The sequence below is a fragment of the Pinus tabuliformis genome, chromosome 5_2 (genome assembly GCF_031772625.1).
Source record: "Pinus tabuliformis cultivar Carrire ecotype Pingquan chromosome 5_2, CPIR1, whole genome shotgun sequence".
NCBI lineage: Eukaryota > Viridiplantae > Streptophyta > Pinopsida > Pinales > Pinaceae > Pinus > Pinus tabuliformis.
Genome location: NC_142306.1, coordinates 761,651,045 through 761,723,133, shown reverse-complemented (window position 1 = coordinate 761,723,133; position 72,089 = coordinate 761,651,045). Strand labels below are relative to the sequence as shown.

The window sequence follows — 72,089 nt, the reverse complement described above, 5'->3', positions numbered from 1 at the left end:
CATAAAAATTTAAAAAATAAAATAAAAAAAACATGACAAAAAAAAGCATAAAACATATTAGTAGTAAAAAAAAAAAACAGACAAACATGGCAAAAAAAATCGAATACAAAAAAGGAAAAAAAAACAAAAACCTTTAAAAATGTAAAGAAAAAAGAAAAAAAACCAATATTAACTCATAAAAAAATAAAAATAAAAGATTAACGAAAAACAAATTAAAAAATTAAAAAACATCAGAAAATAATTTATTTATTTTTCAAAAATTACATATAATTTAAAGGAAAACAAATTTAACCACAAAAAAATAAAAAAACACTTCACTTTTCTCTCCTTTATTTATTTATTTATTTTAAGTTAAAAAAATAAATAAAAGAGAAAATCCTCAATAGGAAAAAAGACTTTAAAAAAGAATTAATTAAAAAATATATATATATATATATATATTTAAATTAAATAATTTAAATAAACAAAATAAAAATAACAGATAAAATCAAATAAAATTTTAAGAATTATTTTTTAAATTAAAATTATAAAAATAAATAAATAACATAAAAAAATAATAATAAAAAAAATTTATAAAAATTAAACAACAAAATTTCAAATTAAAACATTAAAAACAAAATTCAAAAACAATAATTCAAAACAGTTAAAAAACAAAATTATATAAAAATAAAAATGAATTTCAAAACCTATTGCCAAAAAAAAAGAGTACAAAAATTAAATTAAATTAAATAAAAAAAATATTAAAAATTTTTTATAAAAAAAACATTAAAAAATTATTTAAAAAAAATTATTTTAAAAAACAATTAAAAAAACATTGAAAGAAAACATTTAAAAAATAAATATATAAAAAACTATTAAAAAAATACATGAAAAATTCTATAAAAAAAATAAAAAAAACATTAAAAAATAATGGAAAAAACACAGTTAAAAAAAAAAAAAAACAAAATAACCCTACCCTACCTCGTCCTCCCTCACCCCCCTCTCCCCTCCCTCCTCTTTGGCTATACCCCCACTGGACCCCTCCCCTTTAGTCCTACCCCCACCCGAAATAACCCTATCCTACCGCATCCTCTCTCAGCTGCCTTCGTTCCCCTCTCCCCTCCTCCCCCGACTCATACCCTTGCTTGACCTGACTCCTCCGCTCCCCTCTCCCATTCCCTCACCCCCCCTCTCTCCTCCCAACCCTAACCACCCTCCCCTCCCCAGAGTGCTCTCGTCCCGACCCTCTACACCCCTACCCCTCCTCCCCCTCCACCCTCCCCTTACCACCAACCCCTCCTTGCTGCTCCCCTCCCGACCCTCACCACCCTCACCCCTACCATTCCAACCTCTCACCACCCTCCCCTCTGCCCAGGCGGGAAGGGGAAGGCTGCGCAGAATCTCCCTCACCTACCTAGGCCACCAGCTAGTTGCCCGAAATCGGCCTGCAACCCCTTGGCCGCTGGGTGGAGGCCTAGGCTGTGAGGGGAGGGGGTTGAGCGGGGATCTGGTGGGGGGAAGGGAGAGAGGAGGCGCGAGAGGGGTGAGGGAGGAGGGTGGAGGGAAGGGGACGGGTGGGGGCAGGGCCGAGGGTGGGGAGGAGAGTGGGGTGAGGGTTGGGGAGGGGGAAAGTAACAGGGTATGGTAGCGTTATTTTTTTTTAATGTGTTTTTTTTTATTAGTTGGGGTTTTTTTATTTTTCTTATTTTATTTTTAAATTTTAAATTTTATTTTTAAATTTTATTTTTAAATTTTAAATTTTAATTTTGTTTATTTAATTATTAATTTTAATTTAATTTAAATTTTTTTATTTGCTTTGATTTTTATTTTTCTTTTATTTTTAATTTGTTTTGATTTTTATTTTTTGTTATTTTTTTATAATCTTAATTTTTTATTTTTAAATAATTGTTAATTTTTTTTTTTATTTTATTATTTTTTTTTAATTTTGTTTATTCAAATTATTTAATTTAAATACATTTTAATTTTTAATTAATTTTTTTTCTTAATTGTTTTTTATTTTAATTTTTTTTTGGTAATAATTTTTTTTTTTTTTCTATGAGGTTTTTCTTCTTTATTTGTTTTTCTAACTTAAAAAAATCTTTTTAGATTTTTTTTTTGTGATTCACTTTGTTGTTCTTTAAATTATATATTTTTTCTTGAAAAAAGAAATACAATTTTTTATTAATTTTTTTATATTTTTTAATTTTGCGAGTTAATTTTGTTTTTTTTTCTTACATTTTTTTAGGCTTTTTGTTTTTTATATATTTTTTTGTATTTGATTTTTTTTATCATGTTTTTTTATTTTTATTTTTATGTTTTATGTTTTTTCATTTTGTTTATATATTTTTATGTTTTATGTTTTTTCATTTTGTTTATATATTTTTATGTTTTATGTTTTTTCATTTTGTTTATATATTTTTATGTTTTATTACTAACATGTTTTTATTATTTTTATTTTTGTCATGTTTTATGTTTTTTTACATTTTTATAGGTTTTTTGTGTTATTTTGTTTTTCTTTAAGTTTTTTTTTAATGTTGTATTTTTTATTTTAATTTTTAATTTTACATAGTATGGTTAATTTTTTATACATTATATAGTTTTTTTAGGTCATTACCATATATTTTTTATATTTGATTTTTTTGTGATGGTTTTTTTTTTTTTTTTTTACTTGTTATTATTATTTTTTTTTCGATATTTGAATTTTTGTTTTCTTATGTATCTTTCATATATATATATATATATATATATATATATATATATATATAGTAGTGTTAATGCTTGTCTAGCAACCCGGTCCCATTATGTGCAATTTTATAGTTGATTTTAAATTTTTTGTTATAATGAATCGAGACCGCCCCACAATGTGTTAATTTCATGGTTGGTCTTTAAATTTTCATTACAATGGGTTGAGCCCACCTACACTGCGTGTCAATTTGATAGTTGATTTTTTTTTTTTTTACAATGTATCAAGTTGTCTTATGCTAAGATTTCAAAATTGCTATACATTTGGCATTTAAAAAAAATTACTCTTGGTATAATAACTCTTTCATTAAGGTGTTCATTTTAAAAGTTTTTTTAGTTATAATTTTTTTCCATAATGTCATGCTTGAAATATTTTGAAAATTTAAGATTGTTTTGTAGTCATAATCTTTGGTTTTAATTTCGTGGTTGAAAAATTGTCAAGATTTTAATGTTTTTCTAAGTCGTGATATTTTACCTTTAATGTTGTGGTTGAAAACAATTATAAATATTTTTTCTTAGCACCATATTTGAAAATTGTTGGAATTTTAATGTTTTTCAAAGAAGTGATATTTTAAATTTAATGTCATGCTCAAAAATCGTTGGAATTTTAAAGCCTTTCAAAGACGTGATATTTTATCGGTAATGTCATGCTTGAAAATCATTGAAAATTTAAATTTTTCAGAGTGATGATATTTTCTTTTTAAAGTCATTAGTAAAAAATGTACCCTAAAAAAAAAAGTTATTTTGGCATCAAACAGTTTTCGATTTCAAGGTGTTTTTTGCACCAAACAAAATGGTTTTCATTTCTTTTACTGTTATTTTTAAAAAAAATTGCAAATTTAATCTAAAAAAAAATGGTGATGCATAATCAACACTTATTATTTTTGGGTTGTTTTTTCATGTTTTTTTGGGTTGTTTTTCATGTTTTTTGGGGATTTTTTGGCTTGAGTACCCATTTCGAGGTAATATTTCTGATTTTATCAATAACTATGTTCTGAGAGAAATAGTGCCATCATGGTGGTAGTTGCTAGGCTTACCATGTATGCACACTTTTGTGCATTACCTCATCCTTGTAATGCCAGTACAGTTGCTACTGCATTTATGGAAACAATTCAAAAGCTACATGGAAACCCAAATATTATTGTAAGTGGAAGAGATCCCATTTTCACTGGAAATTTTTGGATGAAAATAATTTCTTTCCTTAATATTCAATTAGCTCATAGATCATCTTATCATCCTCAATATGAAGGGAAAAATGAGATAGTGAACAAATGTTTGGAAGGATATCTTCATTGCTTTGTATCTAATAAATAAGCATGACGGGTCAAGTGGTTACCTTTATTTGAATAGTGGTATAACACTTCTTTCCATACTACAGTAAAAATGACACCATTTATGGCACTTTATGGATATCATCCACCATCCATCACATCATCTTTAAGAGAAAATTGTAAGATTAAAAAAGTGGAAGATCACATCGAGCGTCAACAACAAGTTTTCAAACTCTTAAAGGATAATCTCACTCTGATATAGAATCGAATGAAACAATAGGCATATCAGCATCGTAGTGAAATAAGTTTTGGTTTATGTGACTAGGTATTTTTACTATTATAAGTATTATGGTTCTTACAAGGTGTTGCAAAAGATTGGTATTATGGCATAAAAATTGGAGTTATCTGCATCTTCCTGAGTAGACCCATTTTTCCATGTTTCATGCTTACAGAAGGTCATCAACGACAAGCTCCTTTTTGTAAAAAATGTTGTCAGAAATTTACTAAAAAAGAAAAATCATATTTGAGCTTGAAGAAGTCACAGAAACAGGAACCTGACAACTACGAAATCGATTAATTTCAGAGTATCTCATTAAGTGGAAGAAATTACCCATTGAAGATACCACATGGGAGGATGCAAATTTTATATGTAAGCATTTGAAACTACTCAAGCATTGAGGACGCCACTTTTTTGAAGGAGAGGAGCATTTTAAGCCCCTATCATACTAGTGTATCTCCCTTATTATTATTGTTAGTATAGCCCCATATTGTTATTGTTGTGCCCATGTATCCCTCATGTTGTTATTGTTATGGCCCATATAAACCCACGATTTTTATTGTTGTTCCTTTACATTATCATTGTTATGTAGGCTCTTATTATAGTGTGACCCCTTAGACTCCTATATATACCAATGAGGTCTTATCATTTGTATCATCCAATAATTATTCATTTATGTAATGTAAAGGAGGTTTCCCCCTCAAAGGAGATAATTTTTAATCTGTTCATATATTTTTTCTTCTGCCTTATTGATATGAATGGAAGATGGCATCCACCCATGGTATTCATCCACCCATAGAATTTACCCATGTTATTTTAAGTGTTATCCACCCATGGTTTGTATCCAACCATGGAATTTACCTATGGTATTGTAAGTGGCATCTACACATGGTATTCATTCACCCATGGTATTGTAAGTGGCATCCACACTTGGTACTCATCCTCCCGTAGTATTTATCCACCCATGGAATTTACCAATGGTATTGTAAGTGACATCCATCCATGGTGTTTACCCACCCATGGAATTTACCTGTGGTATTATAACAAAAAAATCTATAAGTAACAAACCACATTTTGTAAGGACAAATTGTCCACCACAATGTAGCTTTTATAATGATTCTACGTTTTAATAAAAAAAAATCTTGGTGGTTTTGTATATTGTGTTTCTCATCTTTTTCTCGCATTTAAATTAATTTTTTAGATCTTGGGGGCCTCCACCCCATGATCCAGATCAGGTTATCAGATTCAGGTTACGAGTCCATGGGAATGATGGTTTGAAGCATATTTTAGTTTCAAAGTTTTGCAACATTATTCAACAAGCTTCATCTAAGTGATACAAACTCCACAGAGCATTTTATAACATTCAAATTAGCTCATTAAAAATTATTTTATGTTACCTCAAATGGGAATTTTACGGAATTCGATTTCATTTTCTAGTTTGAGAGATACGAGCAATTCAAGTTACACATGTTTGGAACGTTGCGTGGCCATGCGTACCATGAGTTTCTAGAATCATTTTCTCACTTTATGGGTCATCAAAGTTCTGGTGTCTTATATCAATGGAACTATCTCTTCAATACCTCAAATGGGTCTTTGACAAATTTTGAACTCATCACCTGTAGCAAAAGTTATCAGGAAAGTTGAAACAGGAGGCCTATAATGTGAAAGAAGCATTTACAACATCTCATTTGATGGGAGAATCCACCACAAAAGGAACCATGCTTTTTACCAAATAGAATAAAAAGCATCACGGTTATGGGTCACCCAGAAACCTAAGGTTATGGGTCAACCACACAAAACCCCTGTCATCAAAGTTCATTTTCTAGGTCACACACTTTTAGCATCATAGTTGGTCACAAGCATTATAGGGTATCTCTATCATCAGATCTTCATTTGTCATGGTTATGGGTCATCCACAAATCCACACTTCATCGAAGTCCATTTTCTAGGTTGTATATTGTCATTATCGCAGATGGTCACAAGCATTACAAGGTATCTCTATCCTCGGATCTTTGTTCATCACAGTTATGGGTTAACCACGCAAAACCATTCTCTTGAGCTTCTCTTCATATTCAACAAAGGCTTCTCATGAGAGAACTTCACGCAATGGGGACCATTATTTCTTGAGGGAGGAATGATTCGAATGGAAGGTGGAATCCACCCATGGTATTCATCCATCCATGGAATTTACCCATGGTATTGTAAGTGGCATCCAACCATGGTATTCGTTCACCCATGGTATGCACCTATGGCATTGTAAGTGGCATAGACCCTTGTATTCATCCTCCCATGGTATTTATCCTTCCATGGAATTTACCCATGGTATTGTAAGTGGCATCCACCCATGGTATTTACCCGCCCATTGAATTTCCCTGTGTTATTGTAACAAAAAAAGGATATAAGTAACAAGTTAAATTTTGTAAATGGATAGATTGTCCACCACAATGTAGATTTTACAATTATTCTATGTTTTAATAACTAAATTTCTTGGTGGTTTATATACTATGCTTCTCATTTTTTTCTGGAGTTTCAATCATTTTTTTAGATCTTGGGGGGCTCCCCCAAGATCTAGATCATTTATGAGCTGGTTACATAAAATCCTTTATCTGGAAAGGACATTGAGACCATAATGGGCTTTCCTCTTCTTTACTATCTGCTCTTACCTTTGTTTCTCTACCACATCAAGGTAAGTTACTAAATTTGCAACATGAAGATAATCTACTCAATCTATAATGAATTTTCAATGGGATTAATCTACAATGGATCAATTGTTGGTGACTAAAAAGATGCTTCATGCTTCACCACCACACATAGGTTTTGAATTTCCTTTCTTCCATGTTGGAATTACATTTTCTTAGGAATGTTTCTGCTTTGAAGCTTAGCATAAGATAAATGTATAACACATGCTATGAGCATCTTTTGCTAATTTGCAGTTGTTGGTGATAATATGCCTTTGTTGCTAGTTATTTACTTGGAATAGATGCATATGGCTTTCAATATATCTTCCCCTTCCCTGCTTCCTAGGGTGACGATTGTTGAATGTAATTCACCACAAAAAATTTGTATATCATGCATAATAGACAATACCTTTGGCAATTAGGGTGGTAGTAAGGATTTTCCCTTTATAAATAATCTCGTTCACTCTATCATGTGTAACTGTAGAGTGGTTTTTCATTTTATTCATGGATCTACAAAGAAAAACAAGAAACAAAATTTCAAAATTTAAGGAAGTTAGTTGTACTAAAAATATAAGTTATACTATGGTACAAAAAAATCCCCCCAACCCAAAACTCAGGGTGGTTTGACCGGGTTGGAGTAGCATAGGGCTTAAGGTATGTGCCATCCATCCATCTCTTCTTCAGTCAGCCATCTAGAATTTGATCTTTAAGAACATTATTTTTCGCTCTGCTTAGATCAACTAAAAAAGAGAGGGTTGGTTATCCCCCCTATATTATGGCAGGAGTTCAGGTAAACCCCTAACTCATTCTCCATAGATCAACATCCACACATATTAGAAGTTCAAATTATCTAGCGGTTTCATTCTTGGCACTACTCACCCTCTTCCTATTTGATTAAGTTTTGAATCTTAAAAATGCACTCTGACATGGAGTCGTCCTTTTTTCTTATGGTGCACTAGTTTTGGTGAATAAAAACTATGTGTTTGCATTCAATTTGGTTGGTTTGATATGTAGGCACTAAATCTTTCTTTCATCGGTTCTCCCTTATAAATGTCATTACCTAATTCTTGATTTTCCATAATTGTTTTTATTTTCTTTCCAGACACGAGGTTTCTTGTTGTTTTCCTTCTTTCCATAAATTAGGTTACTTACAAGGTATTGTAGGAAGGTGTGATTTGTGTGCAAGATAGCGTAGCATGCCCAAATTCCCAAACTAGATTTAAAAGGGATGTAGGTTGGAATTGCAGTACATTTATGCTTGATGAATGAATGGAAGAAGTAATGAGGTATTCTCCATATATTGGGACAATTTTTGCATATAATGGGTCCTTTGAATTCTAAAATACTTTGAATTCACGAAAAACCAAAGAGGTGATTTATGTTTTAGATTCATCATAACTTCGGTTTCATTGGAAATCCTGGCCATGATTTTTCTTCAATTTTGAACAAACCAAAAGTGTTACATAGCCGAAACACCTGTATAGATTGGATGATGAGGGATTGATTATGTTTTTATGAAGAAAAAATGCAAGCAGGGGGGTTGAAAGGCTAGACTAATTTTCTTCGAGTTGGGGAAACACCATATCCTACAGGTGTAGGCTAGGCTTGAGAGAAGAATGCAAGAAATAAGTAAGGGAATCATGGAGTAGCTTTAACAGAGAGAATGACAGTGAAAAATATGAGGGACATAAGGAAGTAGAGCATGTAAATGTGGACAAGTGGTCAGAGGATGGGCCCATGGGATGGTGAATTTTTCCATGTGTGCAAGTTTTACCATGTTTCATCTAATATTTAAAAGTGCATGATAATTTTTTAATTTCTTAACACGCCTTTATTAACATTTCTTTTCATTTTATTGGAGAGGAGTTAGAGGATAAACACCTTCAGGCAATTGATATGCATCTATCCATACATGTAGTTTCCCATCTTCTCATGCTATCATTCTTGTTGCGAATCTAGAAATTCTTTTAGTAGTAGAGAACACATTCGAATGAATGTAGCTGTTCTTTTTGCAGCAGAGAAGGCATTTCAAGTTGATAACATGGTTCAAGGATGGGAACTCCCTGTTGTCAACGTCAGTAATGTCACAAGATCCAAGTGATTTTATATTGGTGATGGATTTGGTAAATCTCATCTCCATCTCTATCTTTTCTTTTCTAATTTATTTTGTAGATCCCAGTTGTTCAACTATTCCCCTTTCTAGACACCATTGACTCTATGTACCAAAGGGATTGGATAAAGCACTAGTAGTTCATTTTCTTGTAGCCTTAGATTTCTCTTTGGACTCCTTTATGCCCAAACATAGGTTTTGGAACTTATTAGCTCATTTATTTTAGATCCATATTCATCTAATTTTCTTTCATACTATAGTGATACAATTTAGAGGGTGAATTGGTACTTGGCGCTCACAAATATGTGTCAAACATAAACTAAAAGAAGATTTCTAAGTGTAAATTATTATGTAGGATATGCCTTATGATCCTTCTTACAATCAAGTATCTATGCTTGTTTATTGAATGATAAATAATAAGGAAAATCATCAAATTTTAAAGCTAACCTAGTTGCACACAAACTATTTAATGAAATTCTTGTATGAATTGTTTTAGATGTCTACTATAACCTAGTAACATTGATCACATTTTGATCTTAAACTAAGCTCAATGCTTTAGCTTCACTCCCCGACCCTTCCCTTCCATAGGGATACCCATCAATCTCTCTCGCTTGCGTCATGGATTGATTGCCTCATAGCTTAAGTAAATATACAAGGATGGAGGTGGAATATTGGTCCACACCTTTCTTGCTATTTTGAAGTTGCATCTCTCATGCCTTCTATCGATCTCTCATTGCTCGTGACAATGACCTATTTACTACACAAGGTGGGGCATTATTGTGATTTTCCTCTTTGTCTCCCACTGAGAATGCACATTACTTCAAGTGCAATATAGAAGAAGAAATGGAGAATTTCTGAAGGGGAATAGTATGCTAGAATAGTGGGATTTTAGTTATGATAAAGTGTAGATTGGATGTTTCACATAATTATACATGTATTGTAATTTATTTTTTTGTTATATCTTTACAAGAAAGATAATTATTCAAAAAGGAAATAGAAAATGATAACCCCAATTGGCATGGTCATTGCAATCTGGGAGTGTTGTACTTTAAAGGATTGGTTGTGAAGAAAGATGTTAAAGTAGTTTCCATGCATTTTATAACAACAACTAATGTTGTTCAACCAAAGGGCTTTTATGAATTAGCAAAAATGTTCCAACAAGGGAATGGTCTAAAAAGTGATTTTAAGATGGTATGTCACTCTTACTTTGTCTTTTTATATGCAAATTTTCATCTTGTTACATATTTATGCATGTTGTGTGGATGGTGTTTTCTACAAGATTCTTAGGTTCTCTTAAAAAGTTTTAAATCATGAAATGATAAGTTTTATCTGACTCTATCCAAAGTCATCCACATCCTAAAGAGGTCAATGTGGTTTATTTATTTTTTGTCACTTTTTCCTATGGTATTCAATGTTTTGTTAGTTGTTATAATAATGTTTCTTGCTCCATAATTCTTTCCAACCTTGCAATATGCTTTACCTCTTTCCTTCACCTCAGTATTTCCTCCATCTTGCAAACCATATCCCCTTTCAAAGAGACTACTACAATGAGTGGATTTCCATTGCTAGTCACTTTTCCCCTACTTCTTGCTTTTCTTAGGTTAGTTTTGTCAACCTTAGAATTAGATGCATATTGCTATACCACTTGTTTCTCTAGAAAAAGATTTTTTTGGCCTTCTTTTCATGCTCATTAAACAAGGGAAATCCCAAGCTTCTTTTGCAATATTTTCATCATTATTAAAATACTTGAAAATATCGAGTTCTTTCCATATTTTCCAACTCATTATTCTAGATGAAAGTTGTAGAAACTAGGAAAATGCTAAAAGGGAGGGGTGAATTAGTATTTTAATATTCTTAAAAATTCCTTACTCAAAGTAAAAATAATTAGAAACACAGTAATAAATAATAGCACACCATTCTCGTAATGTATAGACATGATATTTTAACATAGAAATATGACTAAGAAAACCACAATATATTTTTAATTATGATACAAAATAAAACTACAACTTCATATTACATCAATTTTTGTAGGTTACAATCTACTGAAGTCTTCAACCTCCTTTCTCTTTACAAGAACCAACTTGTTCATTTTTCAAGCACAAAACTAAAGAAAGAACAAAATCCATGATGGGTAATCATCTACCTACACAACATTTCATATCCCTCTTTCATAAATTTTCATACGCAAATCCATAGGCTTTTATGCACAATATTATTGAACCAGTTGTATAATTTTCACACATGTTTCATATATCTATAAAATAACCTTTCTTTGTATAGATATAATCTCAACACTTAAATCTCCTACTTTCTCATGGGACTGTCAAAGGAAGGGCCTCGGTTAAGGTATCTAGAGGTAGACTATTGTGGGATAGGACCATAAAGGAGTGGATGGTAGAGTACTGCACTCCCATTGTGTGGAAGGAAAGAGGTAAGATCCCTATCAGAGATGTGGTGAACGTCCCACTTCATATTATCTTGTTTACCATGACTTCAGTGGTAGGTACAATATGTCTTCAATTATCCTCCAAGAGAAATGAGGTTGATGGCCCCAATAATATTCAACTAGTTTAAGGGCCTACTAGTGAACTTAAAGGAACAACTAAAAATGTATGTAAGAGGAAAATAGATTATGTTTGGATATGGAAGCATCATTTTATTTTTCTTTTTTGAGCAAGTATCAATACTATGGCCACAAATATCCACACCATGCCTAGGGAGATTGGCACCATGGATGGACTAGTGGACCAATTTGATGTCTATACTAGGGGTGGGGCACCAACTTGAGATTATGATGATGATTACATTGTCTTCTTTTATGAGAATTCCATATGGTTCAAATACTATGTGTATGCACGAGCATATTTATGTTGAAACCCTAACTTGATTTCTCCCCCTAGTGGGTAGTGGGGAGACCTGGGTGAGTGAAATGTTTTTGAAATTTTGTGTTTTATGACTTTATTTTGGTGATACAATGAACTAATTAGAACATAGTTAGTGACACAGATGTCACACCTCAGAGAGTAGAAGGTGAGTCTCCATATTATTGTCAGGGAGAATCCAGAGAAGTGGATCCAATAGTAGTCTGAGAGCATTCAAATGAGGACAAGGATACCAACCATGAGCTGAGACAAGTGTAGTGAAACTTGGAGGGACTTATGATGAGTGTACCATTTACATGATTTCATGTGAAACAACACACTATAGGTGTCTCGAACAAGATGGGTGGGTTTCTCGGCCATCTAGCAAGGATGGTTGTGTGTTAATGGGAACACAAATACTATGATGATGCTTAGAATAAAGATAAATAGTTATCACTATGTATTCTCCCTTGAGGGTATTTTTGTGGACATCAGTGTATTAGTTACAAGCTCATGTTCTTGGGTATATGAGCCCAATTTTAGCACTATACATTTTTTGTGGTTTTAGATGATGTATGGAAACTAATTTCTACATATATACATATGTGTTCTGGTTATTAATTATGGATTTGTTTATGACAATACAATAGATACCTAGTGTTTTAGTACATGGATGTTCAATTATCTTTATCTTATATATGTGACAGATTTTATTCCAATACATCGTTGGCCAAAATGTGAACCAATATATTAGGACTCCTATGGACATGTTGATAAATGATATACTCAAATGAATTTTCAAATAGATGTACCATGAGATAAAAATGAAATAATACAAGATTGAAACCATGATAGACATGATTCAGTTGCGATACCATGAGCTAAGAGTCTAGATTGTGATAGGCTGTTAGGTCCCTATAATACTAGTGATTACCCCATTACTATTGTAGTTGTATCCATTATTAATATTGTTGTGCCCCTATTGTCCCCATATTTTTATTACTATGCCCCATAGAATCCATCTATTGTTATTTTTGTGCTTTTATATTATTATTGTTAGGTCGGCTGGGTTATGTTGTGACTCCTTAGACTCTTATATATAGAAAGGAGGTTTTGTCATTTATATCATCAAAGAATCATTCATTTGTGTAATGTAAAGGAGGTTTCCCCCTCGAAGAGGCTAATTTATAAGGCATTGATCTATCTTTTCTATCTTTTTGTGAGCTAGTTTCATAACATTTGGTATCAGAGCTTTGGATTCTAGGGTTTCGTTGCTCCAAATAGGTCATCATGGAATTTTCTCTATAACTTTTTTTCTGCAATGTTTTAGAAGCGGAAAGAAAAATCTATTTGAGACGAAATTGCACTGAACCTTGTATCCAAATTTCAGAGCCTTTCATGCTATATTTGTAGAGATATGACATGAGGAAGTTGGTCTTTTTGCAGAGTTCTGAATTACATTCCAAACAGGTGACCTCGGGAAAATCATCATAACTTTCTCTCTGAGCATCAGATTTAAATTTCATAAGAAGGTATAGAAAGAGGATGGAATGTAGTTTCTTGTATATATTTTTCAGAGCCAAAGGTCGAAACAAGGACATGTGGCATGTCGTACAAGTTCGCTCTACTGAGCTAGTCTATAATCAGGTCACTGTGAGAGATTTGGCATAACTCTTCCTTGGTGAATCCAATTTGGATTAGACTAGTGGCATTGGAAAGAGGACATAGAGGGCTACTATAGGTCACAAATTCAGAATTGGATGATCTGAAATTACAGAGATACATCAGAGGCAATATCGAGCTCCTACAAAGTGAAAAAAGGTGTGTAGATTGTTTTAAATTTTTGCTTAAGCTTGGTTTGAAAAATTATTTTGAAGGAATTCAAATGGAATAGTAGAGAATTATTATTGGCAACTGATGCCCCGAGGAAAGAAAATGCAAACACCTAGTAAGCAACCTGAAAGCTCTAGCATGACTCATGAAGAAGAGGAAGAAATTCTACATGATATATCAAAATTACAAGACCAAGTGCAACAAATGTCACTCTCACAAAAGATAACAGAAGCTAAGATAAATGGCATGGAATATAGGATAAAGGGCGTGAAAGCTAAGATGAATGGTGTGGAAGCTAAGATGGACGATTTGAAGATAGATTTGAAGACAGGCATGACAAATTTGAAGATAGATTTGACAAATTTTCTACAAGAATTACTTACTAATGGTGAAAGGGTAGTAAAGGAAACTCATGATGCAAACAAAAGAAATGTTAATCATGATTTCATAGACTCTAATGTTGGATCGAAGACCCACCATATTCCAAAAATCGATATGAGGAAGTTTGATGGCAAGGATCCCGCAACATGGATATTACAGATGGAGCAAAATTTCGATCTCAATAATGTGCAAAACACACAAAAGGTACATATTGCAACTTTATATCTGGAAGCAAGTCAGTTTGTATGGTATTAATGGCTTTGATCTCGTAAAAAAATTATCACTTGGGCAATTTTTACGGAAGAATTGACAGCACATTATGAGGTTACCAAAAGCAACACTTTTTTAAGCCAATTGAGAAGTTTCAAACAAAAGGGTTCAATAATGGAGCACATTGAGGAGTTCCAAAAATTGAAAATAAGGGTAAAAAATATTCTAGAGGAGCATAGGATTGATGTGTTCATAGGGAATTTAAAGGATAATATCTAACATGATGTTCACCTTAGGGAACTTGATTCATTAGAGAAGGCATTCAGGTTAGCAAGAAAAATGGAAAGCAAAATTATGGCAACCAGGAAGCATACCACTCACAACTATAAAGATGGAAGTGTTGTTGCCCCTATTCTTCCACAACCTATAAGTTTGACACCACAAAAATTGGAAGAAAAAATAGCAAAAGGGCTTTGTTACAGTTGTGATAGAAACTACACTAAAGGTCATAAGTGTGTTGAGAATAAATTATTCTACATAGATTGTGAAGAGGAAGAAGAAAAGGAGCAAGAAAGGTCAAAAGAAGAGGATATACTCCAAGAACAAAGCCTAGATAAAGAAGAAATGAATTTGACCATATCTTGTAATGCATTGGATAGAATAACCACTCCTCAAACCATCAAGATAGAAGGACAAATCAAGAATAAAAAGGAAATAGTGTTGATTGATTCAAAAAGTACCCACAATTTTATTTATTGTAAGGTAGCAAAAGAATTGAGTTGCTTCCAATATCCAGCACCAGAGTGTCAAGTGATGGTTGCAAATGGAGGAACAATAAATTGCTCTAGAAAGTGCCATAATATCAAGCTATCCATGGGAGAATATGTATTGACTAGCCCAATGCTTTCCATGATTCCAATGGGAGGTGCTAATGTTGTACTAGGAGTCCAATGGCTACAATCCTTTAGTACAATAGATTTTAATTTTCAAGAACTTTTCATGAAATTTTCTGTGGAAGGAAAGGAATTTGAATTAAGGGGTGTTGCAGGGAATTCAGGAAATATAATAAGCTCTAACGGTATGAAATATCTTCTAAAAAAGGAACAAAGAGGTGTAATTACACAATTATGTTGGCTAGATGTTTCCACATCGAAATTATCTATCTCTCTAGATCTCCAAAAAGTCTTTGACAATCATTCCAAGGCATTTGAGACTCCCAAAGGTCTCCCACCTATTCATGATCATGATCATGCTATTCATCTGATTCCAGGAAGTGTTCCTCCAAACATCAGGCCGTACAGATATCCCTATGCCCAAAAGAGTGAAATTGAACGTATTGTTGAAGAAATGCTAGAGACTAGTATAATTCAACCTAGTTAAAGTTCTTTCTCTGCTCCAGTAGTATTGGTGCACAAGAAGGATGGATCATGGCACATGAGTCTGGATTATAGGGAGATCAACAAGCTCACTATTAAAGATAAGTTTCCCATTCCTGTCATTGATGAATTACTGGATGAATTGCATGGATCAATTTACTTCACCAAGTTGGATCTTCATTCAATATATCATCAATTCAGAATGAACATTGAACACATTCCGAAAACAACATTTAGAACTCATGAGGGTCATTATAAATTTTTGGTCATGCCTTTTGGCCTTACCAATGCACCTTCTACATTTCAAGCTTTGATGAATTCCATTTTCAAACCCTTCCCTAGAAAATTTGTGTTAGTATTTTTTTATGATATACTAATCTACAGCAATTCTTGGAAGGATCATGTTGAACATTTTGACAGGGTGCTACAACTATTGGAGGAGAAACAATTATATGCAAAAAGATTGAAATTTTTCTTTGGAGTACAAGAGGTGGAATATCTGGGTCATATTGTATCTCATGAAGGAGTTAAGGTAGACCCTAGCAAAATTAAAGCCATTAAGGAATAGAAAATCCCCACATCCATAAAGCATCTGCAAGGATTTCTCTGGTTGACAGGGTATTATCACAAGTTTGTTAAGAATTATGGGAGAATAGCAGAACCTCTAACAACATTATTGAAGAAAGATGCATTTTCATGAACTCCAAAAGCAACAAAGTCCTTTGAACATCTTAAAGAGGCAATGTGTCAAGCACCGGTCTTAGCTACACCGGACTTCACAAAAACCTTTATTGTGGAATGTGATGTTGTAGGAAATGGAATTGGTGTTGTTTTAATGCAAGATGAAATACCCATTGATTTTTAAAGTTGTTCAATCAAGGGAAAGTTTTTACACAAAGCTATTTATGAGAAGGAAATGTTGGCAATACTACATGCACTTAAGAAATGGCAACCCTACCTAATGGGAAGACACTTCAAGGTAAAAACAGATTATGATAGCGTTAAATAATTTTTAGAACAAAGATTATCTTATGAAGAGCAACAAAAGTGGGTCACAAAGATGTTGGGTTATGTCTTTAAAATCATCTATAAAAAAGGGAAGCAAAATGTGGTGGCAGATGCACTCTCAAGAAAGGATGAGGATGTGGAAGCATTGTTGTGCGCCATTTCTATTATCCAACAAGATTGTATAAACGAGGCAAGGAAGGAATGGAAGAATGATGAAGAAGTGTGGGCACTTATTTGAAAGTTACAACAAGATTCCAATACATCTGATACATTTAGCTGGAAAAATGATTCGTTATGGTACAAATATCGCTTATACCTCTTTAAGAATTCCCAACTCAAACAAAATATTATTATGGAATTGCACATTTCTCCCTTAGGAGGGCACTAAGGATTTTTAAAAACTTACCACAAGGTTAAGAAGGAATTTTATTGGGATGGCCTTAAATCAGATATTCAAGAGTTTGTGGTGAAATGTTTGGTTTGCCAAAAAAAATATTTGAAACAATTAAGACCCCGGGTCTATTGCAACCTTTATCCATTCCAAGCAAACGTTGGGAGGAGGTTTCATTTTATCACAGGTTTACCCAATTCTGATGGAAAGAGTGTCATCATGGTGGTAGTTGATAGACTTACCAAGTATGCACACTTTTGTGCATTATCACATCCATTTAAAGCTAGTACAGTTTCTACTACATTTATGGAAACAATTCAAAAGCTACATGGAAACCCAAAGGCAATTGTAAGTGACAGAGATCCCATTTTCACTAGAAATTTTTGGACATAATTATTTTCTTATCTTGGTACTCTGTTAGCTCATAGCTCATCTTATCATCCTCAATCTGATGGGAAAATTGAGATAGTAAAAAGATGTTTGGAAGGATATATTCGTTGCTTTGTATCTGATAAACAGACACAATGGGTCAAATGGTTGCCTCTGGCTGAATGGTGGTATAACACTTCCTTCCATACAGCAACAAAAATGACCCCATTTATGACACTTTATGGATATCAGCCACCATCCATCACATCATATTTAAGAGAAAATTCTAAGGTTCAAGCAGTGGAACATCACATCAAGCATCAACAACAAGTCCTCCAACTCTTAAAGGATAACCTCGTGTTTGCACATAATAGAATGAAACAATAGGCATATCAACATCACAGTGAAAGAAGTTTTGATGTAGGTGATTGGGTATTCTTACGACTACAACCATATAAACAAATGTCCCTCAAGCAAGCTAAGAAGGATAATAAATTATCACCAAAGTATTATGGTCTGTACAAGGTGTTGCAAAAGATTGGTACTATGGCATACAAATTGGAGCTTCCTGCAGCTTCTCGAGTGCACCTAGCTTTCCATGTTTCATGTTTAAATAAGGTTATAGGCCACAAGCTCCATGTTCAAACAATATTGCCAGAACTTGACAAGGAAGGAAAAATTATATTGGAACCGGAAGCAGTCACAAAAAAAAGAACTCAACAGCTACGAAATCGATCAATTTCGGAGTATCTCATCAAGTGGAAGAACTTATCTGCTGAAGATTCCACATGGGAGGATGAGAATTTTATATAGAAGCATCCAGAACTACTCAAGCATTGAGGACAACACTTTTTTGAAGGAGAGGGGCATTTTAGGTCGTTATAATACTAGTGATTACCCCATTACTATTGTAGTTGTATCCCTTATTAATATTGTTGTGCCCCTATTGTCCCCATATTGTTATTACTGTGCCCCATAGAATCCCTTTATTGTTAATCTTGTGCCTTTATATTATTATTGTTAGGTTGGATAGGTTATATTGTGACTCCTTAGACTCCTATATATAGAAAGGAGGTTTTTTCATTTGTTTCATCAAAGAATCATTCATTTGTGTAATGTAAAGGAGGTTGCCCCCTCAAAGAGGCTGAATTCTAAGGCGTTGATCTATCTTTTCTATCTTTTGTGAGTTGGTTTCATAACGTAGGCCTACAAATGAGACATAAATTAAGGCCCATATAACCATCCTTCATCAAATTAAACCTCTATTTTTACATTAGATAATGTATTTTTAACTTTAATATGTTCCTTAGGAAGGTTTATGGATAATTGCATATTTGTACCTAATATTATTTATTTGTTTGGAATGTTGTGAGAATATTGGGTAGATTATGAAGATTTGGAGGAAGGGATAATTTAGGGACGTTCTCCCTACTATACGAGGATCAATATTAAATAATAAATCAAGAAGATATTCTAAAATTATTTCATAGATTCTGGAGCTCCAATGATTGCTAAAATCTAGGAATGTGTTCCGTGTCATTTAATGTAGGTTCCTAGTATTGGGAGCCGGATCCACTATTTGAGGGATTTTGGTGGGTAAAGCTTCCTCATTTCATGGGGAATGATTCCTAATAATTTTGTATAAGTACCAAATTGAATTTTCCTCTAGGGGTTGATTCTCTTAGTCTTCTTATGGAGAGAACAAGTATTTTTGCAGCTCTACTTTCATTTCTTGCAGGGATGTAATTGTATTGATGGAAATAATAAATATTTTTGTCATGTTTAGCTTCTAAATATTGGTACCCTTCATAGGACTCTGAGTTTCCTTGGGCTTGGCCATCCCAGGATCCTCAAAGCCCTTTTGTATCACTTTTCTTCTTTTCACTTCTTATTCTCATGCATCCCTTGTTCTTGTCTTTTTTCTATTTCTGCATTTAGTATTAGTGATTTCTTGTTGTAGGACTGGGTTAAATGGTTGAAGTAAGTTATATTGAAAGGTCAAAAGAATAATTTCATCTTTATAATAGATTTGGAAGGTCATATTAATCGATGAGCTACTTGGATTAGTTTGCTCATTCCCAAATCTAAATTTTTGGAAGTCCCTTGTGGAAAATAACAATAAATTTCTGTTATTTTTTAGAACATGCTAACGAGCTTCAATGGAGTTGATTTCAATTTATTTATATCACAAAAAAATTATATTTAATGAAAAAAATTTACCCCATTGAATTTTCACTTTATTAGGCTAGGCGTTCAATAGATTTACTAGCTCACTAGTTCTCAAATTTCTAGATTTTAGACTAATAATTTTCTGTTATTTTTTAGCATCAATTATCAGAGGTACTTTGAGTGATTCCACTTTGAATGGAGACCTAATAAATCCTAGTAAATAACAAAATTTGTCCCGTCCAATTTGTATTTGATTTTCTTGGTCATTCGATGAATTATAACTTCCTGTAGAAAATTTATAACATCCTGTAGTTTCATGTAGTACTCTTCCAATGTGTATATACTTGCCTAGATTTGCTCAAAAACATGGTTTTGTCCCTTAGGGTTGAATCATGACCCCTAGGCTCTAAATAAATGGTTGAGGAGGGATAAACACCACTTAGGACTTGCCTTTTTACCCATGAAAAACATCTCAGCGATTTGGGTTAATAGACAAATTTATGAATTGGATAATATAGTGATGATTTTCTTAATTGCCACATCCAATGAACTCTGTTAATGGATCTAAAGTCTTTGAAATGTAATGGTTGAATTTCGTTCATGATATTTACTTTATGCAATTAGAATAAGTTTCTTTCCTTGTATTTTCTTTCTTGCAATAGGTTAAGGTTTCCATTTTGAGCATTTTATTTCCTGCAATTAGTTTAGGATTTGATTTTATTACATGCACTCCATCACATCATGATAGCAAATGGAGGACACATTGTATGATGCACATATAGTGCCGATACCTCTTAATTTTGTACGAATCTTGGGTTGATAATTCAAGCTGATAGCCTTGAGAGTTGCAGCATTCCTGTTGGAATACTGAGGCTCATCAGATTGACCACTAACTGATGGATTCCTAGAGCTATGGCCTTAATTAAGAGTTTAAGGATAAAATTGTATGCCACTATGATATTGGTGGGAAGGCCTATAAAGATGTCCATTAGACTCAAAAGTTCATGAGTAGGTGAAAAGAGTACCCAAGATGTAGAACTGACATTATGGGAACTAACTGTACAAGGGGCTGAACTAATCTTGCTGAACTAATCTCTGAAGGTTTTTCTTTATTAACAGTGCTGACTTCTAAATATTCAAACCGTAAATCTTCAACAACAAGTTTATCTTTCAGAGATGCATGAGACTTCTTAGGCTTACCTAATCCTGATGCCCCTTTCTGTGAATGTTTCTTCGATTTGAAAGTTCTCTCAGGTTCAAGCACTGGTTCAACTGGTAATTTCTGAGGATTTCTTCGAGTGTGTCTCACAAATTTAGCAAGAACTTTAATATGGAGTCGCCAAAGGATGGTCTTCCTCTAATGGAGTCGCTAGATAAATGATTACAACGAAAATATGTGTTCAAACCTTGTCTGTCATCAAAGCTTGAAGCTGTGTCGTTCTCCCAGGGAAGCTGAGCTTCAATTCTCCTCTCCCTGGAAACAGCACCATTTAATGTTATCACCCCAAGAAACTCTCCTAGGTTGTATATCAGAGATGCCCGGGAACATTATAAACTCAAAATAATGTTGGAAAAATTGGTGGATGAATGAATGAAATGCTGCATATTCAATCCAGATAACCACTTCTACTGCAATTGACCCCAGACATGGGTGAACACCCCCAGACTACAAGGCTTTTAACCACTAACTACTCACAGTTTGAGGAGAATGTGATGATGGAGAATACTGATCACACCAGTAGATGCACAGGACCCTGTGATGGCCAGCTACAACTAGTTAAGAGGTCTGTAAATATGTTTCCTAATGCGCAGATAGGATGACAACTCTCTGGCATTAAAATACAGAAACCTTCAAACAAATTCAATGATACATGCTAAATCCTAACACAGAGGTGGGATGACAGCCCCTCTAATGCTAAACATTAACAACACATGAATAAATGCAAAACAGGCACAGCCTGGAACAAGAAGGAGAAGCCGAAAGTGAGCAATCAACAGCAAAAGAAGCTTGTATTAGCTGTAAATGCATACCAGAAGCTGCAGGTTACACAGTAGTTACAGTCTCCATAAGTTGAAGCTTACAACAAAATAACACTCATCAACCTGATTACATCTTTTTTCTGAGTATATATGGAGTTTGTTTACAAAAAATATCTGCTAACCTATGCGTGGAGGTGTCTTAACTGACCACCAACTGCATTTACAATTATATATGGGTCTTCTTCTACAATATGAATGTTTTTAATGAAAAAAATGACTTTCTCTGTACTTTAATGTCCTTTCTGAATAGTTGAAATATTATCTTCATGATTTTCAATAGTTGCTGCTGTCATTGAACTGCTCAAGGTGGTCCTTCTTGTCCTTTGGAGGTACACTGTGTTGAATGCAGTAGTTGAGGGCTATAATGTGCAGGCTGCTAGATCGTGGCTTCCCTCTTTCTCTGCGTGCACAAGACAGGACGAAAACACTAAAAATTGCATGAAACTAGACGATGACCTGCAAATGAAAGCTGATCGTTGAATAGCGCAGATGGACATCCACGATCACTTGGCGAGCAGCATTGGCAGCAAATAGGAGCGCGATTAAACATTAGCCGTGGATTTAACAAATCGGATGACGGCAATCAGCATATGGAAGCCATCGACGACAAATAGGAATGGAGGGATGAGGGCCATCCGATTGCAAGTTTGATGATCAGAAGGTTGACGGGCGGCAAAGGTAATGGGCAGTTAATGCATGGGGAACCGGGTACGGTGGCGGGAAGCGGTTTCCCCGCACCGCTTTTCGGGGAAGGCGGTAATAGTACATGGAGGAGTGATGCAATAATATATCGACGTGTGGCTGATAGGAAGATGAAGAGAACCACTTTCCTGGGGGCTAACGAACGAGCGGTTAATAGGGTGAAGGCTTGCGAACACCGTCGAAAGATGAAGTGGGTGTGATTGGACAGTCGAGGTAAAGAACATGCGCTCTGGAGTTGATGTGACAGGTAAGGGCAGGCCCGAGATTTTTTAAAGCTTAGGGTTATGAACTTTACGATATGTGTAGGTTATAATAATTTTATTATATGTGCGCAAGAATTAAACAAAAAAAGGTTTATACAAGTTTTTTTTTTAAACTTTCGGGCTTTATAAAGGGTTAGTGGGTTTTGGAAGCAAAACAAAGAAAAACACAGTGGTGGGAGTTATAAGGATATACGACAAATGAAGGGGGAAAAGATTAAATTAACTGCTGCTAGCTCCTCCTTTTCAAAAATAAATAAATAAATAAAAAACACGGTCAAGCTATCCTTGACCCTCAAAAATGCTCAAACAAGTAGCAGAGCTAACAGGGGGTACACTCGAAGAGACCGAAATGCCCCCTAGAGTAGAAGACTCTGTACTAGAAATCAAGAATACATTGTTGTTAGGCACTCCACCCCCCAAAAGAAGAGTGGAATCAGCCAGATATTATGCTAGCTCAACCACATCATAAACCAATGGTTGATGAGACTGTTGAGAAACCATAATAGATTTAGGAGTAGAAGAACCTTCAAACTCTGAACATATCCTTTGTACCACTCGAATGCCAACTTAGGCACAAATGGTTAAGATGGTCTCCCTTACATATATTACAAAGGAACTTAGGTTTAAATCTTATGCACCTAGGTTTCTAATCAACATCCATTTTGCCAACATGACTAGTAGTGGTTGGTGGAGAGTCCCCAACATGATTCACAGAGGTTAGTGAATATTTTCTAGTATGAATTGTAGTGACTAGACTTATGCCCCCAACATGACTTGCAGTGGCTGAAATCTCATATCCAACATGACCTACAACGGTTGGTGATGCTTTGCTAGTATGACTTGCAGTGACTAGACTTGTGCCCCTAGCGTGACTTGCAGTGGCTAAAAGCTCATATCCAACTTGACTTGCAAGGGTTGGTGATGCTTCAAGGATAGAACTATTATTTTTCTTCTTCTTCTTCTTTATCATATCTTTATATCTCTTATTAGAAGAGTGATGAGAAAAAGGAATCCTAGATTTCTCTTTTGAAGAAGATGAACAATTAACACCCATTTGATGCCCTTGAAATAAAGCATTCATTTGAAAAGCTTCAAGATCATTTGGAATATTCTGAGTAGACGACAACCAAATTGGTAGTCCAACATTCAATCCAGGAATATTCAAAGTGCCCATCAAGGGGGTACCAACATTTCCAAAGAAAGGAAAAGAACAAGGATCCCCTTTTGGAAGGGTACCTTGGTTGGTCTCCATAGGAATATTCGTCATACCCAAATTATACGTAGATCCTTCCCTTATGGGATCGTACAAATGACTTTCCAAGGAAGAGAGGTGCACAGTCAAAACCTTTTCCCTTAAGGCGGCAACTCCACAACTTTCAAAAGAAATATAAAATGCCTTTCAAGACCAATGGAGTGGTTGGTCACTCACTCATAATCTAAGTTCCAAAAGTGACAAGACAAATCCACCTAAAGCCAACTAAATACAAAGAGAAAAGAGCACTCCACTATAAATTCCCTAAAGATACAACCAATCAAGCAACTTCCGAGTATTTTTGCTCCAAGTGATGAGGACCAGACACTAAAACAGAAGAAAGTGAAGTAAGGGACCTTTTGAATATAGTTTCGAATAATTACGGCCTGAGCCTACTAGCGAAGGTGAAAAAAATAGTGACACTAACCTCGAGACAAAATCCTTTGTCAGTGCAAGTACCGAAGCTTCACAAGGATACTCTGCAGAACTACTAATGAACGTGATGCAATGTCTGCCTCAGGTGCCGCGGGATTCCCCTCCGTAGTGACCTATGTGGTCCCTAGGAATAGTAACAATGGAGACCAATTCATATCAAAAGTTGGGAAAAACATTCTCGGGGAAGGATCCAACAAGTAGGGGAGGGGGTATCTCTCTTTCCTTGTTTTCACTTTCCTTTGTGCTTGACTCCCAGTCACAGTGCTTTCTCAGTATTTCGAATGACGCTGGATTTCACTCATTATTCAACATCTATGTTTAACAATTTGAGTGGCCTTGGAGAGTTAAATCTCCACTCACCTATTCCGAGGCCCTAAAGAGCTAGACTTGTTGATGGAATTAATGACAAATCAAAAAATGTTCTAGTTCTTTTTAATTAAGCACTTAATTTTAAAGGGTTTTTCTTTAGTTCACGAGTAAAATGAGAGTGAAAATTATGGTGTTTTGATGCAATATAAAACAATAGAAACTTAGCTATATGCAAATTAATCTATTTTTCTTCGATGAAAAGATATTTCTATAATGTTCTACGATTAAAATTATAAAAGAAAAAAAAATAAAAAAAATTTCAGGATCACGCTCCACACACTCAAAATCTAACAAAATGACTAAAATGCTTATAGTGCAAACTAACTTAATTCAAGTATAATGAGGATGCAAGATTCTATGGATGCTCATATAATAAGAAAATGTGTTCCTTTACAAGATTAATAGGCCAACTTGAATACAAGGAGGGTGCAAATTCAATGACAAACATCCCTCGAAACCAAGAAAAACCAATCGAAGAAAGTTCACAATTTCTCAAAAATAATGAAGAAACCAAAAAGAAAAAGAAAGGCAAGAACTATGTTTTGTCTTTTTATTTTTTAAAGGACCCAAAGAATTTTTTGAGAACACAAAGACTACTGAACTTCAAAGACCAAAAACAAGCATAAAGAGTCTCAAAATTCGCAAGTTATGCACATCATTAATATAATGAAACTAGAAACGACAAAGGACTACAGACTGGCATAGATTGATTTGAACAACAATATAAAAGAATTCAACAAACCTAAAGAACATCAAAAAAGACTTTCAATATTGCCAAAGAGGCACTCTAAAAACCATGAAAAACAAAATAGGTCAACCAAAAAAAAGGAAAGCAAAGCAAAGCAATCTGAAAATTGGGTTATAAACAAAACTGCAACCAGTTTCTTGTTCCAAAACGTTAGAACAACCAAGAACTTCTACAAGAAGCCTTGAACCTAAAGCCCACACTGAAATTTTACTCAAAAGGAAAATCCTTGGTTGATTAGGTTTTTCAACAAGAAAATTAGAAATTGAAAACTTGCAAGAAAGCAGAGCTTCACTGATAGTGAACGACTAGAAAATAACAAAAACCACCAGGTAACAATCTTAAATGGGCCAAATATTTTGAAAAATGCATTCAAAATAAGGTATACGTGACTATGAAAAAACACAAAAGTGTGTATACATGACTAAAACACAGAAAATTCGTGTATACGTGAGTCTATTTGAAGAAACTAACGTGCATACGCTATTGTATCCACTGAGAAGTGCGTATATAAAGGTCAATCAACAAAAAAAAAAAACCAGGCCTGATCCAAAAGATTAGACTTGATTTCCAGGAAGCGAACAGGTCACAGACACTACAAAAGCAAGAAATGAATCAAGAACACCCTGATCAAGAAGAAACAACCCAATCTAGGAAAAACAAGAATGCTTTCCCTAGTGGAGTCGCCAATTCTGTTACGGTAGAGTCACCCTAGCGTCTTGGGTTGAGAATCCCAATAGAGGCGAGGGCATACAACATAAAGATACACAAAAACAAGTAGTCCTAATACTTAAACTACTAAAGTAGGAAGAAGTGGTATTACTCGGAGGTCCTAAGTTTGAGGTCGTTCCCGTAGGGTCAAAACCCTCTGCTTCTTGAAATGCCTTAAAACCTACAACTCATTCAAGCAAATCATGTACAACAACAATAATAGAAATAATGTTCATGATATAAGTGATAAATCATATAAGCATGTAAGAAAATAAGCATTAACATGAGATTTTATAAACAAATCATAACATAAATTAATGCATAAAGACCATAATCTTCAGGAACAAAACAACGCCTATTTATTGATGTAATCTAAAGAAAATACAGAAGAAATACAACCTAACTCGTCTGTTGGATCTAAGTGAAACCATCCTCCTGATACATCTTGCCCAGGCCTCAACAATCCTCCTCCATAGCTTTAAGGACTTCATGTACTTACCTCGTAGACCTTTGAAAAATCAGTGCTTAGCTTCACTGTAGGATATTGATGTGTCAATTGTGAATTTAGTAATAAAGTCTCCGATAATACTATCAATCCAGTAGTAGACAAATAATGTAACCTTATTTTTTGTCTCCTTAAGTCACTTAATCAGCTATAGGATCCACACAGGAGGATTGTCCTGTTTCCAAAAGGGTTCGTTTGCTGCTTTTTTTGAAAGCCACTCGTGCATATCGTTAGTGAACAATGTGAAAATGATCTCATGCTGTTTTGTATAGATATACCTGTGTAACCACCATTCTGTCGATTGGCACATATTTCTATTTTCCTATGCTGAAATTTTTTGTAACTTCAGATCTACCCAATCTTGGATCTCTTTTATAGTTAGTCACCACATCACACATCACTCAGATAGATCATGGTCTCACCAATGGAACCATTTTTTGGCTTCAGGGGCTTAGACCCAAGTTTAGAGTTAGTCTGCACTAACCAAAAAAACCCTGTACTACGGACCCTTTCAGCAATGATATGCGTAGTGTAGATCACAATCTCACCCAAGGAAATATTGGGAGATGCTAGAACTAGGTTTCTGCATCCATAGGGGCTATGTAGTGTGGTTGTAAGGATTCTTCCAGTCCAGGGCTTAATCTAACCTTTGTGAATTGTTAAACTTATTTTTATAGTTGGAGAGTGTTTTCTTACTTAACAAACTTTTGAGTTGCGCGTAACTAGTCTAACATGCATTATTCATCATATAAAATAACATTTGAACCTTCACGATGTGGTTACAGAAGAAATATACAAAAGTAAACCTTAATCAAGCAAAAATACAAAAACCATGCGAACATATAAAAATACACAGATATGTTCCAAATTCTTCTTTATTATTTCAAATCTTCATTGCTACAATCTTTCTTACCCTGCGCACGCATCTGCAATGGTCTGTGAACACAACTGTAGACTTACCAAGGTCTCCACACACACAATTGAAGAGCCTTCCCCTTCACCTGAATACAGAAAGATATCACAATTACAGGCTCAAAATCATAACATCAATTATTGCCTTTGAATCACAAAGGCAACCCTTTATATCATTTTCCTTACAATACCATGGTCCACGAACCATCGACCAAGCTCAAAATAGTTGAATTTATTTCATCCCTTTACAAATTAAGGGGCTTTGACCCACCTTAAAACCCCTTTGACCCCTAGAACGCTGTGCAAATCATGCTATACTCCTCAAAATTCAAGGACTTTACATGACTTAGAAAAAAATTTGGACCTAGGGGATCACTACCCAACATGTCAGGGGATAACTTCTTCCCATACCATGTAAGCATTGCGGTTTGAGGTACTTTGGGAACTTATTCCAGGAGGGCTCTGGTGTTGTTGGGAGGGTTCCTACTGAGTACTTACCACTCCTTGATGGGGGAAGGGATGTTGTGTTACTGCAGGTTGTTGGTTTTTCACCCCTTTCCCCCCACTATCTTTCATCCTTTTCAACTCAGGGAGTTGACGACAATGATGGGTGTAATGAACGTATTCTCCGCAAATGGAAAAAGCATGATTAATGCATAGACTCGAGTTCTTGTTTTTCCTCTATGGGTTGTTATTGGTTTGTCCCTATTTTTTATTCCAGTTGGGATTGCCCCCAGCCTGTGTCGGCGGAGGTTGTTGCTGATTTATGCCCCCTATCTAGGCTCTCCCTTTGGCTTGCTCCATTTTTCTTAGTGGACTTAGGTGGGTTAGCTATGTTAAACTATTCAACCGGTTGTTGTTATTGAGTGAGAGAGCGTTGCGCTATATTAATCCCTACATTAGCTTATGCTAATGGGTTATTCTGTTGAGGCACAGGGAAAGAGAAATACTCTTCTGTTGTCCTTGATTGGCATATGAGTTTTGGGAAGGGGGAATTTATTCCATGTTCCTAGGGGGTATTGTTTTCCTGATGGGGGAGGATATGGGCCACCCTACGTGGGAGGGTATTAGCTACCCTTCATAGGCTGATATTGGTTGACCTGTATAGTAGGATTCTGCATAGGCATAGGTTGACTAGGGTAATATCCTGTGTGGTGTGGTGGTGGTACTATAGCACCGAATGGTTGGCCAGTGGAAGTATATCCAGGGCACTGGAAGGTTTTGTTGGGTTTTTTTGGGTTATGGTCCCAATGAATCCATAGGCCTCATTCAATGCGCCTAGCTTCTCTTGTTCAAAAGTTTGCAGGCATGGGGCATCTAGAAGAATATGGTAGAGGTATTGACACTGTGTGTATATGAGCTCTAATTGTTGAGTTTTTCTTATGGCCTCTTCCTTATTTTTTAGGAATGAATTAGCCACATATTTTAAGATTTCTGATGTGAGGGATCTCAAAAATAGGTTGACGAGTATTTTATATTCCAAACCTACTCTACACAAGGTATTATGTTTTTGCCATTCATGGATGTGATTTGATATGTACATAGCAGGTGTTTGTTTAAAATGGGGAAGGAATTCTAGGCCCGAGTCCTCATGAACCAGGAGCTGGAAGAATGTAAGGAATGTTGTGACTAGGGAACTAAAGTTCCCATGTGACCCAAAAGGTTGGTCTATGTACCATTTTGTTGTAGGTCCTATGAGGGTGCATTGAAAGAGTCATAATCAAATAGTATCATCTGTAATACTATTGGATGAAGGTGAAAGGTCATGACATGATTTCCTACCTCTTATCCTTGTTTCCCTTCAAATTTTGGAATGTCTGAAGGTAGCTTGGTGGGAATGGGTGGCCAATTCTGGTCATGTGAAATTGGGTCATTAGTTAACTTGTTTAAATAAGGAATATTTAAAGAAGATAAAAATGGGATTTGTAAGTTTTTTGTCATCACAAAATGATTTTGAACAGTTGTATTTAAAGGGGTTCCTTGATGAAAATGGTTACCTTGGTGAGTACCGTGTGGACTCCCCAAAGGGGAGTTGTGCGGGCTCCCCTGTGGGGTTATGTGTGGGGTACCCTAAGGGGTAATGAATGAGGTGCTTTTATGAGGAGGGGTCCCGATCAAAATTGCACCGATAAAGGAAGACCTTATAATAGTGGTTGTGTGGTGCCATCTATGCCTAAATGGAGAGATACCTAACACACCTCTCGATAATGGGGGGAGGTTTTGCAAACATTTAGATCGATGGGGTAACGTGGGGTCCCCTAAGGTGTTGATTAGAGTGTGTGTTACATTGTGTGATTGAGGGAAGGAGATAAATCTCAAAGCATGTAAATCAAATACATAAAAAAAAGTGAAAATAAAATGATTACTTTCCATTTAACTTGATTAGACTATGTGATCAATCAAACAAAAAAATGGTTTTTTCTTGTTTTTGCATCTGATAAATGATCCTATAAAGACCTATCTGTCCTTTCCACTCATAAAATTACTAGGCCTTACCGAGATATATGTTGATGGGTACTAGGAAAACATCCTGAAATAACTGGCAATGCTTTCTAAGAGCTAAAGAATCAACCGATGTAACATATGAGCTTTAGTGATGCCCAGACCTCCACCTATAGGGATGGATACCCTATATTTTTGCCACTAAATTACCTTCGTGCCACATGATAATTCCAGTCTTTATCTTATTGGTAATTAGTTACCAGTCTCAGGCACTAGACACGTCAAGTAGCCCTAAATAGTACCACACACTCTCGACCTAAACCGAACCCCCTCTAAATCGGGTCTTTGCCATGCTCAGGTATTCTATTTTGTGGGATTATTGAAGGATTTTAATCACCCTAAAATTCAACTTCTATGTTTCAAATATGTAACATGACCATGGCAGCTTATGGGATTGCTACCCCCAATTGTCCTAACCTGAACTATTAATTATTTTGTGGCCCCTGTGGGGAATTTTGTTGGTTCAAGTTATGATTGCTTTTAAGAGCCTTTCTTTTCTTAGGGTGTGATATGTAAGCCAAAATAAGTTAGTACAAAAAACTCTGGAAACTAAATGACTTCTTATACAAAGAATATAGAAGCTAAGTGTGTGATGTGTAATTGTGTGCAAGTGGGCAAGTGAACATTCAAACCGTGATAAGATGTGGATATGCGATGATCCTTTTCAATATCCTCCTAATTACACTAATTTTTTATTGTTCCTTGCATGAAAAAGAAATAATGCGTGGATAATGGGCCACTTACTCTTTTTCCTATTACACTATGTGAGTTTCAACAAAGGGAGATGGAAACTTAAGTGCTTTAAGAAAGTTTTCATATGCAAGCCTAGGTTCGTCTAGGAGACGCAAGGGAAGCAGAGATTACTTACTTTTTGTAATAACACTTAATCCTAGTCCCAAAAATGAAGAAAAATAAATACTTTGGTTAGTAACAAGATTTATGGATCATGGGCCACTTACTCCTTTACTAATTAAGATATGTGAGAAATGTAAAAAGACGCAAATATAATCTAATTACCCTAATAATTATGATAAGTAAATAATTAAGTAATCTAAATCGATTGGAAAAAAAATTTGCAAAGGTGAAGGCAATTCACTAAAAGATGTGAATCACCTGCGAAAAGTGAAATTACAATCATTTTTACGCTTTCTAGAAACTATGCAGGTTTTACTATGCACAGATGTGCCTACGCATCTTTTTGAATGAAAGAATCATAGTCGACAAAAAATAATGAAAAATCAACATTTTTTGGCCGATAATAGGTCCCACAAGTCCTGAAAAATTCCAAAAAGATGTTGCACGCCCAATGAGGTGATACAGAGAGATGGTTCTGCAAACACAACCATTATATTAAATAAAAGAAACTAGTGGAATCGCCAATTACTATAGTAGTGTTTTTGTAGCAATAAGATACCAAAAGAAACCTCCTTATCAGTTGATTTTTCCATACAAAGGAATACAAACAATTTGGTTGTTGTTAGTGGACAAGCAAGAAGAAACAAAGCATTGCAAATGGTGAGAACAATGCACATACAAACATAAACTAGAACAAAGAGGTAAACACACAAATAATGTTTAATGAAGCAAACAAGACAACAAAATTATGGAAAATGGTTTCATTTATTGAATGTTGGTGGTAGAAGATGAATACAATAGATTAATATTAAATGTTTGAAGAGAATTCTTTGAGCTATGGTGCTAAGAAATCCTCAGTAAGAAGGTTCCTTTCCTCAATATCTTTGAAAGCTTCTCCTCTTTATCAAATAAGTATCAAGGATCTCTCAATGGTGAAATCCTCTCCACACTAGAATGATGGATTACTAAGAAGAAACTCTGCCAACATAATAGTGCTCTACTTTTTCTACTTCAATAATGAAATGAAGGATTGCTGTGATAGTAATTTTTCCAACATAGCATTGTCTTCTCTTTGGTTCTCCCATGGCTTGTTTATATATAATTTTTTGAATCTCTCTTCCCTCTCTTGGTTCATGAATGAAAGTGACTTATGAGTAGGACAAGATGATTCCTTTGAGGGTTGCATATCTTTAGGGCAACTCAAATTCGGCTGTCCTTGACTGGAACATGTCAAGGAATCATCTTCCAAGTGTGGGAAGTGGTCCTAAAGTTGTTGAGTCGACCTTTTCTTCAATCTCATGGATTTCAATGGAAATGCCCCACAATTGTAGTTTATTCCTAAGGATAAGCTGCACTGTCCAATTTTATACATAATACCTTACAAGAAATTATTTTTTTTGAACTTCATAATGTCTTCAGCTGGAAAATCTTAACTTTTACATTCTGCTAGACGACTTTGGGAGTATTTTGGATTGTGAAAATAAGTGTACGATTTTTTGGTATTAACACCCCTCTCTCTTTCTCTCCCCCCACTCTATATATCTTTACTTCCATTTAAATATTTGTTTATTTATAAATCTCTTCTTCCCTTTATGCCTTTATCTCCTTCCCTTTTTCCTTCTCTCTCTCCCCCTTACTCTGTCACTATGTGTCTCCTTCTCTCCCCCATTACTCTCTCTCTTGCTTCATCTCACTCTCTCTTTCTCTATCCCCCACTCTTTATCTCTCTATTTCCATATACATATTTATTTATTTCTCTTTATCTCGTTTTCCCTCTTTTTCTCTAGCTCCCTCCTTCTCTCCTTCTCTCTCTCCCTGACTCCCACTCTCTCTCTCTCTCTCTGGCTATATATATATATATATATTCCTCTCTCTTCTGCCCTCTCTCTACCCTCCTCTTTCCCTTCGTGCTGCTTTTGTACCTCTCTCTCTCTCTCTCTCTCTCTCTCTCTCTCTCCCCTCAATCTCTACCTATATATCCTTCCCTATCTCTCCCTCTCCCTTACTCCCTTGCTATATATATCCCTCTCTCTCTTGCTTCATCTCACTCTCTCTTTCTCTATCCCCCACTCTCTATCTCTCTATTTCCATATACATATTTATTTATTTCTCTTTATCTCTTCTTCCCTCTTTTTCTCTAGCTCCCTCCTTCTCTCCTTCTCTCTCTCCCTGACTCCCACCCTCTCTCTCTCTCTCTCTCTCTCTCTCTCTCTCTCTTTATATATATATATATATATATTCCTCTCTCTTCTTCCCTCTCTTTACCCTCCTCTTTCCCCTCGTGCTACTTTTGTACCTCTCTCTCTCTCTCTCTCTCTCTCTCTCTCTCTCTCTCTCTCTAAATCTATACCTATATATCCTTCCCTATCTGTCCCTCTCCCTTACTCCCTTGCTATATATATCCCTCTCTCCCCCAGACACACTCTCTCTCTTCACCTTTCTGTCTTTTTCTCTATCTCTCTCCTCCTAAATCCACATCCATCATATAGCTCTATTTCTTTGTCCCTCCTTGTATTATTTTAATCTCTTTATATCACTACCGCTCCCCCCCTCTCTCTCATCTCTCAATCTCCCTCTCCTCCTTTCTCTCCTTCCTCTATCTCTTTCTCTCTCTTTTCCTCCACTCTCTATCTCTCTATTTCCATTTACATATTTGTTTATGAATCTATATCTCCTCTTCCATATCTATCTCTATCTCCCTCCCACTCTCAATATTTCTCTCTCCCATACTCTCTATCTCTCTATTTCCATATACATATTTGTCTATGTCTCTCTTTCTCTTCTTCTATATTTTTCTAAAGCTCCCTCCTTCTCTCCTTCTCTCTCTCACTGACTCCCTCACTATCTCTCTCTCTCTTCCCTGTCACTCTCTTTCTCTTTATCTTCCTCTCTCTCTCACTCTTTCTCTCTCCATCACTATCTCTCTCTCTCATTTTTCTCTCATCTTCCATCTCTCTACCCTCCTATTTCCTCTCACACTACTTCTATTCCTCTATCTCTTCCTTCCTCGCTCTCTCTTCCCTCAATCTCTACCTCTATATCCTTCCCTCTCTCTCCCTCTCCCTCACTCCCTCACTATATCTATCCCTCTCTCCTCCAAACACACACACTCTCTTCACCTTTTCCTCTTTTTCTCTATCTCTCTCCTCCTTGCTCCATATCCATCCTATAGCTCTATCTCTCTTTCCCTCGTATTGTTATCAATATCTTTGTATCACTATCTACCCTCTCTCTCTCTCTCTCTCTCTCTCTCTCTCTCTTCTTCCCTATCTCTCTCTCTCCTCTATCAATCTCCCTCCCCACCTTTCTCTCCTTCCTCCATATCTTTCCCTCTCTTTATTTCTCTTTTCTCTCGCTCTCTATCTCTCTATTTCCATTTACATATTTGTTTATGAATCTATATCTCTTCTCCCATCTATGTATCTCTCTCCCCCCTATTTCCCCCTCACACCACTTCTCTACTTATCTATCTTATTCTCCCTCTCACCCTCTCCCCTCCATCTTTATCTATATCTCCCTCCCTCTCTCTCTCGCCTCCATAATTATCTCTCCCTCCCTCCCTTTCTCCCCCTCACACTCCTCTACCTATCTCTTTCCCCTCACTCTTTGTCTCTATCTCCCTTGTTCTCTCTACCTCTCTCTCACACCCTCATTATCTCTATCGCTCTCTTCCCATCACCCTCTCTATGTTTTCCACTACCTCTTTGTCTCTCTATATCTCTTCTCCTCTCTTTGTCTCTCCAATATAGCTCTATCTATATCACATCCAATCTTCTGATATGTCTATTTCTCTCACCACCTCTCTCTTTGTCTCCATAGTTAATTCTATGTCTCTCCTCTTCTCTTCCACTCATCCTATGAATCTCGATCTTTCCACACTCAACCCCTTCTCTCCCCCTCTCTCTCCCTCCCTCCCTCAAGACCCCCTTCTCTCCCTCTTTCTCTCTTCATCCTTTCCTTCTCTCTCTCTTCCCTCCCTAGTGCTCCTACTCTTTCTCTCAATCTATCCCTCCCTCATCACTCACAAACACTCTCTCTCTCTTTTTTTGTCTCTCTTACTCCCTCCCTTTTCCTCTATCTCCCCTCTCTCTCCTTCTCTTCCCTCCTTATCTTTCCATATCTATTTATCTCTCTCTCTCACTCTCCATCCCTTACCTGTCTCTCTCCCCCTCCCTCCCCCTTCCTCTATTTCTCTATTCCTCCCTCCCTCACTCAATCCGTGCTTCAAAAAAACCCCTCTCCAATTCTTTCTTTGTGTTTTCCTCCAACTATATGTCTATCTCTCTCACTTTATCCTTCTCTATCTCCCCCTCCCTCCCTCTCTCTCTCTCTCTCTCTCTCTCTCTCTCTCTCTCTCTCTCTCTCGCTATATATATATATATATATATATATATATATATATATATATATATATATCCTCCTTCCTCTATCTTCCTTGTCTAGCTCTATCTCTATCCCTCCCTATCTTCTCTCTCTCTCTCTAGATCTATTTCTATCTCCCCAATTCTCTCCTTATCCCCCCACCTGTCTCTCTTTCTTCCATGTCTCTCTATCCATCTATCTCTCACTCCATATTCCTCTCTCTCTCTCTATTCACGTCCCCCCACCCTGCCCAAACCCTTTGTCTCCCTTCCCCCCCTTTTCTTTATTTCTCTATCCCTCCATCCCTCATTCAATCTATGCTTCACAACAACTCCACTCCAAATCTTCCTATCTATGATTTAACTTTGTCTCCATCTCCCTTCATTTATCCTTCTCCATTTCTCCTTTAATCGCACTTTCTCCCTCACTCTATCTCCCTTTCTCACTCTCTTTTTCCCAGCATCATCATCATCATCTCTCTCTCTCTCTCTCTCTCTCTCTCTCTCTCTCTCCATGTCAAGCACAAATATCTCCCACCCTCTCCATTCCCCGGGCTTTTTTCATATCTCTCTCACTTTTCAACTATAGCTCACTCTCTCCCCTCACTGATCATCTCATTCTTCCCCACCATCCTCCTTCTCTCTCTCTCTGTCGCTCCCCTTCTCCCTCCCCCTCTCACCCTCCCCACTCCCTCTAAATCCACCTCAAACATTTCCCACCAAATTTGTCTTCCCCACACCCCCTTTATATCTATCTTTATCTTTCATTCTCTCTTTATCTCCCTTGGCCCCTCTCTCACCCTTCACACAGTCCTCCCCTAAACCCTCCTCAAGCATTTCCTTTGTGTTAAAGTCATTATCCACAAGACACATGTGTGTGTTCCTACCACTGGAAATACACATACAATTTTGGCACTAGGAATGCACACACGTTATTGGTACTAAAAATGTTCATGTGTTAGGGATGCACGCACTTTTCTTGATGTTAAATTTTTCCTAGAAAAAGTCTTAAGTGCATAGTGACTTGGTGGCTTTAGATATAGGTTCGAGATCACGAACTCGATGGTTTGAGTTGCAAATGCATGAAAACATCAAATTTTGAGAAAACACATATGTATCTCTATCTTTGATGTTATTTTTCTATAAGCTAGACAATTTAGTTTCCCATAAAACTACATATACATATAAAGTCCATTGTATAGATTCTTAATATATAATTAAAAAGAAAATTAATATCTTTTACTATTTTTAATATACTTTTCTCCTGGCATATATCAAAATCTTAAAATACACGCCTTGTTTATTTTGGCTATAATTTTTTTGGGCCCTGACCATTTGGAAAAAAATTATATGGTGCACTAGATGGCATTAAGACCTATACTCTAATAGAAAAAAGATTGTTTAATAAGGGTAAGACCCTTTTAGGTTGCACTAATGGAAAGGTCTAATAATTTCAAGGATATCATCTATTTAATAATTACATACACACACACACACACATAATTAAGATTATAAATTTTGGAAAAATAGTTGTCCACATGAACAATCTATTCTCTACAACTCCATAGGTTTTTGTAGAAATATTCCATCATTTAGATAATCAAAGATAGCACTAACAAAAACATATGCATTATATTTTGCATGAATAAAAACATACCAATGTTAGAAAAATTTAAAATGCACATAGCTAGAGACAATTTTTCTACATAAAAATTATATATATTTCAAAAGTCAACTCATTTTCCTACATTTCATCTTTTCAAACAATCTTCAAATTCATTGCCTAAGTACCTCTAATCATCCTTCCAATTTAACATATTGTTATTTTTCCCAATTTACATTGTCATAAGTTATGAGAAGCAATCTTAAACTTACGTCCACCCATTATCCAACTTCTTTTTATTATTTTATTCCTGAATTATGATTTTTTAAGAACTTTTCTAGTGATGAAGCATATGTTTAGTGCAGTTTTTAAATTTTTTAGGTTTTATAGATATATTTATTTTAAAAATAATTAAAATGTAAATCAGCCCAAAGAGGAGGTGAAGCAAAATCCATTTAGTTAAAATAGATTCTAATATTTGTATTAAAATAATTAAAATGCAAACAAGTCCAAACAGGAAGTCGAACAAATTCCCTGGATTATTGGATCAAACAATAAAAACAATAATCACTAATAAAAAGAGGTATTGAACAATGATAAAATAAAATGAAATAAAGAATTTGATGAAAGAAAATATGCAAAGTCCATATTCCAGTTATTCTCGATAAGTGTGATTTCATAGGACAATAAGTAGATTATTTCCGAGCGTTGAGATCTGAATCCAGCAGTGCGTTGCTCGACTTGATGTCTCTGTGGATGACCCTCTTTCTCAAATAAATATATAATATCGCTAAAATTTGTAATACGTTTCTGCGAATATATAAAATGAAATGATTTTAAAAAATTAATGATTTTTATTTAAATTAAATATCGTTTTTAAGTAAAGTTATTAAAAGTATTTTACTTTGTTATTGAAATTTATTGAAGATAATTTAGAGACGTCTAATTAACTCTACTCAAATCTTTACAAAAATGTCCAGCAAATGAACTCCAATGTGTGCGCCTTTTTTCAAAGATTATATATTGGGTTTTGGAAAAAACTTTACACAAAATGTATGATAAGAATCTAAAGAAAAAGCTCAATGTTACCGTAACGTTGGTCAGCTTTTAGGAATTAGCATATATTTAATTTTACTTTATTGAGATTAATAATAGAATCATGTATGATAATCTAGTTATTCCACGTATGAGTTTTATTGATGTCTTAATCTAATGATATTGTTTTTTGTTCTGAAAGTTATAGAAATTCTAGTCATACTTCGAAAAAAATGGGTAAGGATTTTTGTAAATCCAAGTAAAAGCTGTCAAATTTCATAAATTTAGGTGCTCTAGAAATTTTTGATGGCACTCAATCCATTTCATCCATCAAAATCATGATTCAAATAGTGCTGGTACAAAAAAACTTGAATTTCTTCTCCCCCGACTCCAGTGACTTTTGGCAATTCCTCTACCTCCATAGATGACACCTTTATTAATTTCTATTTATATGAGATAATTATCTAATGATTAGATGGCTAGTTAGTTGGGGTCATCTTCACACTAATTTAGATTCACTGTTAGACTCACTATTATATTAGTTCAACCATGTAAAATATATTTCATTGAATTGCATTATCTCATAATTCTATTTTTAATGCATGAATAGAATTCATAAATTATTTTCTTTATCAATTTCCTTTCTTCTTTCTTTGTCATTTTTGCCCATGGTTTTCTAGCTAGATCCAATTTGTGTAGGTTCAGCTACAACTTCACATGGTATCAGAGCCAACGGGTGCTAACAAGAAGGGGAATAAACAATCTATTTGCAGGAATGGAAGATTGGAGATATCGAAAAAAATGGAGTTTCCACATTTCACAATTCTTGTGTCATATAACTATTTCGAATGTAAGCCAAAGATTCTACTTCAACTCAAAAGTAAAGGCTTGTATCATAGAACCATGAAAACAAATATTGAATCAAAATCCACAATTGAAACATATAAATATTTCAACCACATGGACAATGCCTTTAATCTCCTATGCCTATTAATTTCTCCATAATTGTTGTTTCATGTTGAAGCATGCACCACTCCAAATCAAGTTTGTACCACTTTGGAGAAACTCTTTGGGAAGCAAGATGATATGTGGGTTCACATCCTTGAAAATGAGCTTATCTCATTAGATCAAATTAGTTTCGAAATTTTTAATTATTTCTTCACAAGGTTCAAAGCCTTGTTACTCGAGTTGAAAGAATGAAAAATTGACAAATCCAAGCAAGAAATCCAATTAATTCTTACAATATTGTCAAAATTGCATCCAATGTATGTTATATTTGTCTCCACTTTTCAAGTAGTCGGGATTGCAATAGGCGCAACCTAGAGGATGTCCAAACATGAAGCTTTTATTGAGTCCTTGATACATGAGCAAGATAAGCTCATAAACATGGGCATATTGAAAAGTTTCAAAGCCCATGCACTCGTTATGCATGATAGGGCCAAGGCCAACATGAAATCCAATCAAAAATCTAAATGAAAAAGAAAGCTAATGAACCAAATCCAAGAAAGGGAGGAAATCCCATAACTCCAAATAAATCTACTAGCTTGAAGAAAAAGAAGGAAAAGAAGAATGAGATGGGGAAATCAAAATGCAACTATTATGACTGTGGTTACCATCTGGATTCATCATGTATGAATATGAAAATTGACCTCATGGCACAGACTCTTCAACAAAAAAATCTTGGTGACTGTGTTTTAGAGGGTGCCAAGAAGAAGCAAGGAGAAAGAACACCAAAAACAAGAGGGAATTCACATGCATTAATTGGTATTCATTCTTCTCCTAATGCATTCATCATAGATTTTGGAGATTCACATCACATGTAAGCCAAAAAATATGTTCTCTCATCTTTAAAAGCATATGTTGGTCCTATTCTCATGGGATATGATTCTCTGATACAGGAAACTAGACAACGGAGGGTCAATCTTGGAGATGGAAGTTTGAGAATGTCCTACATACTCCAAATCTTTCACTAAATCTTCTCTCTATATATCAAATTATAAACACCAACATTCAAAGCAGAGTTGAATTCACCCTATATTCGCTGAGCATATATGACATGCAAGATAACTCCAAAATTACAATTGGCAAGGTAAAACATTAGTTTCATTTGTACACATTTCCTTAATTTTTTTCCTCAATTGAATTGCACTTTACTACTCATGCATGAGAATGATGAAAGTAGAATTTTGCATGAAAGGTTTGGACACTTCAATTTCAAATACATGCAACAACTTAGCAAACAATGCATGGTGAAACCCTTTCCTATCATAGAATTTTCTTATTGATTTTGTACAGGATGTGCTCTTAGAAAGAATCCACAAGAAAATTTTGGGAAAGGGCATGCAAGGAGGGGGTCCTCCCCCTTAGATCTTGTTCATAGTGATCTTATCCAGCCATTTCTAAACAATTCCATAGAAAAATATAAATATGTAATCACACTCATACATGATTGCACGAGATACATGGGTGTATATTTTCAAACTCAAATATAAAGTGTTTGAGCATATGCATATTTTCAAAGTGTATTGTTAGAGCGTAGAGGGCATCCCTATGTTTCGAGTGAATTAGCCAACAAGGCCCCTCAAACACTCGCCCTTTCAACATCCCCCATGAGCGAGTGATGTTTCACCTAAGGAACTTATAAGGGACTGCAGGAACTTGGACAATTTTGTATTGATGAAGGAGATTTAGATTCGACATTTGTCATCAATGTGTATCCAAAAATTAGTCATTTATAACAAATTAAAAAATTATATCTCTATTCTATGCACATTGCCTACATTTTTACCTCATTCAAATTCCACTTTACTAACCACACATGAAAATGATAAAAGTAAAATTTTGCATCAAAGGTTGGGACACTTAAATTTCAGATACATGCAACAACTTAGCAAATAGGGCTTGGTGAAAGGCTTGCCTATCATATAAATTCCTGATGGATTTTGTAAAGGATGTGCTCTTAGAAAGCATCCATAAGAAAATTTTGGGAAGGGGCATGCATGGAGGTCCTCGTCTTCCCTGGAGCTTGTTTATAGTGATATTACCAGAGCATTTCAAGATTGTTCCATAGGAGAATCTAAATATGTATTCACATTCATAGATGATTGCATGAGATACACACGGGTGTATTTTGCCAAACACAAATATAAAGTGTTTGAGAATATGAATATTTCAAAATGTATTGTTGGCGCACAAAGGGTAGACTTGAGTTTGGAGCGAATTAGCTAGCAAAACCCCTTAGACTCTGACCCTTTCAACATAAGTCGTGAGAAAGTGATGTGTCACCTGGGGAATCTATAAGGGTTTGTAGGAACTTGGACAATTTTGTAGTGATGAAGGAGATGTAGATTCTACACTTGTCATTAGTCCTTATCAAAAACTTAGTCATTTAGAACAAAAAAATTTAAGTACACCCCTATTCTACACAGTAAATCCATTTTATGTTCAACAGGTCTATAAAAGAAATACAAAAATAGTTCAAGACATTATGCACGACACATGAATTATCCCAAAATAGATATTTATTAATATTGTAAAGACTCAATGAAATTCCAATTGTAATGGCTCACCAACCTAATAGATCCACTGTTACAACATGAAATAATTATAAAATATCATAAAAAAACATACGTATCTATGTCTAAACATCTGCACTAGCCTATTCTTCTACATATGTCTCTCTATTACATCACAACTTTATCCATTTATAGATTTACATTAGGGTGAAAAGCCAACAAAAAATCCTATTTTACTATGGGCAATGACTATTACCATGGGAAAAACCCCATAACCTAAGCATAACAACTATCCATATTTCTGCATTATGTGTCTTTATCCTTAGGTGACTTTCCTACACAATATCCTTCTCCATAGTGCTCCTTTACACAGTTTCCAAAATCCTTCCTCAAAATGTTGCTCGAATAGGCCCCAAACACTCACCTGTGCTTCATCCCTATCCACTCAGTCCTTCTTCTATTACAAATTGCATCGTCACAATAGGTATGTCACCCAACCATAGCGTTGGCTTAAAATTTGGTGCGCCTACTCCAACATCTTCCAATTTTCTTCCTTTTTGTACTCTCCCTCAAGGTTGCAAGTATAGGCTCTTGTCTTCTTGGCCCTGATCACTATACCTAACCTTTCCACAAATATTTTCATTCCACCTCTTAGTGCGTGAAGGATAAAATTCTTCTAAGTGTTGTAATAAGTGCAAATTCAACCATCTTCACACTACGTTTTGGTAATGATACTCTTCTTGTGGTCAGGTGGAATGCCCTCATGAACTCTAAGAATTGTTGTTGTGTTTGACTTACGTAGTGGTACATATACTTTTGAAAATTTTGCTTGTGCTACATTATTCATACTTGGCATCTTAATGGGCTCTCCACAAATTGTGCAAGTTATACTAATTCTTCTGGTGTCTTAGTTTTGACCTTGTTCTTTGATGCTTCTTTCTTGGTAGCTACCATTTGAACTTTGCCATGATTTCTAACTCTGAAACCCTTATTCTCGATCATTATAACTTTCTTACATCACTCTCTATTCTCTATCTATCTTTAACACAATGAACATGCTAGACTACCTCTCTAAAATTTATAAGTTGCTACCATGCTACATCATTATTTGAAATCTTTCAAACTTGATTTCATCTATTGTTGCATTTAATTCTTTTAGTGTATATTGTCTTAGTTTGTGTACTTGGGCCATTGGATATTCTATCCACATTCGTTCCATTAGATCCACTTCTTTAAATCAATCCTTCTCATTATAGTTTAATCATGTTCAATCATTAATTACGCCGTAAGGCATTTCCTTTTGAAATGAATTTCCCTAGCTGCCGCCGTGTCCTATTGTTCACCGTAGATTGGTGGTGTTAGACGATTGAACGAATTTTGATCGTTGATCGAAAACTGAAGTAAAAAAATGGGGAGAGAAGGGGCAGGTAAAGCGGTTCGGTATGACTCTGAGTCCCTTCATTATGCGGGTTCGCATAGCTCTTGCTAGGTATCGATTACCAGTTCGCGGAAGAGAATCTCAAAGCTAAGAGCAAGCTGCTCCTGAAATCGAACCCTGTTCGCAAGAATTCCCAAAGATCCTGTTTCTGGGCTGCTTTTGTAGACGATAAGGTAATTTAGTTCATTCTTAGTAATCACCTGCATTCGTATCTCATCGATCCTTTCCTTATCTGCTATTCGTGTCTTGGAAAGTTAAAAATATTATTTTTCTATTCAATAACCAGTGCTTCGCAGGAAAACCGTATTTTGGAGGGGATCAGATCGACTTGCTTGACATCGCATTGGGTGGTTTGTCAGCGATTATCAAAGGCCCAACCAGATCAGACCCAATTAGAAGTGAATAATATAGCTAAACTGAATTATTCACAAATTTTCAAATTTTTTGGCCTGTATTGCAACCAAATCAGATCCAATTAGAACTAAATAATACAACACTGAATTATTCACAAATTTTCAAATTTTTTGGCCTGTCTTAGCCAAAAATGTTAGCTATGCTTTAAATTTTAACCCAAGCAGGATAACTATACCAGCAAACTTTGTTAAGCAATTACCCTTTTGATAAGCCTTCTCCATGGATACTTTTGACCACCCAGGCTTGTAGGGCACCTACCTTACCCGGGAAGAAACAATTAGGATGAGTAGGTTAATGATAACAGAAACCCTCGTTAAGTGATCACCCTTTCAACTAGTTGATACAAATCTAATCGGGCCAAGCCTTATAGAAAGAGCAACATAACCGTTTATCTTCTGTGCTATTACACATGATCAGTTAATGATGTGGAAGTAAGTCATTGTAAAACATTTGGTTAACTGCAACTCCCATTCTGTATAGACTGTGTTTTTTATGGTTGATATAATAATATTTCTCTAGATTGTGTTGGTTGTTGATTTCAGACAGGAGTTGTTTATTTCGAGGGATGCAGTCTAGTCTTCCTTTCTTACTTTGTCATTAGGTTCTGTGAGTTGCATCTTTTATAGTTGGGGACTTTAATTAGTATAGGAAGGATAATGCTGCTCAGATGACAAGAAAATAAGCAAACAGCAAAATATGCTTACCAGGATCACCTGTGTAAAATGGCCACAATACAGATTCCATTTTGTATAAGCAGCTTACTTTGAACATGATTCCTGCATGTTTTTGGTAATAATCAAGATGATAAAGAAATTACAAATGGTAATATTCCAGACATATGAAACAATGGCAAGACAACTCTCATTTTGTGTGAGGTTCACCGTTCAGGAAATCCATCATCCCCACTGAAACTAGAAAGCCAAGCCACAAATTCAACCATCACTATTGACCAGGAAGCACAGGAGAATCAAAAGACCTCCTTATTGAATGAATGTTTTGCAGTCTTCATCAACTCTGCCCATAGCCTCTAATATTGAAGAATATGTAATCAAATTATATGAAAATCCTTTAGAAGTCATTTCCTTCATTAATTTGACTGCTTCATCAAACATGCCCGCATTGCTAAGTGCACCAAGAACTGTGTTGTAAGATACGGCATCTGGCTGAATCCCCAGATTTTTCATTTTCTCGAACATCTTAAAGGCCTCTATTGGTCCACCTGCCTTAGACAAACCATTCAAAACTATATTATGGCTACTAATATCAGGTTTACATCCTCGATCTTGCATTTTTTTAAGCCATGAATGAGCTTCATCAACCATGCCTGCTCTTACCAGGCCAGACATTAATGCATTGTAGGAATACACATGAGGAATACATCCCTGCCTTTGCATTTCTTCAAATATTTTAATGGTTGCATCAATACGCCCTGCTTTACCAAGGTGTTTAATAATCACTGCATAGAGCCTTGAGCTGGAAGGAGTGTTGTTTTCTTTCATTTCCTTAAATAATTCCACTGCCACATCATAACGGCGTGCCTTACCAAGTGCATCAATCAAACTACAATAGGCAGCAGGGCAAGGCGGAAAGCCCTTCTCATCCATCTCTTCAAGAAGCATCAATGCCTTTTCCAATCTGTTCGCCTTGCATAAACCAACAATTAGAATGGAATATGTAAACGAACTTGGAGCAATGCCTTTTCCATTCATTCTCACAAACCAATGCAACGCCTCCAATGGATTGTTAGATTTGAAAAGAGCTTCCATGACACTGTTATATGTTACCACAGTAGGATTGCATCCTACAGTTTCCATCTGTCCAAATAGCTTCAGAGCATCATCAAGTAGGCCTGCATCACCCATGATATCGATCAGTTTGTTGAACATGACCACATCGGGAGAGCAACCATCTTTCTGCATATCTTGAAATATTTTGTATGCCTCTTGGACTCTCCCTTCTTTTCCTAGCCCATTTATTACTTCAGTGTATGTAAACACATTCGGTGTACAACGTGTATCCTTCATTTCCTCGAACAACTTCAAGGCCTCTATGCATCTGTTTGATTTAAACAAACTTCCAACCAGGATCGTATAGATCTTCGCACTAGGTTGCAGACCATTCTCCTTCATTTCTTCAAAAAGCTTAATCGCAGAGTCCACATCTCCAAGTTTCCCAAAGTTGGAGATGAGCATAGTATAAGTTATCGTATCGGAAAAACATTTCCCTTCATTGCACATTTCCCTGTAAAGCTCTTGCACCTTATCATGACAATTTGCCTTCATCAGCACACTAAACATTCAATTATAAGCATAAACACTGTGTTTTCACTTCTCTGTCTTGATGAGATAAAATATGGAAAGGGCCTTTTCCACCATCTTTATCTTGCCTAGTATCCTAATAATTTTAGACAATATGCTAGGATTCATGCCACAGTCACTTTTCACCATCTTTTGCACTGTCCGCCACATTTCCCCCACTAGTCCCGCCTGCGCTAAGAAATGGATGAGGGGCATATATGTGGTGGAATCATGATTGAAATTCTTTTTCTTGGCAGCCCACTAGAAAAACTGTAACTTTACACCAATTTCTACATCAAGCTTCAAAACCTCCCTAACCAATCTGTGATCCACCTTTAGCAGTAGGACTTCTATGGCCTTTTCAGCATCAGGTCCCCACTTGAAAATCTTCAGGATTTTCAAAAACCTCTCATCTAGGTCCCTGGCTGAAGGGCTTTTTATGTTCATTCTGGCGATCCCCGGACCTAGTTTTAAGATATGGATCTCTAAACATATCCACTATCCGATCTTGGCTAGGGGCATCATTGCTGTTGTTGGATGCCAAGGTAATGAATCCACAAGTACCTGAGAAATTGTAAATGCCTGAATTTAGTAAATTTATTTACATGGGTTTTGCTCCACTACTCATCAGAATCGATTCTAAATATCCGCAAAGAAAGAAAAGAGGAAACGGGAAGATCCCCAATCTCTGATAAAATTCTTCCATTTGCATAATTTTTAAGTTTGTTTATAGGTATCCAGGGTTTAAATTCTTTTCAAACAATGGAGAAAATGGTTACATCGTTTTAAGAAAGAGTTCGTGGTGAGGTCTTAGTTATGATTGAGTGCCCCTGGATTATCTGTGGGAAGAAGAAATTACACAAATTTTTTCTATATGCAGGGGAAGTAGGGAGATTTCACAAAATTTTCCCCCAAAAATAAATAGAGTTAAAAATTAATAGATTGGATCTCTGAAATTGCAGGTAAAGGTAGCAATCCCGAGTGGAATGAGAAATTTGTTTTCACTATAACCGGCGGGGTTACTGAACTCACCTTAAAAATAATGGACAGCGATAGTGGAAACGCGACTGACTTCGTTGGGGAAGCAAGGTGCAGATGAGTCTCCAGCATTATGATCTCAGTCATTTTTTCAGATCCCGCAGTCTTTCATCGTTTCTCAATATTTCTGTTTTCTGATCATATATCTTTATATTTCTGATTGTGGTGCACAACATTCCCCTGGAGGGAGTATTCATGGAAGGAAGCCTACCCCGACTTCCTACAATGTTGTCCTTCCAGACCAGAACTACTGTGGGGAGATAAAAGTTGGCCTCACATTCACTATTAAGGTAGATTCTATATATGCAAAGGCTCTTTATATCAGAAATGTTTTTTTGAATGGTAATAGGATGGATTCATATTAGCTCTGGATATTGACCAATCACTGTAAATTTCATTTTCAAATTTTGTTTTACAGATGTAAGAAGATAATTTCAATAAAAAGTTTAAACTTATTCCTTCTAGATCTTTTAAAGTTAAATATCTTTTTAGAATTTAATGGATTTAAGGATATAAAGGATGATGTATTGTAGATTTTGAGAATATTCAAGATATATGAATATAGAATTTGAGAATCTTAGGGAGCAATACAAAGTTTAAACTTTAAAGTTAAATACTTTTCTAGAATTTCATGGATCCATGAATATGGTAGGTTTTGAGTATATTCAAGATCCATGAATATTGTAGAATATGAGAATCTTAGAGAGATTACAAATAAGATTAAGGTGAAACAGGTCAAACAAATTGACCAGGAAGATTCTATCATATTCTCAAATTCTAAAATATTCCCAGAATTTATTATCAAATTAATTTCGATTCCATAACCCTAACATGTAATTGTGTTTTTTCATATAAATTCCCATCAAATTACTTCAATTATATGAACTTAAATATGTTTTTTCATATTATGGTGATTGGAAATTGCAGGAAGAAGAAGATTGCTTTGAGGAAGCAGCAATGGAGGAGGTCGGAGGGTGGAAAGAAAGATCCTACTGACCATTCCTTTCAATTTTTATGTTCAGTAGGTTAGATAACATAGAAAACCTTCAAAGAAATCGAATGTATTGTCGCATCAAACGCAAGAAATTCTTAAATAGTGTTTATTGGGAGTATATCCTTCTAAAATAATGTTTATTGTGAATATATCTGCATCTTTCCTCGACTATGACTCTCTTTTGGTGTCGCATCTAACACATAAATTCTGAAATATGTTTATTTGGAGTGTATCCACATCGTTCGTGTGGTTTGATGTTTATCTTTTCTACCAATCATTGAAACTCTTCATGGAAACGTTGTGATTTCTCTAGAGACTATACATAATGGATTTCTGCACTTTATGCCTTACGGCGTTTTCTTTGCAACATCTGGTGCAAATGCTAGTTAAGTGGAATTTCATTCTTTCTACAACCATGGTGGTTATCTATTATCACCAAATGTTATATTTTTTTATGCTCCTCCTATTTTTCGCTTCCCATTTTATTAGTGCTTGAAACTTTCTATTATATTGGAAAATGTTTATGATGTGCTCCCTCCTCTATACTTATGCATGATATATCTAAATAATATGTAAAAATACTCCCAGGTTGTGATTTTTTTTCCTTTGCATGGATCACATTGCGTTATGGGTTGACTGCTCTTGTATAGTTTCAACCGACTTCTATTGACGAATCCTTCTACAAGATCCTCATTTAGCTTCTATAGCTAGATAACGCATACCTCTATTGCACATCTAATCTCATACAAACCCAACCAATGCATCTAAAATTTCCTTGGATGCTTTAAATATCTATTGGCGTTGAGAAAACCCAAATCTCCTCCTTGAATCTTCTTCTTCTTTGTACACCTATCATGCCAAGATTTTTATCATGTTTTCTAGATATTCTAATGAAATCCTACCACTGTGGTCTTCTTCTACCTGTAAAAAACTCGACAGTCTATATTCTATCATGTGAGAATCAATTTGTAGGTGCTATCTAAGGTTAACTCCACCAACTTTATTATGAGTCTGTAGATTCAATCCATGGAAATGAGTCTAGGATTTCTCCTCCCATGAGTTGAGGAGGTTTCGAATCTTTCAGAATCCAACACTTCACGTGTATTTAGGTGGATATAAGCTTGTGACTCGTATAACTGACACCATAGGAGAATAAAATAACTAAAGAACCTTTAACGAGAACTAGAGAATGAGAATGATTCTCTTTTATAGGTTTCTTGCATTTCCTCCATTTGGTAGAGTTCAAATCAACACATTGAAATGACTTATGATTTCCCTAAAACAAAAAGAACGGAACGATTATGTATTTGTCTTGGAAGAATATGTGTTGGTTCTTGTGCTTGTTGCGTCAATAGTTACATAACATGTTAGACTGAAAATAACAAGCCAAAGTAGTGTGCACATGGAAACCACGACCTTCACATCTTGACTCTAAATGCTAGTTTCTTTCTCATTTAAGTAGGGTATGAATGATATAGATTAGGGCTTCCTTCACATCCATTGTATTTCGAATGAGGATAAAATTGGATTATGCAAAGACAAAAAAATTCCAACAAAGGTTTCTAGTGCACCTTAGAACCTGGGAGATAACATTCAATTTGGTAGTGGACATGGTATAATGAGTCGCACATGGGTTATCATAATTATCTTTGTGGTGCAATATACAATGTACAACCCTCAAATGTCCTTACACTCTATCATGGCTAAAATCACTTTCCAAGAATGACTTAAGGGAAACACTCAACGTGGAAAATCATAATTATGCACTCAACGTGGAGAACAGAAAATATATGAGTTGGGATGGTAAAAACACTTCTAATCGAGAACCATACTATAAAAAAAACAGACAAGAGGTAGAGTGAAGTTTTGTGTGGATGTTGCTAGACATAAAAACAAGGTTTGATAGGGTGGGCAAGCACTGGAACATAGCTAAGTGTTTATATGAGTAATAAATCCAACCAAACATACATCCAAAGAGAGTTTTGAGAAAAGAAACTAACACAAATTTAGCAGAGGGAAATGCAGAATTGGCTGAGTGAATGTTAGCGTTGATGTTACTTTGCCATCAGGTTCATGAGCTTTGAGAAATATTCCCACGTGAGCGTCATTGCAGAAACTTTTCTTCTTGGTTGAGAGTGACCTATCCTTTTGCACTAGTCAGAAAAAAATCTTCACTCTGTCGTTATTGCATCCCTTTGAATCTCATTTTATTGTTATACATTGTTTCTTTCTCTGCTTTTCATGGACAAACATGTGAGCATATTAAATGTGTGTTTAACACTACATTCTAACTTTGTGACCCACCATAAGACTAAAAGTAGCAATTTAATCTATTATGGATACTACTACTTTTTATTCCAAATGACCTTCTCTCCCTACATTTGACTAATCTTAGTTCATATTTGTTTATTTTTGGCACGTTTCTGGATGACATTACATAGATAGTGCACACCATGAATAAACCATGTTGTGATTTCTAGAAGGGAAGGGATTTTATTCTTTATGGTCAAAGAGGCCATGACTTAAGCATGCTCTGATACCATGTTAAAATCACACACAAAATTGGGCAAAGAGGCCATGACTTAAGCATGCTATGATACCATGTTAAAATCACACAAAAAATTGATAGGGAATATATGATAAGCTTGTGTGATTGCATATTATTCATAATATTTACATATAAATACATTTTTCCAACCCTTGGTTTCATATTCTAAGAGGTCCTTTAGACTTCTATGGCTATTGGAATTCCTCCACTCCAAATCTTATGGATTAGGTGTCCAACATCCCAAAATCACATTTTGATCCTTTGACATGTAATTGATTTTTCCTAAGAATTTGTATAATTTTATCCATGTTTTTAATGTAGTTTTCCCATGATTTCCTATAGATAAGAATATCATCAAAGAAAATGAGAAAAAAAATTTCTAATATGGGGTCGAAAAATATTGTTCATAAACCTTTGAAAAGTAGAAGGAGAATTACTCAACCCAAAATGCATGACCAAGAACTCATAGTGCCCTTCATGTCCTCTAAAAGTTGCTTTCAGAATATTTTCTTCCCTTAATATGATCTAATAGTACCCTACTTTAAGATCAAGCTTTGTTAAATGATCCAATCGATGGGGCTCATATAATAGCTCATCAATATTTGGAATATGGAAGTTATCTTTAGTGGTGATTTTATTTAGATCTCTATAATTAGGACACATCCTCCAAAAGTTATCTTTTTTCTCACCATCACTTTTGGGGATGAAAATGAACTCCTACTATGTTGAATAATACCTTAATCTAACATATCTTGTACCAATTTTTGAATACCACCTTCTTGTTGATGAGGTTATCTATAAGGCCCAATATTACGATATGTACATTAGGTATCAATTCAATTTGATTTTCATGATATTTGGATGGGGGTAAGCTTTTTGGGAATTTCTTGGAACACCCTATAGTGGTTTTCCAGGGTGCATTATAATTGCTCGGTAACATTTTCATATTCTGGCATAACTTCCACAGGATATAGTTTAAGCACAACTCCATTTCTACCCTCATTATTAGCTTTTCCATTCTATGAGAGTTGATTTCTTGTGAAGTTCTAGATTTGAACCATTTCAACTCATATTTAATTATATCTAGTTCAAATCTCATGAATAATTCATTACCTTATGAGAATTGTACCCAACATTCTTAACCATTGAATCCCTAGGACTACATCTAAAACTCTAATCAGAGTGGAATACATTATGATTTACAATTTATATTCTTTTATACATAATTCAATATTGTGGCCTTCTCTCACACAATCAATACTCTCTCCATTGGGAACTAAAACATGAAATTTTTTCACTAGATATACAAAATATTGGAGGAATTTTGCCAATCTTTTATCAATGAAGTTATGGTTACTACCTAAGTCAATAAGCACTATGACCTTTTTATTGTTAAATAAACCAATGATCTTCATTTTTTGAGGATCTAACAATCTTGTCAATACATTAACATATATCTCATACTTGTTTGAATCAATGTTGTGCATAATTTCAATTTATAATTATTTCTATTTTAAGTTAACAACTTCTTCCTCACTTCTTTGTGAATATGCCTACATCCTCTTCATCATTATTTTCCCAGGTGAACAATTTTGATTACTGAAATCTATTCCCTTTTGACTATTTGTTGTTACAAGCAATGTATAATCCTTTTTCTCTTGTTTCCTCCATTTCCTTCCAAATATTTGACTAGGTTGAGGTAGGGTTATCTTATGAACCCCAAAACAACCTACCTTTCTTATGTATGCTTCATCATCTTTCATGGCTTACACTCTGCAATGTATCTTCTTTGATTTTAGAAAACGAACTCAATATTAATGGTAAGAAGCAAGAATTGAAGAAAGAGGAGAAGAATAACACTGGAGCGACAAAAACAAAAACAAAGAGAGAGAGAGAGAGAAGAGAATTGGTCTACTGATACCCTTAGAGCCAATATCTTGCATAAGACACACACATAGATATTGATGGTCAAGTCTTCAGAGTTGGTGAATTCACCTGCTATGCCTTGGAAACACAATCATAATGTTTTGAAGTAATGAAACAAAATTTCATATGTAAATTTTAGTCTAACCAATATTGAGTTGGAAACCCATATTGTAATACTTGACATTTCATATAATATAATTTATGTGGTTGAAATTATTTATAGTTGCACATGGTAATGTTTAATATTGTAATTATGTTGGGTCCCTATAATACTAGTGATTACCCCATTACTATTGTAGTTATACCCCTTGTTTATATTTTTGTGCCCCTATTACCCCCATATTGTTATTTCTGTGCCCCATAGAATCCCTCTATTGTTATTTTTGTGGCTTTATATTATTATTGTTAGGTCAGCTGGATTATATTGTGACTCCTTAGACTCCTATATATATAAAGGAGGTTTTGTCATTTGAATCATCCAAGAATTGTTCATTTATGTAATCTAAAGGAGGTTGTCCCCTCGAAGAGGCTGAATTCTAAGGCGTTGATCTATCTTTTCTTGAGCTGGTTTCATAACATTTGGTATCAGAGCTTTGGATTCTAGGGTTTCGCTGCTCCAAATAGGTCATCGTGGCATTTTCGCTATAACTTTTTTTCTGTGACGTTTCAGAAGTCGCAAAAAAACCCATTTGAGAAGAAATCATGTTGAACCTTGGGTCCAAATTTCAGAGCTTTTCACGCGATATTTGCGGAGATATGATCTGAGGAAGTTGGTCTTTTTGCATACTCCTGAATTACGTTCAAAACAGGCGACCTGGGTAAAATCGTCATAACTTTCTCTCTGGAAATCAGATTGAAATTTCATAAGAAGGAACAGAAAGAGGACAGACTGTAGTTTCTTGTATATCTTTTTTAGAACCAAAGATCGAAAATTGTACATGTGGCACTTCATACAAGTTCACTCTTCTGGAAAGGTCTATAATCAGGTCATCTTGGGATATTGTGCATAACGTTTTCTTGGAGAATCCAATTTAGATCAGTCTGGTGGCATTGGAAAGAGGACACAGAGAGCTACTACAGGTCACAAATTCAGAACTAGATGATTGGAAAGTACAGAGATACATCAGAGGCAATATCGAGCTCCTACAAAGTGAAAAAAGGTGTGTAGATTTTTTTAAATTTTTTCTTAAGCTTGGTTTGAAAATTTATTTTGAAGGAATTCAAAGGGCATAGTAGAGCATTATTATCAGTAACTGATGCCTCGAGGAAAGAAAATGCAAACACCTAGTAAGGAACTTGAAAGCTCTAGCATCACTCATGAAGAAGAGGAAGAAATGCTACATGATATAGCAAAATTACAAGAACAAGTGCAACAAATTTCATGCTCACAAAAGTTAACAGAAGCTAAGATAAATGGCGTGGAAGCTAAGATGAATGGCATGGAAGCTAAGATGGACAATTTGAAGATAGATTTGAACACAAATTTGAAGATAGGCATGGCAGATTTGAAGACAGATTTGACAAATTTTCTACAAGAAATACTTACTAATGGTGAAAAGGTAGTAAAGGAAACTCATGATGAGAACAAAAGAAATGTTAATCATGATTCCATAGATGCTAATGTTGGATCGAAGAATCACCATATTCCAAAAATCGATATGAGGAAGTTTGATGGCAAGGATCCCGCCACATGGATATTACAGATGGAGCAATTCTTCGATCTCAATAATGTGCAAAACGCACAAAAGGTACGTATGCAACTGTATATTTGGAACCAATCAGTTTGTATGGTATCAATGGTTTTGTTCTCATAAAAAATTTATCACTCGGGCAATTTTTACAGAAGAATTGATAGCACATTATGAGTATACAAAAAGCAACACGTTTTTTAGCCAATTGATAAGTCTCAAACAAAAGGGTTCAATAATGGAGCACATTGAGGAGTTCCAAAAATTGAACATAAGGGTAAAAGATATTCTAGAGGAGCATAGGATTGATGTGTTCATAGGGTCTTTAAAGGATAATATCCAACATGATGTTCGCCTTTGGGAACCTGATTCATTAGAGAAGGCATTCAGGTTAGCAAGAAAAATGGAAAGCAAAATTATGGCAACTAGGAAGCATACCACTCACAACTATAAAGACGGAAGTGTTGTTGCCCCTAGTCTTCCACAACCTACAAGGTTGACACCACAACAATTGGAAGAAAAAAGAGCAAAAGGGCTTTGTTACAATTGTGATAGCAAATACACAAAAGGTCATAAGTGTGTTGAGAAGAAATTATTCTACATAGATTGTGAAGAGGAAGAAGAAAAGGAGCAAGAAAGGTCAAAAGAAGAGGATATACTCCAGGAACAAAGCCTGGATGAAGAAAAAATAAATCCGACCATATCTTGTAATGCATTGGCGGGAATTACCACTCCTCAAACCATCAAGATAGAAGGACAAATCAAGAAGAAAAAGGTAATAGTGTTGATTGATTCAGGAAGCACCCACAATTTTATTCATTGTAGGGTAGCAAAAGAATTGAATTTCTTCCTATATCCAGCACCAGAGTGTCAAGTGATGATTGCAAATGGAGGAACAATAAATTGCTCTGGAAAGTGCCATAATATCAAGCTATCCATGGGAGAATATGTATTGACTAGCCCAATGCTTTCCATTCCAATGGGAGGTGCTGATGTTGTACTAGGAGTCCAATGGCTACAATCCTTGGGTACAATAACTTTTAATTTTCAAGAACTTTTCATCAAATTTTCTATGGAAGGAAAGGAAGTTGAATTAAGGGGTATTGCAGGGAAACCAGGAAAGATAATCAGCTCTAATGGCATGACAAAGCTTCTAAAAAAGGAGCAAAGAGGTGTAATTGCACAATTATGTTCCCTAGATGTTTCCACATTGGAATCATCTATTTCTCCAGTTCTCCAAAAAGTCATGGACAATCATTCCAAGGTATTTGAGACTCCCAAAGGTCTCCCACCTATGCATGATCATAATCATGCTATTCATCTGATTCCAGGAAGTGATCCTCCAAACATCAGGTCGTACAGATATCCCTATGTCCAAAAACGTGAAATTGAACGTATGGTTGCAGAAATTCTAGAGGCTGGTATAATTCAACCGAGTCAAAGTTCTTTCTCAGCTCCAGTAGTATTGGTGCACAAGAAGGATGGATCTTGGCGCATGTGTCCGGATTATAGGATGCTAAACAAGCTCACTATTAAAGACAAGTTCCCCATTCCTGTCATTGATGAATTACTGGATGAATTGCATGGATCAATTTACTTCACCAAGTTGGATCTTCGTTCGGGATATCATCAAATCAGAATGAAGATTGAAGACATTCCGAAAACAGCATTTAGAACTCATGAGGGTCATTATGAATTTTTGGTCATGCCTTTTGGCCTTACCAATGCACCTTCAACATTTCAAGGGTTGATGAATTCAATTTTCAAACCATTCCTTAGAAAATTTGTGTTAGTATTTTTTGATGATATACTAATCTACAGCAAGTCTTGGAAGGATCATGTTGAACATGTTGACAGGTGTTACAAGTATTGGAGGAGAAACAATTATATGCAAAAAGATCCAAATGTTTCTTTGGAGTCCAGGAGGTGGAATATTTGGGTCATATTGTATCTCATGAAGGAGTTAAGGTAGACCCTAGCAAAATTAAAGCCATTAAGGAATGGAAAATCCCCACATCCATAAAGCATCTGCGAGGATTTCTTAGGTTGACAGGGTATTATCTCAAGTTTGTTAAGAATTATGGGAGAATAGCAGCACCTCTAACAACATTATTGAAGAAAGATTCATTTTCATGGACTCCGGAAGCAACAAAGGCCTTTGAACATCTTAAAGAGGCAATGTGCCAAGCACCGATCTTAGCTACACCGGACTTCACAAAAACCTTTATTGTGGAATGTGATGCTTCAGGAAATGGAATTGGTGCTGTTCTAATGCAAGATGAAAGACCCATTTCTTTTGAAAGTCGTCCAATCAAGGGAAAGTTTTTAAGCAAAGCTATTTATGAGAAGGAAATGTTGGAAATACTCCATGCACTTAGGAAATGGCGACCCTACCTAATGGGAAGACACTTCAAGGTAAAAACGGATCATGATAGCCTTAAATACTTTTTAGAACAAAGATTATCCTCTGAAGAGCAACAAAAGTGGGTCACAAAGATGTTGGGTTATGACTTTGAAATCATCTACAAAAAAGGGAAGCAAAATGTGGTGGCAGATGCACTCTCAAGAAAGGATGAGGATGTGGAAGCATTGTTGTGTGCCATTTCTATTATCCAACCAGATTGGATAAACGAAGCAAGGGAGGAATGGAAGAATGACGAAGAAGTGTGGGCACTTATTTGAAAGCTACAACAAGATTCCGGTATTTCTGATACATTTAGCTGGCAAAATGATTCATTATGGTAGAAAGATCGCTTATACCTCTGTAAGAATTCCCAGCTAAAACAAAAGATTCTTATGGAATTGCACACTTCTCCCTTAGGAGGGCACTCAGGATTTTTAAAAACTTACCACAAGGTTAAGAAGGAATTTTTTTGGGATGGCCTTAAATCAGATATTCAAAAGTTTGTGGTGGAATTTTTGGTTTTCCAACAAAATAAAGTTGAAACAATTAAGACACCAGGTCTATTACAACCTTTATCCATTCCAAGCCAACGTTGGGAGGAGGTTTCAATGGATTTTATCACAGGTTTACCCAAGTCTGAGGGAAAGAGTGTCATCATGGTGGTAGTTGACAGACTTACCAAGTATGCACACTTTTGTGCATTATCACATCCATTTAAAGCTAGTACAGTTTCTACTGCATTTATGGAAACAGTTCAAAAGCTACATGGAAACCCAAAGATTATTGTAAGTGACAGAGATCCCATTTTCACTGGAAATTTTTGGACAGAATTATTTTCTTGTCTTGGTACTCAGTTAGCTCATAGCTCATCTTATCATCCTCAATCTGATGGGCAAACTGAGATAGTAAACAAATGTTTGGAAGGATATCTTCGTTGCTTTGTATCTGATAAACAGACACAATGGTTCAAATGGTTGCCTCTGGCTGAATGGTGGTATAACACTTTCTTCCATACAGCAACAAAAATGACCCCATTTTCGGCACTTTATGGGTACCAACCACCATCCATCACATCATATTTAAGAGAAAATTTTAAGGTTCAGGCAGTGGAACATCACATCGAACATCAACAACAAGTCCTCCAACTCTTAAAGGATAACCTCGTGTTGGCACAAAATAGAATGAAACAGCAGGCAGATCAACATCGCAGTGAAAGAAGTTTTGATGTAGGTGATTGGGTATTCCTATGGCTACCACCATATAAGCATATGTCCCTAAAGCAAGCTAAGAAGGATAATAAATTATCACCAAAGTATTATGGTCCGTACAAGGTGTTGCAAAAGATTGGTACTATGGCATACAAATTGGAGCTTCCTGCAGCTTCTCAATTGCACCCAGTTTTCCATGTTTCATGTTTAAAGAAGGTTATAGGCGACAAGCTCCCAATTCAAACAATATTGCCAGAACTTGACGAGGAAGGAAAAATTATATTGGAACTAGAAGCAGTCATAGAAACAAGAACTTGACAGCTACGAAATCGGTCAATTTCAGAGTATCTTATCAAGTGGAAGAACTTATCTGCTGAAGATTCCACATGGGAGGATGAGAATTTTATGCAGAAGTATCCAGAACTACTCAAGCGTTGAGGACAACACTTTTTTGAAGGAGAGGGGCATGTTGGGTCCCTATAATACTAGTGATTACCCCATTACTATTGTAGCTATACCCCTTATTTATATTGTTGTGCCCCTATTACCCCCATATTTTTATTTATATGCCCCATAGAATCCCTCTATTGTTATTTTTGTGGCTTTATATTATTATTGTTAGGTCGGCTGGATTATATTGTGACTCCTTAGACTCCTATATATAGAAAGGAGGTTTTCTCATTTGAATCATCCAAGAATTGTTCATTTATGTAATGTAAAGGAGGTTGCCCCCTCGAAGAGGCTGAATTCTAAGGCGTTGATCTATCTTTTCTTGAGCTGGTTTCATAACAAATTAACAAATGTAACTTTGCGTTTTTATATTAGATAAACATGCACATTATATGATTTTGTTTTTTAATTTAGTCGTAAAATCATACTAGTTAATTTATCTTGATTAATAATGAACACATAAAATCAATCTAAAACTACTAAATTAGTAGTTTGTGTTGACTAATCTTGAATGCAAATAACATAACTACAATGAAATTAGTTGTTTATAATGATTATTAATGAAAGTAAATGAAATGAATATAAACTACTAAATTAGTCATTTATATAATGAATATGAAACTACCAAAAAAATATAAATCACTGCTGCAAATAATAAATTTGTGATTACAAATGATGACTAAATTTGTTATGAAACCAGCTCAAGAAAATATAGAAAAGATAGATCAACGCCTTAGAATTCAAACTCTTCGAGGGGGCAACCTCCTTTACATTACATAAATGAACAATTCTTGGATGATACAAATGAAAAGACCTCCTTTCTATATATAGGAGTCTAAGGGGTCATAACATAATCAGAGCCGACATAACAATAATAATGTAAGGGCACAATAATAACAATAGTGGGCTTCTATGGGACACAATAGTAACAATATGGGCACTACATGGGTACATCAATATAATAAGTGGGTTATACTAATAACAATAAGGGTTACACTAGTAGTATAGGGGCCTAACATGCCCCTCTCCTTCAAAAAGCGTTGTCCTCAACGCTTGAGTAGTTCTTGATGCTTCTGTATAAAATTATTGTCCTCCCATGTGGAATCTTCAACGAGTAAGTTCTTCCACTTGATGAGATACTCTAAAATTAATCGATTTCGTAGCTATTAGGTTCTTGTTTCTGTGATTGCTCCAGGTTCCAATATGATTTTTCCTTTCTCTTCAATTTCTGGCAATATTGTTTGAATTGGGATCTTTTGCAACTTTTGAATAAGCGGCCATACTTCTTTGTCCTTCTTCCATTCATCCCTTTCTTCATTTATCCAATGTGGTTGGATAATATAAATAGCACAAAACAATGCTTCCACATCCTCATCCTTGAAGAGTCTTCCCATTCGGTAAGGTCGCCATTTTTTAAGTACATGTAGTATTTCCAAAATTTCCTTCTCATAAATAGCTTGCTTGAGATGTAGCAGTAAAAATACCCAATCACCTACATCAAAACATTTTTCACTATGATGTTTATCTACCTGTTGTTTCGTTTGATTTTTCACCAAAGTTTCATTATCTTTTAAAAGTTGGAGAACTTGTTGTTGATGCTCAATGTGATCTTTCATTGCTTGAACCTTTTTCTTCTTGATATGTCCTTCTATCTCTAGAGTTTGAGGAGTGGTAATTTCTTCCAATCCTTTACAAGATATGGTTGGATTCATTTCTTGATGCTCGATGTGATCTTTCACTTCTTGAACATTTTTCTTCTTGATATGTCCTTCTATCTTGATAGTTTGAGGAGTGGTAATTTCGAACAATGAATTACAAGATATGGTTGGATTCATTTCTTCTTTATCGATGTGATCTTTCACTTCTTGCACATTTTTCTTCTTGATATATCCTTCTATCTTGATAGTTTGAGGAGTGGTAATTCTTGCCAATGCTTCACAAGATATGGTCTGATTCATTTCTTCTTTCTTTGGGGTGGGGTCCTAGCATATATCTTCTTCTTTTGATGTTTCTTGATCCTTTTCTTCCTCCTCTTCATATTCTATGTAAAATAATTTCTTCTCAGCACACTTATGACCTTTAGTGCATTTTCTATCACAATTGTAACAAAGCCCTTTTTCTCTTTTGTCTTCCAATTGTTGTGGTGTAACCCTTGTAGGTTGTAGAAGGCTCGGAGAAACAACACTTCCATCTTTATAGTTGTGAGGGGTACGCTATCTGGTTTCCATAATTCTTCTTTCCACTATGTCACAAAGCCCTTTTACTCTTTCCAATTGTTGTGGTGTTGCTCTAAAGAAGGTGTTTCTCTTTGTATCCTCATAATGTGCTATCATTTCCTCCGTGAAAATTGACCATGTAACAAGTTGTTTACGAGAACAAAGGCCTTCGTACCATAAAAATTGATCTGGTTCTAAAAATGAAGATGCAATACATACCTTTTTTAATAGTTGTACACCATGTAGATCAAAATATTTCTCTATCTGAAGTATCCAATTTACCGGATCCTTGCCATCAAACTTCCTCATCTTGATTTTTCTTAATTTTAGGAGCTTGAGTTTGAAACGACTGTAACTCTGTACTTTCAGATCTTTAAGTTCTAAAATTGTGATCTGTAGTATCCCTTTGTGTCCTCTTTCCAATGCCACCAGTCTGATCCAAATTGGATTCTCTAAGAAAGAGTTATGCACAATCTCCCAAGATGACCTGATTATAAACCTTTCCAGAAGAGCAAACTTGTATGAAGTGCCACGTGTCACTGTTTCGACCTTTGGATCTGAAAAATATATAAAAACGACTACAGTCCGTCCTCTTTCTGTACCTTCTTACGAAATTTCAATCCGATCCCCAGAGAAAGAGTTATGACGATTTTCCCCAGGTCACATGTTTTGAATGTAATTCAGGAGTCTGCAAAAAGACCAACTTCCTCAGATTATATCTCTGCAAATATCGCGCGAAAAACTCTATAATTCAGACCCAAGGTTCAGCGCGATTTCTTCTCAAATGGGTTTTTTTGCGACTTCTGAAACGTCACAGAAAAAATGTTATAGTGAAAATGCCACGATGACCTATTTGGCGCAGCGAAACCCTAGAATCCAAAGCTCTGATACCAAATGTTATGGAACTAGCTCAAGAAAAGATAGAAAAGATAGATCAATGCCTTATAATTCAGCCTCTTCGAGGGGGCAACCTCCTTTACATTACATAAATGAACAATTCTTGGATGATACAAATGAAAAGACCTCCTTTCTATATGTAGGAGTCTAAGGGGTCATAACATAATCAGAGCCGACATAACAATAATAATGTAAGGGCACAATAATAACAATAGTGGGCTTCTATGGGGCACAATAGTAACAATATGGGCACTACATGGGTACATCAATATAATAAGTGGGTTATACTAATAACAATAAGGGGTTACACTAGTAGTATAGGGGCCTAACAAAATTTTTCATATATATGACTATTAGTAGCTAATTTATAGTATCTTATAACACAACCAAAATTTAGTCATATTTTTTTGGTAATTAATTAGTTTGAAACGTTGACTAAAATTTGCATATATATGACTATTGGTAGCTAATTTACATTATCTTATAACACGACCAACATTTTGGTCATATTTATTTGGTCATTAATTGTGGAAACTAATGAGTAAATGAATGACTAAATTAATGACCAAATTTATGACTAAAATTTGGTCACGTTATAAGATATTGTAAATTAGCTACTACTAGTCATCGGCTAAAAAATGGTCATTTATATGCAAAATTTAGTCATTTTTTAGTAGCTAATTAGTCATTTTGTACTAGTGGCATCTCTCTACTCAGTCTCCTCTTTGCTTCTTTAATTGTGGCTGCTCCATAACTTTCTGAGACTGCTTTTGGGGCTGCATGTTGAAAGGTAATTCATGCTCCCTCTCAACCACCAAGTCTCTAACCTTTGTCTTGATCCTCAAGGCTTTGCATGAATCTTTGACCTCAAAAGCATATGGGTTCTTGACTCGCACACCGAACCGTTTCACCTATCCCATGGCGATGTATCTAAGGAAAACCCTTCCCTTACTAAAAATCACATCATGGCCACGGTCTTCCGATACTGCGACTGAAAACAAGATTCTTCCTTAGTCCTAGAACATACATCACATCTGTGATTCTAAGAGGGGATCTAGACTCCCTCTAAAAGGTAATTGTACTGGTATCAGTAGCGATATACCTCGGACTATTATCTCCTAGCTCTATGTTATGCTTGATGTCTTTCTCCTCAAAATCACTTAACAAATCTCTATTCCCCGTCATATCGAAGGAGGCACTGCTCTTGCAATACCATACACTTCCCATTACAGTGCTGACCATGTTGCTTAATGAGAGTGAAATCGAGTTTGAATTGTGAAGCTAGAGCTTCACCTATTGTGTCTACTGCAGACTCCTTCTTGCTTGCTTTCTTCTATAGGCAATTCATCTCATAGTGCGCGTACTCATGACAGTGAAAACATTTAACTTTTGATAAGTCCTTCTTCTTACCGCTCACCTCACCTTGGGGTTTATTTCCCTTGGATTTCTTTTGTTTTCTCACTAATGAAAAATCCTCTTCCACTTATTTGGAAGAGGTCCCATCTCTAGTGTTCCGTCGAATCTCTTCCTGTACCAAATCCGACCACAACCGTTCGCAATATGGTAAATTATCCCTCCCATTAACTGAGTCCTGGTAACTACGCTAGATCTTGGGAAGTACTAGAAGAGCTAGGCTCACCATATCATCTTCAGCAACAATAATCTTGACACTTCGAAGCTCATCCCGACAATGGGTGAAATTGGTCAAGTACTTCGGAATTGAATCGCCCTTCTCCATCTTGATCTTTCTGAGTTTATCCTTCAGTGCCAACTTCCAATGGACATTGTTATTTTGAAACAGGTTCCTCAATGCCTTCCACATTGAGTATGGATTGTCATTACCATGTAGAATTGAGACGATGTGGTCTCAAACTTCTTCAAGGATAATCCTTCTCGCTTTTCCCACACACTTTCTCCATTCAACCAAATATTTAGCATCCGATGGTGGAGGCTTAGGAATGTCACGATCTATGAATTACTTGAGGCCATTGTCTTCTAGCACTGTCTCCATCCTCTCCTTTCAAGATATGTAATTCAAGCTTCCCTCCAAGGCATACTCAAGTCTCAGGCCGTAGAATGACATATTGCTAACTCTGAAGTATGAACTTGCAAATTCAATTTCACCTGCACAACAAACTCGAATTCTTCTCTTCTATACTATCTTCAACTCTAATACCATGTATATTTTTACTCGTAGATTCAACAACTTATGTGATATGCTAAAAAACAAGAAAATAATCTAATATACTCTTCAACGAAAACCAAAATTGATTGATGAAAATGATAACTAGAAAGAGGAATAATATCAATCACACATAACATAATATTTCTCTGGGGAAAGAAACTACTAAAAACCCTGACTATCTATATTGAATTAACAAGAAGATCCGAGAAGAAAATACAATTCTTGTTCATCCTGAACAATTCCTGCACTAGTAAAATCTATCTCTCTACCTCACAAGCCAGCTCAAGCCAACACTTAGCCAATTTTGTTGCTTGTTAAACCCCTACTTCCTTGCGCCCTTAGTCAAAGAATTTGGATGTATACAATATGCTCTGCTCAACCTTCAGCTCAACCTGTACAAGTATTTTCTATCCTCTGCCTTACTGACTTCCTTTGGTCAATACTTAGCCAAATTTCCAAACCTCCAAACTTCTAATTCCTTGCTCCAGTCCTGAGAGAATTAGACCATATTTATTAAGAAATTCCCCTCTCATAAATGAACAATCCATCATAGGCCTTCTACTAATTGCACGCACCATCTGTACAACTCAGAAAATTATAGAACTGATCATGCATTGTCCCTGAACTCCAATCTCAACTAGATCTTCATCTGAACTGACATGCATGAATTATTTATGAGTCAATATTCAGCTATCTAGTTTGGTACTAGTGATGCACTGATGCACTACTCCATTGCTAGAACTCTGCTAGTTCCTCCAACAGTTAGAACCAGTTTAACTGACTATAACTCAGTTAGACTGATTTATCTAATTACAACTCCAAAGAACTCAACTTAGGCCCTTAAATTTAGGGATCACTCTACGTGACTCTAGATAGAATTCCAACTCAAATTTCCTAAGTTAATTTAACTTAATTAACTATTACAAGTTGCTATGAGAATGTAATTTCGATCTAGTTCACAATTTAATTCAAGGACAAATTAATTTAGGATTTTGTTGATCCTATTTTTAAGATTTTTTGTTACTATTTTCAACACTTCAAACTTGGGTAAACCTATGATAAAATCCATTAAGACCTCCTCCCAATGATGACTTGGAATAGCTAAAGGTTGTAACAGACCCAAGGTCTTAATTGTCTCAACTTTATTTTGTTGGCAGACCAAACATTCTACCACAAACCCCTGAATATCATATTTAAGGCCATCCCAAAAAAATCCTTCTTAACCTTGTGGTAAGTTTTTAAAAATCTTGAGTGTCTTCCCAAGGGGGAGGTCTGCAATTCCAAAAGAATCTGTTGTTTGAGTTGGGAATTCTTACAAAGATATAAGTGATGTTTGTACCATAATGAATCATTTTTCCATCTAAATGTATTATATGTACTGGGATCTTGTTGCAAATTTTGAATGAGTGTCCACGCCTCTTCACAATTCTTCCATTCATTCGTTGCTTCGGTTATCCAATTAGGTTGGATAATATAAATTGCACAAAACAATGCTTCCACATCCTCATCGTTTCTTGAGATTTCATATGCAACAACATTTTGCTTCCCTTTTTTGTAGATGATTTCAAACTCATAACCCAACATCTTTATGACCCATTTTTGTTTCTCTTCTAAAGATATTATTAGTTCCAAAAAGTATTTAAAACTATCATGATTGGTTTTACCTTGAAGTGTCTTCCCATTAGGTAAGGTCGTCATTGCTTTAGTCCATGTAGTATTGCCAACATTTCCTTCTCATAAATAGGTTTGTTTAAATACTTTCCTTTGATTATTGGACAGCTTTCAAAAGCAATGGGTCTTCCTTCTTGCATTAAAACAACACCAATTTCATTTCCTGAGGCATCACATTCCACAACAAACGTTTTTGTGAAGCTTGGCATAGCTAAGATAGGTGCTTAACACATTGCCGCTTTAAGATGTTCAAAGGCCTTAGTTGCTTCTAGAGTCCAAGAAAATTCATATTTCTTTAGTAATGTTGTTATAGGTGCTGCTACTCTCCCACAATTATTAACAAACTTGTGATAATACCCTGTCAACCCGAGAAATCCTCGAATATGCTTTAGAGATGTGGGGATTTTCCATTCCTTAATGGATTTAATTTTGTTAGGGTCTACCTTAACATCCTCATGAGATACAACATGACCCAAATATTCCACCTCTTGATGATATCCTGAATGAAGATCCAACTTGGTGAAGAAAATTGCTCCATGTAATTCATCCAACAATTCATCAATGATAGGAATGAGAAATTTATCTTTAATAGTGAGCTTTTTGAACTCCATATAATCTAGACACATATGAAATGATCCATTCTTCTTGTGCATCAATACTAATAAAGCAGAGAAATAGATTTCACTAGGTTGAATTATACCGACCTCTAGCATTTCTACAACCATATGTTCAATTTCACTCTTTTGGACATAGGGATATCTGTAAGGCCTGATGTTTGGAGGAACACTTCCTGGAATCAAAAGAATAGAATAATAATGATCACAAATAGGTGGGTGGTCTTTTGGAGTCTCACATATCTTGGAATGATTGTCCAAGACTTTTGGAGATTTCGAGAAATAGATGATTTCGATGTTTGAATCTCTGGTAAGCATAATTGTGCAATTACACCCTATTTTTATTTCTTCAGAAGATTCATCATGCCATTAGAGCTGATTATCTTTCCTAGTTTCCCTGTTATACCCATTAATTCAACTCTCTTTCCCAAAAAAATTGAAGAAAAGTTCTCAAAAACTAAAATCTATCATCCCCAAATATTGTAACCATTAGTCTCCTAGTACAACATCAGCAACACCCATTGGAGTAGAAAGCATTGGACTATTCAACACATATTCCCCCATGGTTAGCTTGATATTATTGCAATTTCAAGAGCAATTCATAGATCCTCCATTTGCAACCATCACCTGACACTCTGGTGTTGGATATAGGAAGCAATTCAATTCCTTGGATATCTTACAATGAATAAAATTATGGGCACTACCCGAATCAGTCAACACTACTACCTTTTTATCCTTGATATATTCTTCTATCTTGAGAGTTTTAGGAGTGTTAATTGCTGCCAATACATTACAAGTTATGGTTGGATTCATTTCTTCTTTCTCTGGGGTTGGGTCCTAGTGTATCTTTGGGTGTCGAGCCTCATTGTCTTCTTGATTATTTAGAGGTTTTTTGTTTTAAACGCGTTGGATCCATGTTCCTAACGGGGTGGAAGCATCGCTAGTTTCATCGTTATCAATGGGGTCCAGGGGGGGCGACACTGAATTTTATGAGTCCCTCCCCTTAGTGGGGGTTCAAGGGCAGTGCCCCCCAAGTTAAGAAGAGATGAACATTTTCCTTGTAAAATATTGTAATTTTGTAGTCAATCTGAGTTGTTCATTAGGTAGATTATATGATGATAGAAATTATGTTAATTTAGGGTTTTTTCCCTAGAATGAAACCCTCGGTTTATATGAGGGAATTGTATTTCTACTATGTATTATTATTATGAGCGATAAAGAGAGAGGAGACAGTGTGAGAGCGAAGAGGAAATTACAACAGATCTGTTGTAGGTTGTATCTCTTAATTTTATTGGATAATATATAAGGAAGGACTGATTGTTTCTCCATGGATGTAGTCCAAATTGTGTGAGCTACATATACTTGGGTCTCTCTTGTTTTATGCATTTCTATATTTTTGTTTCTACAATATTTTGTGTATTTCATTGCTCCGTAAATTAATTTCTATCACATATATCCTCTTCTTTTGATGTTTCTTCTTCCTTTTCTTCCTCCTCTTCACAATCTATGTAAAATAATTTCTTCTCAGCACATTTATGACCTTTAATATATTTTCTATCACAGCTATAACAAATCCCTTTTGATATTTTCTCCTCCAATTGTTTTTGTGTCAACCTTGTAGGTTTTCGAAGGCTAGGAGAAGTAGCAATTCCATCTTTATAGTTGTGAGTGGTAAACTTCCTTGTTGCCATAATTTTTCTTTCAAATTTTCTTGCTACCCTGAATGCACTCTTTAATTAATCGGGTTCCCAAATGTGAACGTCATGTTGGATATTATCCTTTAAAGTCCCCATGTGGAAATCAATCCTATGCTCTTCTGGAATATTAATTACGGTGATATTCAATTTTGGGAAGTCCTCAATCTACTCTGCCATTGAACCCTTTTGTTTGAGATTTATCAATTGGCTAAAGAAGGTGTTGCTCTTTGTGAGAGCAAAGTTTGTTGCACTTGGTCTCGTAATTTCGATATATCATGTTGCAATCTTTCCTCTTCATGCATCACTGTAGAGATTCTAAGGTCTTAATGGGTGTAAAATTAATTTTTTTGGGAGGCATTTTAGAACCAAATATTGGTATATTTTCTTCAATATGCCCTGGAATCACTTCAAACCAAATTTTGCAAACAAAAGTTATGCAATATTTTAAAAAATAGACATCCTTTTCTTTCTTTAAAAGCTTGATATTGAAACAATTGTAACTCTATAATTTTGGCTCTCCAATGTCTGAAATTATGTCTTGTTGTAGCCCTTTGAGTCTTCTTTACAACCCCACAAGTCAGATTGAGATTGGATTCTTGAAGAAAGAGTTATTCCCAATCTTCCACGATGAACTGATTATGGACTAGTTTAGTAGAGTGTACTTGTACTGAATTCCACGTGTCACTGTTTCAACCTTCGGACCTGAATATAATACAAGAAAAACTGAAGTCTGTGTACTTTCGATCACTTTTTATGAAATTCAAATTTGATGCTTGAATGGAAAGTTATGAAGATTTTCTCTATGTCACTTGTTTGAGATTGAATTCTGGAACCTACAAAAACCCTAACTTCTTCGGACCATATCTCATAAAATATAGCGAACCAATATCTAAAATTTTTACAAGAAGTTCACTAAGATTTCAGCTCCACGTGGTTGAAATTTTAGCTTATGGTTGAAAATGCCAAGATGACCTTCTTGAAGCAATGAAACCCTAGAATCCAAATCTCTCATACCAAATGTTATGCAACTAGCTCACAAAACAGAAGAAAAGATAGATCAAAGACTAAAACATTATCCACTTTGAGGGGGAAATCTCCTTTATATTACATAAATGAACAATTTTTGGATGATACAAATGATAAGAGCTCCTTGATATATATAGGAGTCTAAGGGGTCACAATATAATCAGAGCCTACATAGTAATAATAATGTAAGGGAACAACAATAACAATAGTGGACTTCTATGGGGCACAACAATAAAAATATGCGGGATACATGGGTATCATAAGGACCTAATAGTCTAAATTTAGATATTAAATTAACTGAGTCAAGTGTGAGAGATTTCACCAAGGAACTAGGGTCACTCACTTGTTAAACAATAATAAAAAAATACAGTCAAAGACAATGGAGAATGAAAATTTGATGGCCTTTTAGGTGTTCACGAGATGTTTTTTTCTGAAAATTTACCTGTACTTCTGCTAGGCTTCTAGCTTGTCTCGTTCTTCTATTTATTATTGATATTTACTAGTGCTTGCTTCTTTGAACATATTTTTAACCTTTCTTTTAGTTAGTTCTCAGGGTGACATTGGAACAATCCCAATGATAGAGGCTTTCATTCCAAGGCTCTTCACTGTACAGGATCATTTAGATGCTTATAGCAGGAAGAGAGGGAGTTCACCTTCATCACTTGAGATTATGAGAGTGAAAGGTGAAAGATGATTTTATTTTTCTTCTCGGTGAATCACTGTCATTTTACTTTTTCCCGTTGACCTATTTTTAGATCTCTCTCGTAGGTCAAGTGAGTGGTTCCCTGAATGCCACTTTTCCCTCCTTGAGAACATTTTCAATCATTTCGAAGAAGAAATATGAGAAGGTAGAGTGAAGCCCAATTCACATAAGTTCAATGGAGAATGTTACTTTAATGCCACATTATAGGAGCCAAAAAGTGGAGGAAAAACAACCCATTACTACCTAGTGTCAATGCAACAACCTCCAAGCTCCATTATGTTTTATTTATTACTATAGTCACACCATCTGGGGGAGTTTCACAAGTTTCAGTTGTGGATATTTTTCATGAGTAAAAAAGAGCTTTGCTTTCGAAAGGAAACACACTTATTTCCCTTGTGCTTTATGTGAAAGACATATGTGGCGACAATCAATTTCATGTCTTGATGGACATAGTCTCATCGTGTGGTTCTAAAGTGACTTCGAGATATATTATGGAATAGTTTGAAGTAAAAGGGACCTTCCTAAATTATAATAGGATGCAAATACCTCAATAACATCCTACTGCCTAGGGGTAGTAGTGTACTCTATACGTTAAAGTTGCTAGATAACAATGTGGACTGGTAGTAGCGTACTCTATATGTTAAAGTCACCAAATAACATTGTGGACTAACAGTTTGACATACCAACCTTCAATAATTTAAATTCTCATAAGTGTTTGGAGGCAACCCTTCCTAGGTCATTTTAAAATAATATTTAAAAATTAAAAAAAAAACTTGTAGAACAAAAATAAAATTGACTTGTAATTTTAGATCAACACTTCTCTGACATGCTAGAGCCCTCTTGAGAGCCTGTGACGTGTTCAATTTTGAACTTTGCTTGCCATCAACCTCATAACTAGAGTTCACAAAAGATAGGAGTTGTTTTAAAAACTTATACAAAATTTACTTTAAATTGCAACTAGCTCATATTTTGTTTTTGAACACTATTGGATTCCATTACATATTAGATTGGATTTCATTACATATTATATTATTATCATGGTTGAAATTTTTTGAAAACTTTTAGGTGAGGGAAAAAATTTTAGTGGCTAATATTAGCAAGTGGGTTAATTTTCTATATTTTTTTCCAATTTTTTTTTTACAAAGTTGCTTTTTTTCTAAAAGAAAGATTTGCCTAAATTTTATAGTATAAAAGTATTTGATTTTTTTAAAGAAATATCACTAAATAATTTACATATTAGTAACTAGTAAAATTGACCAAAATTTCTAAACTTTAAAATAAATTTCTATCATTAAAATTTTCACTATCCTTGAATGGTAAAATTGCATAACATTAACATATCAAAAAATATAAATAATTAAAAAACGCAATTGTTAAAATACCATCAAAAAATATAAATAATTAAAAAACGCAATTGTTAAAATACCATCGTAATCTTAGCTCGGAATCGATCTCTCAATCTCCATTCTTCCATTTTCAATTAATTTTGTTTTTATTATTATTAAAAAATCCATTTTCAATTAATTTTTCAAAATTAAAATTTAGGTTGCAAAATTGCATGAGATCAACACCCTATAAGTACAAGTCGTTAAAAAGCGTCTTAGTGAGCAAACCCTCAAATAGTTAAAATGTCAATCTCCATTCTTCCCTTTTCAATTGAATAATCTATTTTCAATTTTTTTTTAATTAAAAAAGCAACTTTCAGGTAAACATAGTTCTGCCCTAAATTGGATCAATTAAGTTCTGCGTTGGATTGGATTAATTAAATATCATTAAGAAAGCCCACGGAGTCCATTTTTATCCGCCATTCATTCTGTGAAGAATCTCTATTCTTCAGTTTTCCTTTAGTTGTCCATTTCAAAAATATTTTGGAACTTAATTCGATTATAAATTACAGATATATTTTGCAATTATACATAAAACAATAATGGCCATTGTTACTATTTATTAAACTCTAAAAGATTTCCAAAATATATAATTAAATATAAAAGAAATTTAAAACAAAGATATAAAATTTAGCATAAAATTTAGGAAATCTAAATTATAAATATTTATTTTCAAAATTATAAATGTGTAAGTATTTTCAAGATTTTAAGTGCCTCCAATATTTTTTTGATAGCGATCGAAAACAAACAATTTAAATGCTCACAATCAGATTAACAAAAAAAACTAAATTCCAATGATAAATAACTATCCAGACAGAGTTGTAAACTCTGTTTTTACCCTTTTTTTTTGCAAAGTTAAAAAAAAGTCATTGTAGCCTCAATAAACAACTCGTTGTTTTCCTTTTGCAATGTTATGAAAGTCAAAACTTACTTCCAGCTCAACGGATTTCAGCATTATCGGCATTTTTTTCATCCACATGTTTATGATTTTTTCTCCTTACTTTCCCTGTAAAGAATGTACAATGTTCATCACATTCTTTCACTTTCAATAAACGGTTCCCGGCGGAGATACCAAAGTCAAAACTTACACACAACCGACCCCAATAATCAATGGAAAGCCTTATTTCCAACCTCATAATAAAGTAAATTTGTTTTAATATGTTTCTGATATAACATGTCGTTATTTTTTTCCCCTTATCACCAAAATAGTTATCACCAAAATAGTGAAAATAGTTATATCGTGTTATATTGGACCCATGTCAAAATGCATTTACTTTATAATGGAGTTGAAATAAAGTTTTCCACAATGAATTATTATTAAGCCCAAACTTTGAACGAACCCCGTTATTTGCAATTTCGCCCTTTCTTCGGCTTGTGAGGCACCACGTTCTTGACTATTTCACTCTCATTTAATAGTTATTGGCAAAGTTTCATACATCGAAAGCTACAACCAACGACTTCATTATTCACAATATCTTCCTTAGTCTGCTTGTGGAGGAACCATATTATGCACTCTTTCCCACTCAATTAATTGTTATTGGTAGAGTTACAAAGGTCAAAACTTATGCCCGACAAGTTCAATTATTTGCAATTTTTCCTCTTTATGCGCGACCGAAATCTCCATTCTCTCATTTTCAGTGAGATATTATTGACCAGGTGACAAAGGTCAATACGGCACTCCCTGATCTTGTTATTTTTTTTTTCTTTCCGAGGATTTTTTCAGTCTTAGTAAAATGTTATTGAATTGAGAGGTTAAGTTTATTTTACAGTCCAGTATGATGTGTAATTCTGTTCATCCGTCATCAGAATTGAAACTTTGCAATGTCT

At 35.1% G+C, this 72,089-nt stretch overlaps 1 pseudogene; it reads right to left on the bottom strand.

The window, feature by feature from the left end:
- Positions 1-44,295: 44,295 nt before the first annotated feature.
- LOC149161517 (uncharacterized) lies at positions 44,296-62,223 on the bottom strand (annotated as a pseudogene).
- Positions 62,224-72,089: the final 9,866 nt, after the last annotated feature.